The sequence below is a fragment of the Artemia franciscana genome, chromosome 9 (genome assembly GCF_032884065.1).
Source record: "Artemia franciscana chromosome 9, ASM3288406v1, whole genome shotgun sequence".
NCBI lineage: Eukaryota > Metazoa > Arthropoda > Branchiopoda > Anostraca > Artemiidae > Artemia > Artemia franciscana.
In genome coordinates, this window is record NC_088871.1 from 32,208,728 (window position 1) to 32,280,816 (window position 72,089).

General features: G+C 34.5%; 2 protein-coding genes across 2 annotated transcripts in view; both read left to right on the forward strand.

Moving 5' to 3' along the window:
- Positions 1-744: 744 nt before the first annotated feature.
- LOC136031280 (glutamate receptor ionotropic, kainate 2-like) lies at positions 745-49,373 on the forward strand. The gene is made up of 15 exons (XM_065710722.1): positions 745-869; positions 3,360-3,515; positions 7,397-7,739; positions 10,737-10,878; positions 11,904-12,071; positions 18,552-18,704; positions 21,692-21,910; positions 25,093-25,303; positions 28,423-28,503; positions 33,852-33,990; positions 38,644-38,781; positions 44,066-44,264; positions 44,983-45,214; positions 46,970-47,085; positions 48,825-49,373. Exons 1-15 carry the CDS (start codon positions 782-784, stop codon positions 49,122-49,124), a joined length of 2,685 nt encoding a protein of 894 aa, XP_065566794.1. The 5' UTR covers positions 745-781; the 3' UTR covers positions 49,125-49,373.
- Positions 49,374-59,918: 10,545 nt separating this feature from the next.
- The window catches only part of LOC136031281 (aspartate--tRNA ligase, cytoplasmic-like), a 27,061-nt gene continuing 14,890 nt past the window's right edge, over positions 59,919-72,089 (forward strand). The window contains exons 1-4 of the mRNA XM_065710724.1: positions 59,919-60,147; positions 63,949-64,051; positions 66,593-66,776; positions 71,832-72,024. Coding sequence (XP_065566796.1) covers positions 59,985-60,147; positions 63,949-64,051; positions 66,593-66,776; positions 71,832-72,024 — 643 coding nt within the window. The 5' untranslated portion in view covers positions 59,919-59,984. The remainder of the gene's footprint in view (positions 60,148-63,948; positions 64,052-66,592; positions 66,777-71,831; positions 72,025-72,089) is intronic.

The following is a 72,089-nucleotide window of genomic DNA, read 5'->3' on the forward strand; positions in this document are numbered from 1 at the left end:
CCCTGGAGCATAATTTACAACGCTTACTCCCAGGTTTTGGTGGACTGTGTTATCCCTGGAGTGTGTCACAGGAGGGGGGTTGGCTGTGGGGGGGGGTGTCATCCTTCAAGACATAATTTCTAGACCTTTCAACTATGTTGAACAAAATGACTATCTTAAATTTTAATTGGATGTGTTTGGGGAAATGATGGGCGTGGTAGGGGTGTTAGTTGCCTTCCAAACACTTTTGACTATTAAAAAGGGCACTATGCCTTCCAATTTTCAATTGAATCGGCCCTTTTCGAGGTTTCTACGACAACTCCTTTGATACGAAATGCCCTGGTCTAAAAACCATATAAATATATATATATATATATATATATATATATATATATATATTGTGCCCACATTGTTCTTTACTTAAGCAGCGCCATTGCACTGCCTATAATATTTTTAGACCCTAGGGGAGGGGTCGATTTTCTTTGAATGAAAATACAAAAAAATGTAGTGATATTGATACAAAAAGGTATCTGTCAAAATATAGATGAAGATCAAGGAATCTAGAGTGATCAAAAACTTTTTTTGCAATACTGACGTTTCAGAGGAAGGTGTACGGTCGTTTCTGATTGGACTTTGTATAAATTATCATCTTAAGTCCCTGTTCAATTTTGCTTTTAGGGGCTTGTGACTTTCCGTTCTATGTCCAAGAACCCTGCATTAATGTTTTCCAAAAATATAACTCCACGGAATGTATTTGCGCTCCTGGAAATCTTCCACAAATTCAAATAGTTTGACAATTATCATGAAGGAGAAATATTATGTTTTTGTACTATCGTTGTTCAACTGTTTATTTTGTAATGTTTTTGGACTGCCAGATGTGATTCGTATTGGTATGATATTCAGATTAACCATGATGTTCGTTCCCTTATTTTTTTCTACTTTCTGTATAAGATGTTGTCTTTAAAGTGTCTTTTTTGTTATGTTTATAAAATTTTTGCTTTCTAAAATTTTGCACTGTATTTCTGATGTGTTGACACGGGTGTGGCTTTTTTTCTTGCTTTTTTTTAGAAAAACTGTAGTTTATACACAAGTGTATTTTCCTCTGTTATGGAGTCCAAAACGACAAAAGATGTTTAAACACATTTAAAAATTCGAAGCCTACTTTGAGCAGCCTATTCTAGTGTCAAAATTCTAATGTCACAAATATTCTAGTATAGAATTATGCTGTTACAAATACTCTTAAATTATTTTGCTCGCCGTAGTTGGCCAGACCAGTCCTATCTAATTTGATAAGAAGAAATTCTCTTTCAAAGATAAAAGTAAGATTAAAGCTTCAAATGATTAGAAGTTTGCCTCAGGTTGGGGAGGAGGCAGCCGCCTGAATCTCCCTCTGTAAGTTTATAAGTATAATTTGAGATTATATTAAATTACTAAGGATTCAAATGATACATAGGTTTTGCCTAAATCCCAACACCTTACAAAATTTTGCGCTTTTTCTTCAATACAAAATATATAAAAAGAGTTTTTTTTTTAACTGAAAGTAAGGAGCAGCATTAACACTCAAAACAAACAGAAATTATACCGTATATGAAGGGTTGCTCCCTCCTAAATAACTTGCTCATTATGCTAAATCTGTTAGCACTTTAAAAAAAGTTTCCTGTTCTGATTTCAGTAACTGTTTTTAAGAAATTGGGACAAACAGTAAAATTTTAGCGCAAAAAGCAAGGTATTGAGGAGGGGGAAGCCTTCACAGACGAAAAAATTTCTTTTCGCTTTGAGTTTAGATGTTGCTCCTTACTTTCAGTTAAAACACTTACTTTTTGACTACATTTGATTTCAGTCATCTCGATTAAAAACATCTATTAGATATTGTTATAAACCATAGATCCGAAAAATGAACTATTCTAACAAGCTCTATTTATTATTAAGAATTCTGTTTTGGTTTTCTCTACGGTACCAAGAGCTAATATTCTTGACGTAAAATATCCACTTGAATGTTTGAAAAATGAGGTCTAAGGAGGACTTCCACGGTCTAAAAATTCTTGCAGTCGTTTCAAAGATTTAATGGCCTTTCAAGTAACATATGGCTCCTCCTCCTTCTAAATAATTAAATTATCTAAGGTTATGGGATATAAAACTCTTAGGAAGGAAGAATTTAGAGTTACCTCTTTGCAAAAGCTATCCCTAAACGGCCTCTTGGCCTTCACGTAAGGCATTTTTCTTTGTGGCACCTCTTGCTAGCCAAAGGCCTGTGCCAGAGATTTGAAAATATCAGAAGTGACCTGTTTATTTTTGTTTTTGGACCATCTTGCTCTGCTAGTGATTGAGGTATGAAGAGACTTAATTTACTCTCTCTCCTTTTAAAAACTGCTCAATAGTCCTTCCAAAGACGAAACTTCGGAGACAAAAGTTGAGAGATTCGAGCCAGAACTCTATTTAGTTATGTCCACTAGCTGTTTGCAGAGTTATGTATATACTAGTTTATTTTCTGTTTCACTAATTATTTACGCATTCTTTTGTTGTTTCTGCTTTTACAAATAACCTAGGCTTTAGCCCAAACACAAGCTCTATAATGCCAATTTTTTACGCCCTGAAGAGATGCGCTTGCTAATGGCTTATTTCAGTATTTAGTAGAAAAACAAATTCCAAAAAAAAGTTTTCCGAAGAAAACCAAAAAAAACAACAAAAAACAAATAAAACCGTAATAATAAAGATTACTAGAAAGAAGCAATGTAAGTAGACTGATTTTTCATATAAAACGATATTAATTCTTTGAATTCTTTTGACATTTCTGAAGAGAGTGACTATTTCATAGTAATAGTTCATATCATTTGATTTTTGGGGGAGGGAGGTTTGCCTTTTTCTGGACCTTTTTCAGGCTCTTGCTGGGAAAATCAACAATTCATCCTATTGGATTGGGTTCCCTTTAGTCCAATTACTTGAACGTATGAGTATCGGCCTGGACGGAGGAAACAAAGTCGGTGCCCTTTTTAGGACTCTTTTTTTTGGGGAGGGCTTGCAAAGAAGTATTTTTTTCATATTGGGTTTTTCTTGGCGTAAAATGCCTCGGCTTTATGTTTCAAACGGATCAGGGACAATTGATTTTTAAAATTTTCCTACCCCCCCCCCTCCTTTCTCCTTTACACAACAGTGCAAACAATTTTCAGCTTGCATTTCTGACTCTTAAAAAGGGGATTACAATTTCCATTATCTATTCGAATGAGCCCCTTCCACAGTTTCTACATCACCCATTCCATGTGAGGACAGCTTTGGTTCGTATAGAGTTAAGAAGCGCACAATTATTTAATATGAGGCGCTAGTTTAAAACGTTGGTTTATTAATTGTTCGTTTTGACTAGTTTCAACTGCGATCATTTTTAGGAGGACTCTTCGATTCAGGAGATGCTAGGGATGAAGCAGCATTCAAGTATGCTGTTGAACGCGTTAACGGACAAAGAAATGTTCTCCCAAAAAATAGATTGGCCGTCCAATTTGAACGACTGCCATGGGGGGATTCGTTCTTCGCTTCAGAAAGAGGTAATTATCTTATTATTGTATACATGCTGCTAGTGAATAACAACAGATCAATTTCCATCATTGCGTATGCATGTTCTCATTCCTATTCTAAAACAAACAAATGAAGCTCACTTGAATTCAAGCGGGTAGTACCTAGAATGAAATTGGGAAAGATAAGACTTAAAATGTAAATTTTGAGATATGATACCCATTTTGTGCATTAGGTTGGCATAATGTCTAAAATAATCTAATTTAGTAAAATGAGCGAGCTATTTGGTTGAATCTGGTTCAGGATTGTTCTATCTTCAATAGATATTTAATTTTCCCTTCTTTATAAGAAACAAATGAAGCTTGGTGACAACTCATGATGCATTCAGGCGAAACCAATGATTTTGATTTAACGAATAATATAATTTAATTAAGCAAAATTCAGAGCTTCCATGATTCCAAACAGTTATGATGTATCAAACAGCGGTATGTTATATCTTTGTAGGTGAAATTGATATTGCAGAAGTACAACAGAACGAAAACACTTTTATGTTTTCGTTCTCCTACTGCTGCTTCTAAAAACTCATCACATTATAGAGCCACTTGAGGTCAACACAGCTACGCACTCTCCTCCTCCATCCTAATCTGTTTGAGACCTCCCTCTTTACACGCTCCCAGAAAGTTCTCATTTCCTGTAAAGTTTTCTTGTGATATCCTCCCCCCTCCCAACCAAGGATGACTTGATTTCCGTTTCCAGACGGCTGGCCGAAAAGGACAATCTTTGGAAATCTGTCACCCTTCATCCGCAGATCGTACACTAGCCGGAAACTTTTGTACATAGCAGAAACATTCATATTTTATAAGGGTCAAGTGATCTCTCTTTTAAGATAATAATTAGGATCCCTGAATCAGTATCAGATGATAATTTTTTGTCATCTAGTATTTTATTTTTCAAAACTGTGTTTTTCAGCTTTTGGTTACAATGGTTGCAACATTTTACTAGGTTGCAACATCTACTGCAAGTAGGCATAGTACTTCAGTTACTACGGGGTATAATACGTATTTTAATGAAATATCACTAGAAAAAAGACTAAGAAATTGCTCTAGAAATTTCACTAGAAATTGCAAGAAAAAAGTATTAATTTCTTTCTGTATTTATTCTTATTTATAAATTCTAAAAACTAGTGTTTCCTTAAGGAATTTGAGAGTTTGTAAGATTAGGCCTACACTCTCAAAATTCAGAGTAAGTATTTGCTAGGCTTATCAATTTCGGTTTTTCTATACGATTTCTAAATAATCCCTTTGAAGCCTGAACCATTCCCTCTACCTTCCAATAGGAAGAACTGCATGCTAATGCGTACTTCTTACTTATCTAACGACGAAATTCATTTGTAGTCAAATGATTTTGACTCCTCCCCTTGGAGTCAATAATTTTAACGCCTCCCCTTAGAGTCAAAAGAAATCGACTCCTCCCCTCCCTTGGATTTGAGTCAACGTCATTACCTCTATTCGATATCCTTGGCACGAGTTTTTATTTTCTTTTCCTTATTTCATTGCACTTTAGTTTTGTTCTATACACGATGGCATACAGAACAAGAGCTGAGAGCTCATATGGCACTTGTGACGAGGCAAGAAGAGCTAAGAGCCAAGAGCTCATATGGTATGAGCTCTAACAAAATTCCAAGAACCAATAGATATATTTAAAAGGAAAATCAGAGGTTTAATGCCGGTTGGGATTTAAAATAAGAGCTCTGAGTCACGATGTTCTCCTAAATATCAAAATTCATTAGGATCCGATCACCCACTCGTAAGTTATAAATACCTCATTTTTTCTAATTTTTCCTCTCCCTTTAGCCCCCCAGATGGTCGTATCTAGGAAAACGATTTTATCAAGTCAATTTGTGCAGCTCCCTGACACACCTACCAATTTTCATCGTCTTAGCACGTCCAGAAGCACCAAACTCGCCAAAGCACTGAACCCCTCTCCCCAACTCCCACAAAGAGAGCGGGTTCAGTATGGTTACGGCAATCACGTATCTACGACATTTGCTTATTCTATCCACCAAGCTTCATTCCGATTCCTCCACTCTAAGCGTTTTTCAAGATTTCCGATTCCCCCCCCCAACTCCCCCCAATGTCAACAGATCTGGTCGGAATTTGAAATAAGAGCTCTGGGACATGGATTTCTTCTAAATATCAAATTTCATTAAGATCCAGTCACCCGTTCTTAAGTTAAAAATACCTCAATCTTTCTAATTCTTCCAAATTAACACCCCCCAGCTCCTCGAAAGAGAACGAATCCATTCTAATTATGTCAATCACATATCTAGAATTTGTGCTTAGTCTTCCCATCAAGTTTCATCCCGATCTCTCCAATATAAGCGTTTTCCAAGATTTCCCTTTTCCTCCACCAGCCCCCTATGTCCTCGGATCCAATTCGAGTAAAATTAAGCATCTGAGACATAAGATCCTTCTATATATCAAGTTTCATTAAGATCCGATCACCTATTCGTATGATAAAATACCCCAATTTTCACGTTTCCTAAGAATTCCGGTTTCCCCCTCCAACTCCCCCCAATGTCACAGGATCTGGTCAGAATTTAATATAAGAGCTTTAAAGCACAAGATCCTTCTAAATATCAAATTTCATTAAGATCTGGTCACCCGTTCGTAAGCTACAAATACTTCATTTTTCCGAATTACCCCCCTCCCAAACTCCATCAAAGAGAGCGGTTCCAGTCCAGTTATGTCAGTAACGTATCTTATATTTGTTTTTATTCTTCCCATCTGGTCCCCCCAACTGCCCCCCCTCAATGACGCTGGATCCAGTTGAGATTTGAATTAAGAGATCTGAGTTACGAGGTCTTTCTAAATATGAAGTTTCATGAAGATCCGATCACTCTTCTAATTCCCGCTCCAAACCCCCCTCCCCCCAATGTCACCAGATCCGATCGGTATTTAAAATAACAGCTCTAAGACACGATATCCTTCTAAACATCAAATTTCATTGAGATCCGATAACCCGTTCATAAGTTAAAAATACCTCATTTTTTCTAATTTTCCAGAGTTAACCCTCCCCCCCCCCCCTAATGATCGGATCCGTTCCAATTATGTCAATCGCGTATCTAAGACTTCTGCTTATTTTTCCCACCAAGTTTCATCCCGATCCGTCCACTCTAAGCGTTTTCCATGATTTTAGGTTCTCCCTCCCAAACTCCCCCCAATGTCACCAGATCCGGTCGGGATTTAAAATAAGAGCTTTAAGACACGATATCCTTCTAAATATCAAATTTGATGTATATCCGATCACCTGTTCGTAAGTTATAAATACCTCTTTTTTTAATTTTTCAGAATTAACTACCCCGAAGAGAGCGGATCCATTCCGGTTATGTCAATCATGTATCTAGGACTTGTGCTTATTTTTCCCACCAAGTTTCAACCCGATCCCTCCACTCTGTGTTTTCCAAGATTTTATGTTTCTCCTTGTCAACTTCCCCCCCCCCAATGTCACCAGATCCGATCGGGATTTAAAAAAGAGTTCTGAGACACGATATCCTTCCAAACGTCAAATTTCAGTAAGATCTGATCAACCGTTCGTAAGTTAAAATACTTCATTGCTTCTATTTTTCCGAATTAACCGAGTCTCCACTCCCCCCAGATGGTCAAATCGGGAAAATGACTATTTCTAATGTCATCCCTGATACGCCTGCCAAATTTCATTGTCCTAGCTTACCTGGAAGTGCCTAAAGTAGCAAAACCGGGACCGACTGACAAACAGACAGAATTTGCGATTGCTATATGTCACTTGGTTAATACCAAGTGCCATAAAAATTAATAAGCGTAACAGTGATATAAATTAGATTTTATTGAGGAAATTAACCCTATGCCTGATGTTCCCTATTTTCTGCTTTTAGTTTGTCAGTTATTAAGAGTTGGGGTCGCAGGGATTTTTGGACCTCAGTCGTCCGAAACTTCGGGTCACATCCAGTCCGTTTGTGATGCTCTGGAAGTTCCTCACTTAGAAATGAGATGGAGAACGAATCAAAATCGTGATGCATTTGCTCTGAACCTTTACCCAGCGCCCGATACATTTGCAAAGGCGTATGCTGCCCTTCTCAAAGCTAAAGAATGGAAATCAATGGCTATACTTTATGACGATGTCGAAGGCCTTACAAAATTACATTTATTGCTGAAAGGGCGTTCTTTTTCTGACACTAAATTTGTGATTTACCAACTTGTTGAAGATAATAATTTTAGGTAAGTCTTTTCCCTTTTTTTTCGCTTAGACACAAAGCGCGAAAAACTCGGAGCCTGCAATTATGAAAAAAGGGCAGAGTAAATATATAAAGTTGTAGACTAGCTTGTCTTCACTTCAATCTGTGATTCTTTGGGATGATTGACATCAAAACGTCTCAAGTGACTTTGCTTGATACCTGAAGACCGTGGGCACACCTAGACATGAATAACCCCACTTAGATTCTGCAAAAGCTGAAGGCTCAGCCGCACTGAGATCAGTCTACATGAAGCTTGACGGTGTCAAAGGGGTGGAAACGGGAACAAAACCAGGTAAAGTATCTCACGTGATGAAATAAACTACTGAAAGTAATTTCACTTGATTGGTGTGAACCAATACCTCTGGTTGCTTCCATTGTCTCTGGATGTTTCCTGGGTGGTAACTTACTTGTCATGGAATGGGTGCATATGTGAGTTCTCTGGTGATAACTCTTTCCGATTTCCAGTGTCCTTTTTGATAATCTTCCTTTATCAAAATTTTAGTCAAAATTTCTGCTTGAGCTTTAAAAGCGTTTGTTTTACAGGGGAACAGTGGAGTAACTATAAGTCCCTTAGGAGGCATGGCCCATTGTCGTTACTTACTTAGCAAATCAATCTTCGGAAATTAGCAAGCTGCTGCTCACTAATTTTGATTCCAGTTTATTTGAAACAGTTCTCCCAAACTACAACTCTGTCTTTTTTGTTTGTTTTAAGTTTTTTTTTTCGCTTTTTACTTTTCCAAGAAGAACTGTGTCTTTTCCCTGTTCGTTTTTGGTCATATTTTAAGTTTAAAAAATATAAACATTAACCCTTATAATAAGATCTTTGTCATGATCGGTCGAAAAAACTAAATTAAAAAAGTCAACTTTAGTTTTTGTAAAAATAGGGCATTAAATATAAGGAATTAATTCAAAAACGTCCAGAAATTAAATGAAAAAAATGAGTTTTTTAAAATGAAAGTAAGGAGCAACATTAAAACTTAAAACGAACAGAAATCACTCCGTATATGAAAGGGGCTTTTCCTCATCAACGCCCCGCTCTGTACGCTAAAGTTTCTTACCATTTTAAAAAGTAGAGTTAAGGGAAAGAGTCAAACCTTAGCGTAAAGAGCGGGGCGTTGAGGAGGAAAAGCCCCTTTCATATACGGAGTAATTTCTGTTCGTTTTAAGTTTTAATGCTGCTCCTCACTTTCATTTAAAAAACTTGTTTTTTTTAATTAATTTCGGAACAGAGTCCATAAGGTATATTATCTTTGGCTTCTTTGAGGAGTAGTAGAAAAAAAATCAACTATTCGTTAGATATTATCCTGTATGAAATATGTACGGATTGTAGAAACCTTAAGGAGACACTACAAGAATTTAAGTGTATTGCTAATATAATTTACGGAAAATTGCACTATTACTATTGTGAGTTTCCTGCCGTAATGTGGCCAAGAAATTTTGAATTTCTGATGAGAAAGTATACTTTCACTATTTTGCTTTTCTGATTTCAATATTTTAGAAGAAGTGACTATTAGATACGGTCAGTTATAGTATTGGAATTGCCGTGATTGAAAATCTTATGCAGAATAATTATAACTGGTAATTGCAATGTTGCATCTGCCTTCTAGTTGCAGTAGTGTCGTCTCGGGGAGGTGGGATTTGCCTCCTACATTTTGAGATATACTTTTTTATGGGTATTTTCCGTGAAAAATGTCCTTTTGGTATTTTCGTTGAAAAGAAGTTCTAGTGTCCTTTTTAAGTAAGCAACAAAATTGGAGAGCAACTAGGCCCCCTCCCACGCAACTTTTTTCCCAAAATCTTCCGATCAAAGTTCTGACATTGCTATTTTGTTCAGTTTAGTTGAATGGCCCATAACTATATCTTTGGAGATAACATAAAACCCCACAGCCCCTGGGGTAAGGTCTTTAAGTTATAAAATTAGCCCATTATTTACGTATAGCATTCGTATAGTATTTGTATTTTGGGAAGTATGCATGCATTTTTCGGTGGGGAGGGGAGGACGAATTTCTTGCTTAGAGGGCTTTGCACGGAGAAAAGTTTCTATAGAGAGGGAATTTTCCCGGGGGTGAACTTTTCAGGGGAAAATGGATGCTGGGGGAATTTGCAAGAATTCCTCTACGGATTTCTAATTTCTTTATATGTCTTGCTTCGTCTTTACTGACTCAATTTTACGCGTGGGGGTGTTAAGGGTAATTGCCCAGGATAAATTTTGGGATTAGATTTTCCAGAGAATATTTCCATGGGGAAGGGGATTTTCCCATGGAGGTAGAGCCAGATTTCTTTGCATTATTAAAAAACCGGTCAGAAATTAAATTAAAAAAAAAACAAGTTTTTTTCAAGTGAAAGTGAGGAGCATTGTTAAAAATTAAAACGAACAGAAATTATTACGTATACGAGGGGATTTGCCCCCTCATTAACACCTTGTTCTTTACGCTAAAGTTTAGATTTTGTCCCAATTCTTTAAAAAACACTCCAGAAACACAAGGGTCGTTTAATTAGAACAATAAATAACTTTTTTTTTAATGCCGGAAAAATTTAGCGTGAAAAACAAGGTGTTGAGGAGGGGAAACCCCCTCATATACGTAATAATTTTTGTTTGTTATAAGTGTTAATATTGCTCCTTACTTTCAGTTTAAAAACTTGTTTTTTATTTAATCCTCAGTAAGGGTCGTGTTCCGCTCATGACTAGTTTATTGCTATCACTGCCACCCTGATAATAACATGCTGTTTATATTATATCATTGAATGTCCTGAGCAGCAAAATTAGTAATTCGTATTCCTGACTAGATACCATTCAGCTTCCTGAATACTGCAATTAGCAAGCTGCTGTCTCGCCCTTAGATTTAAAAAGGCTTGACATGGGTGTCGAAGGACCAACTTCTGTTTCATCGTCAAAAATTGTTCCTGAAAGCGTCAGTTTCCTTAAAATTGTATTTGTTTTATGACCTAACCAATTATAAGACACATATTTATATTTTAGACCATTGCTGCGACAAATCCAGAGGGGTGGAGAAAAGAATATACTCATTGACTGCTCGGTTGAACGTCTTGAAATTTTACTAAAGCAAGTACAACAAATCGGGATGATGACATCAGAATACTCATATGTTCTCACAACGCTGGTAACTATTTTAACTCACTAGTAACTATTTGGCTAATCCCATTTCGGTTGATTATTTTTTATTGTAGTTTCTTAAGTTTTCCGCGTTGAAACTTTGGTTCATCAGTTGATTTTTCAGTCCTTGTGGGTTTTTTTGCTAATATTCTATCCATGTTGATTTTTCTTTATCAATTAAATTCATTTTTGAGCCCTGCTCTCTTTTTATTAATAGAAATGTATTTTTTACAGCTAATTTAGATTTTAAATAATCTTTTCTTTTCTTGTCAAAAAATGCATCATCCCTTTTTTCTGTATTAAATGTTTTCTTAAAACAAAAATAGATTGTTTTTAAAATTCAAGCATAATAAAAACGAAGTTCCTAATGCCACGTCAGAGAGACCAAAAACTGGAGGGCACCCAGATCCCCTCCAACGCCCTTTTTTCCCAAAGGAGACTGAATAAAATTTTTGTATAACCATTTGATTCGACATAGTTGAAGGGTTCAATAAATATGCCTCTAGCAATGGTGTGACCCTCCACCCCTCCCACATCCCCGGGGAAATGGCTTTAAGGCAGACAATTTACCCATTACATATATATAAGGTAAGATATAGTATGAAAAACGGTAAAAAATTCAATTAAAAAAGCAAGTTTTTTCAACTGAAAGTAAAGAGCAACATTCTACTTAAAACAAAAACAAATTTACTCCATATATGAGGAAGGTTGCCCCTTTCTCTTTCTCTCGCTCTTTACAGTAAAGTTTGACTTTTTGTGAGTAGTCTGCATTATTGAACTACCTTTAATAATAGCTAGTTGTAGAGGATAATTGTGCCGTGAAAATGCCAAAAATGATAAAGCGAAAGTTAAAGCGCAAATTTTTTTTGGAAAGAATTCATCCTTGACAGGGTAATAGTGTTAGCAATAGTTTACTTCCTATAATAACAATGAACAAATTTAAGACAAAAAACAGAAGAAAAATCAAAGTTATGAGACTGTTGGTAATTCTAGAAATATTGAAGCATAAGTTAATGCATTGTACATTTTCAGGACTTGCACACAATCAACCTGGAAGACTATCAATACGGTGGAACTAACATAACGGCTCTTAGACTAGTCGATCCTACGAAACCTGAAAGTGCAAGCTTGGTTTCTGACTGGGTCCAATCAGAACAAAGATACGGCAGAAGAATCAATAACAGCGACATGACTATCACGGTAGCTCACTGTTCCTATGATATAATCTTTCTAGAGATGCAATCTAAACGCTCTACTTCGATTATCGGGTCTGACCGTCTACATAGGGGTTGGTCTTCTTTTCTCAGAGTTCAAATATGTTTTATTATTGCAAGGTATCGAGCACAGACCCTCTGAAAAGCTGTGTTTGCCCTTGCTATATATGGCCATTTGGGGCTAAAAAAAACATGGATCCGAGCTGAGGTCTGGTAAGATTTTGTTGTTGATACAGATTAACAGATTCGAAGGTTGTTGTTTTTCATGGTATAGAATTTGTAATATATACCTTGGCAAATTAATAAAATCAAACTCTTAATTTTGTTTTAAAACTCTATATTAATATTAAAAATAAAACTGAAACAATTGGCGAGAAAATGATACACACAAGGCCGATAAGCTAAAGGTGACGTTTGGAGCCCTCTCCCCTCTAAGAGCCTCCTTTGTTAATATCTGATCAGGAGTTTACACAAGAGGCCATTACCATAGTAGGGTAAGATGAAAGTTAAAGAAAATGAAAACTATTATATGTTTGTTTGCTATGATTTTATGTTTAAATTCGGTTCATTTTGGCTTTCATTTGTGCCCTAATAACAAAATGTTTTTGTTCGTTTTAAGCTTGATTTGCACATTCAACTTAAGCTTCACTCGTTTTGAGTTTTATTTATTCATTTATATTAGTACCTGCTGTATGTTTTTTTGCTATGATTGTTTATTTTAATTTCTGTTCACATTGAGTTTCGTTTATTCTTTAATATTAATTTCTGGTTGTTTTGAGTTTTCTTTTTCTTTTGATCTTAAGCTTAATATGGCTTTTGCTTTTCTTTAGAAAACTTCTTTTTCGGATTTTTTTTTTTTTTTATTAATTTCTGTTCGTTTTTGATTGCCAAAGTTTGAAGTTTTTCAAAATTCCCTATTTAAAAATATTTTTTTCTTTTCTAAAATAAATTAACAGTTTTGGTAAGAAATAACAAACTAACTGAACGTTGGGTTTATCATGATGTTAATTGCTGAAAGCTTACCAGCTCAACATTTTGTTTTACCCAGGCTGGACTTAAAGCTTTAACGTCTCCAGGCTTGAGCGTTTTATCGCCCTGTTTTTGCAAAATTTTCGGGGGAATCCCCGAAACTTCGGAAATAACGAAAGCCACAGGGCCTAGTGGGCCTATTTGTGAATCCTGGTCTGGTTTTACTGCAATTTTCATTATATTTTCAATGTTGTAATAAGAACAAAAGAAAATGTTTTTGATATAATTCCTTACAGTAAAGCACCGAATAAGAAGTTGGCCATATACTTTTACCGTTTGAGAAACGGGCAGTAACCATGCTCTTGTTTGTAGTGAAGACACCATTCTGTAGAAGCACATAACCCCTACTCCCTGAAAACAACCGCGGTCTAACAACCAATTCATAATCCAATTGTCACTTGCGTTCGAATTCTATTCTACCAATTACTATAATAATAAAAGGTAAACTAATTTTTTAGAACATTGTAGCCACTTAAGTAAGAGAATGGCAATTCTAAGTAAGAGAATTGGTTATTTAAGTGAGAGAATGATACTTCTACCGTTAGGGAAACGGGCAGTAACCATACTCTTGTTTTTAGTGAAGATACTATTTAGTAAAAGTTCGTAACCCCAATTATTTCGGAAGGAATGTGGGAAAAACTTTTGGAAAGTTTAATTAATATTTGCTGGTTTTTTCATTGCAAAAATTTTTAACTTTAAAAAAAACTCCTTGTTTCAAAATAAGGTTTTTTTCAACATCAAACTTTCATTAAAGTATTTAAACTAGTATCAAAGTAACAATATCAAAGTACCAAAGTATCAAAGTAAAGTAAGGATCGAAGTTAACAAAGTATCAAAGTAACAATAAGCAACTTGTACAACTTACAGCCCTTGCACCATAAATCGAAGTTACCACTTAAATAACTAAATTCAAGTATCAAAGTAAACAAAATATCAGAGTAACAATAATTAAGTTCCATAAATCAGAGCCCTTTCCCCATGGCTGGGGGGTGGGGTCAACCATGGAAGAGCGGTTATTTGGCCTTTGAACTACTTTGAACAAAATGACTACCTCCCAATTTTGACCGGATTCCCTTTGGGAAAGTGGGGCGTGGAATATTCGGCCATTGATCACTTTTGACTGTTAAAAGAGAGCTAGAAGTTTCAATTTCCGATCAAATGAGCCCCCTCCAAAGTTAATACGACCACCTCTCTCACGGAACCTTATATTCTAATCACAAGTTAAAATCCTTGCCCCGGGGCTAGGGAAGATTTCTCTACCCCTAAGTTATTGTAATTTGAATTTTTGACTGTTTTGATGAAAATGGCTATTTCAAAAATTTGATAAGATGTATTTGGAGAAAAAAGGCACAAGGGGAAAGGGGTCTAGTTACTTTTTGATCACTTCCGATTCTTAAGAACTTACAACTTACAGAAGTTATAATTCTTGTCCGGGTGCTATGGGGGATTTTTCAGCCCGTAATTTATAGTAATTTGAATTTTTGACTATTTTAAACAAAATGGCTACCTCAAAATTTTCATTTGATGTGCTCGGGGAAAAAGGCACGGAGGTGGGGGTAGATACCCTCCGATTACTTTTGATGGCTCTTAAAAAGGCAACTAGAGCTTTCAATTTCAAATCAACCGAGCCATCTCTGAAGTTTATACGACCACCTCCTACATAAAGCCTTATACTCCCTCGGGGCATGGCTTACAACACTTGTCCACGGACATTGAGGGGGTGTGTCTGCTCCGAAGTTTCTGTTATTTGATCTTTAAACTATTTTGAACAAAATAGCTATAGAAAAATTTTGATTGGATGCATCTGGGAAAAAGGGCCTTGGAGGGACTAGTTGCCCTGCAATCACTTTTGATTCTTGAGAAGGGGACTTTACAATCAAATAATATGCTCCCGGGCATATTTTACAACACTTGCCCCCAGATTCTGGGGGGGGGGGGCTGTTTTATCCCTGAGATTTTGTTATATTGTCTTTTGTCTGTTTGAATAAAATGGCTATATAATAGATTAATTTAGTTGCATTTGAGGAAAAGAAGGTTGGGAGGGAGGGGGGCTAGTCGCCATCGGATCACTTTTGACTCTTAAAAGGCGAATTAGAACTTTCAATTTCTAATCATTTGAGTCCCCTTCAAAGTTTATACGACCGCCTTTTTCATTAAAACCTTATATGTCCCCTCTGCATAGGTCGCAGCCCTTCCCCTGGCTCTGGCAGGGGGGGGGGGGTATGTCGAAAACGAAGTTTTTGTCATCTTATCTTTGGACTATTTCAAACAAACTGGCTAATTCAAAATTTTCATTTCATGTATTTGGGGAAAAGAGGGTGTTTGTGTCAGGGGGGGGGAGATGCCCGCCGTTAACTTTTGACTCATAAAAAGGTAACTAGAACTTTCAATTTAGAATCAAATGATCCACCTTCGAAATTTACGCGACTACGCTTTACATAGAAACCTTATACGCCTCCGGGGCATAACTTAAAACATTTGCTCCGGGAATCAAGGGGGTTTTGTCGACTCCGGAGTTTTTGTGATCTGATGTTTGAACTATTAAAAAAAATGGATATCTCAAAATTTGTATCAGGTGGATTTGGGTAAAAAAGCGCTAGGGGGGGGGGCTAGTTGCGCGTGGATCTCTTTTGATTCATGAAAAGTGAACTAGAACTTTTAATTTCCAATCAAATAAGCCCTCACTGAAGTTTATACGAGCTTCCCTTCCTTAAGAACTATATATGCCCACAGGGCATAACTTACAACGCCTGCCCCCGGTCCCTGGGGGGTTTTGTCGACACCGGAGTTTTTCTTATCTGACCTTGAACCATTTTTAACAAAATTGCCATCTAAAAATTTTTATCGGTTGGTTTTGAGGAAAAAAGGGCTGGGGGGGGGGCTAGTTGCCATCGGATCTCTTTTGACTCTTAAAGACTGAACTAGAACTTTCAATTTCCAATCGAATGAGACCTCTTTGAAGTTTATACGAGCATTCCTTTCATAACAACCATATATGCCCCAAGGGGATAATTTACAACGCCTGCCCCCGGGTCCTGAAGTATTGTGTCGACCTTTGAGTTTTCGTTTTATGAGCTTTGAACCATTGTTTAAAGAAATGGCTATCTCAAAGTTATTATCGGATGGGTGGAGGAAAATAGAGTGAGGATGGGGGGGGGCTGGTTGCCCTCTGATCTCTTATTAATCTTAAAAAGTGAACTAAAACTTTCAATTTCCAACCAAATAAGCCCTCTCCAAAGTTTATACGAGCATCCCTCCCATAAGAACCATATATGCCCCCAGAGCATAACTGACAAGGCCTGCCCTCGGGCCGTGGGGGGTTACGTCGACTCAGGATTTTTTTTATCTCACTTTTGAAATATTTTTAGCAAGATGGCTATCTCAAAATTTTTGTCGGACGGATTTGGGGAAAAAGGGCACGGGGGGGGGCTAGTTCCCCTCAGATCTCTGTTGACTCTTAAAAAGTAAACTCGAACTTTCAATTTCCAACCAAACGAGCCCTCTGTGATGTTTATAAGTGCATCCCTTTCATAAGGAACGTATACGTCCCCAGGACATAAGTTGCAACACCTGCCCCGCTTGCCCTGGTGGGTTGTGTCGCCGCCAGAAATTTGTTATCCAATTTTTAACCATTTTTTTTTTAAATGGCCATCTCAAAATTTGTATCAAATGGGTTTGGGACAAAAGGGTGTAAGGGGGGGGAGCTAGTTGCCCTCCGATCTCTTTTGACTCTTAAAAGTGAACCAGAACTTTAAATTTTCAATCAAATGAGCTTTCTATGAAGTTTATACGAGTATACCTTCCATAAGAACAATATATTCTCCAGGGCATAACTTAAAACACCTGCCCCTGGGCCCTTGGGGGCTGTATCGACGCCGTAGTTTTCCTTATCTGGCCTTTGAACTATTTTCAACAAAATGGCTATCTAAAAATCCCTATCGAATGGGTTTGGGGGAAGGCTGAGGGGGCTAGTTGCACTCCAATCTTTTTTAACTCTCAAAAACTGAACTTGAGCCTTCGTTTCCAATCAAATGAGGTCTCTCTGAAGTTTATCCGAGTATCCCTTTCGTAAGGATCGTATAAGCCCCCAGGGCATAATTTACAACGCCTGTCCTTTTTTTTTTATTTGATCTTCGAACTATTTTTTAAAAAATGGGTTAAAAAGGATTTTTTTAACAAAATGGCTATCTCAAAGTTCTTATCGGATGGGTTTGAGGGAAAAAGGGCATGGAGGGTGGGACTATTTACCCTCCCATCTCTTTTGACTCTTAAAAAGTGAACTAGAACTTTCAACTTCCAATCGAACGAGCCGTCTCTGGAGTTTACAGGAGCATCCCTTCCATAAGAACCATATATACCCCCATAATATAATTAAGAACGCCTGCTCCCGGACCCTGGAGGGTTGCGTCGACATCGGAGTTTTTGTTTTCTGATGTTTGAACTATTTTTAAGAAAATGGCTATCACTATTTTTATTGGAAGGGTTTGGGAGAAAAAGGGCCTAGGGGAGGGTTAGTTGCACTTGAATCTCTTTTGTCTCTTAAAAGATAAACTAGAACTTTCAATTTCCAATCAAATGAGCCCTCTCTGAAGTTTATACGAGCATTCCTTCCATAAGAACCATATATTCCCTCAGGGTATAGCTTACAATGACTCCCTTCGGGCCCTGGGGGGTTGTGTACCAGAGTTTTCGTTATCTGTCTTTTTAACTATTTTTAATAAAATGGCTATGTCAGAATTATTATCTGATGCATTTGGGGAAATGGGCATGAGGGAAATGGGCCTTGATCTCTTTTGACTATTAAAAAGTGAGCTAGAACTTTCACTTTCCAAACAATTAGCCCTCTCTGAAGTTTATAAGAGCATCCCTTCCATAAGAACCATACATGCTCCAGGGCATATCTTACAACGCCTGCCCCCGGGCCCTGGGGGGTTCTATCATCACTGGAAATTTTATTATCTAGTCTTTGAACTATTTTTAATAAAATAGCTATCTCAAAATTTTTATCGGATGTATTTGGGGGGAAAAGGGTTCAGGGGGAGGGGTGAGGTAGTTACCCCCCGACTAATTTCGACTCTGAAAAAGGGAACTAGAACTTGTAATTTTCAATAAAATGATCAAAAATATCTTTGATATTTCGTCAAAAAACGGTCAGCCATAAAGCCGTGCTCACACTAGGCTGTTTAGCAGCCATTTCTATCTAGTCACTGGTAATATTGCCAGCAACCAACTTAGTCTGATCCAGAACCAGTGCCTGGTGAATGCTGGCTGGCCAGTGTTTAAATTATGCTAGTTTTTCTCTGAATGTTTATCGTCAACGACTTTATTCTTATTTCCCTTTTCTTCTTCATACTCTTCTATGTGTATCAACTTTTACAGTATAAGTTATTATCATTGTATATGACAGCTTATTTTAAATTATTAGTTTGTTTTATAGACTCGTATGGCTATGATTTACGACGGAGTTGTTCTTTTTGCAAAGGCCCTTCATGAACTAGATAGAAGCCAGGATGTGAATATAAGGCCTCTTAGTTGTGACTCGGCTGATACTTCAACATTTGGGAACTCTCTGGCTAATTACATGCGTCTAGTAAGTTTAGTATTGAAACACTTAGAAGTTATAATAAAAAATAGTTTATTTGTAGCTAAACTGTAAATCTATTAGAATATTCAATAAGATTATATTATTGAAAACCTAAATAGTAACATCTATAAATAATTTTGATTATCGAAATAATTTGATTATAATTTTGGTTATCTGTAGATGTAAACTTCATTTATTGAGAGAATTAGCATTAGAGTGGATGATTCGTAATCCGTGTGGAGTTTTAAATCCAAATGCCAGTTTTATGTTTCATAAAAATGATGTTGGTTCATTATTAATAAAAATACATTAATAAATGTTCTTTACTACTTGTTTGGTTGTATCTTTACAGTATTTGTTTATAGTAAAGAACAAACTAAAGATCCTTGTAACTGAAACATCAAAATAAAATGCAATTTTCGATAAAAAGAGCTAGATCTGTTAAAGAAGATGTTGTTTCAACAGACGAACTAACTGATGACGAGAAGAGATTGACATGCTCTTAATTTCCCCTGATGTGGGTATAGTCATTGAGGATGAAGGAGGAAAGGAGGGCAACGCAGACTCTTTGAATCATTTTACAAGTGATGTTTTAGAGACGATAGGGCCTTACATTATTCCTACTTTCATGACAGACGGTGTAGCTGGAGAGACTAATCTGAGCAGCTAAAAAAAGATAATGATAAACGATAATCAAGCGTGCGGTAAGCAACAACCTTGACCATCAAACTTGACAAGATTAATCTAAACAGCTAAATCAAAATGACATGGAAAAAATGTCTTAGGTAATGAGGAATAAAATATGCCATAACAAGATCTCTGGTTAGAAGACACTAAAAACAAGCATAATAATGAATCAAAAATGAAAATAGTGTGTAAGAAAAATCTATGATTGGAGGACAAGTGACAGCAAGGATTATATCGAATCGTAAACGAAATTTACGGTCAACAGGGAAGCAACAGTGAGAATCACAACAAATTCCAGGAGATTACAAATGCACTTCAAATTCTTTTTATTTAGTTTAATAGTAGAAACAGTAGTTGGCCGGTACTAGTAAGGACTGTAAAAGTAGTAGTAAAAGAAGCAGCGGTAGTAGCAACAAAGGTAATGCCAAAACTTATTAAAAAAAGGGTCAAACAAAGAGTTTGCCAACAATTATCAAAAGAAAGGTTAAAACACGGGGTACGCCAAGAGTTATCGAAACAAGGATTGTATCAAAAGTTAGAGAAACAAGGATTAAGCCAAAAGTTAAGCTACACAGGAGCAGACCCCAATTTGACAAAAACGAGCAGATCCAAGTGTGGCGAAAAGAAGTAGACCCTAATTTGACAAAAAGGGGAGACTTCAATTTAGAAAGGAGCAAACCGTAATTTGACAAAAAGGAGCAGCCCTAAATTGACAAAATATGCAAACTCCGATTTGACAAAAAAGAGCAGACCCCAATGTGACAAAAAGGAGGTTACCCCAATTTGAAAAAAGGAGGAAGACTTTAGTTTGTCCAAAAAAAAAACAGATCCCAATTTCACAAATTGATCAAACCAAAATTTGAAAAAAAAGAAGCGAACCCCAATTTGATAAAAAGAGCTGAACCTAATTTGTCAAAAAACAGTAGACTCCTGTTTGAAAAAGGAGCAGATACCTATTTGACAAAAAGGAGCAGACCCCAACTTAACAAATAGGAGTAGACCCCAATTTGACAAATAGGAGCAGACACTAATTTAACAAATATAGGAAAAGACTTCAACTTGACAAAAAGGAGTAGGTTTCAATTTGAAAATGGGGTCTACTTCTGTTTGTCAAACTTGGGTCTACTCCTTTTTGTCAAATTAGGATCTGTTCCTGTACAGCTTTTTATATAAGCCTTGTTTCGATAACTTTTAGCATAATTTTTTTTGCCCATCTATTGATAATTTTTTGCATAAGCCTTGTCGCTTCAATCCTTGTTGCTTCGTAAAATCATCACTTCAATACTTCGTCGCCACAATATATCGTTGCCTCAATCTATCGTCGCTTCAATCCATTGTCACTTCAATCAATCGTCTCGCCAATCAGTCGCTATATAAATCAATTGTGTTATAAAAAAATGTGTTTTCAGTTTTAAAAATATTCCTTGTTGCTTTATGTTTACATTCATTTTCCCCTTTATTAATCTAGTAAAATGGATCTGATTTGGAATTATAGTCAGAATTAACAACCTTGGCATTAAGGGCAAAACTAGGTAATTGATGTAAGTCTAACGGCAGATATTGGCTTTGAAAATGCTATATTTCCTGATTGAGGTTTTTATATGATAATGAAGTAGTGTGAAATAAATGCTGGAAATTTCGCCAGTCCTTTCAAACGATAATAAAAAAGTGTTTCTCTTATGATATTTTTTAATTCCAAATTGTTTTCCAATGATTTTTTTCTTGTGTTTTTAACGTTGCATAATATAACTAATTGCTTGAGTCGCGAGAAAACACATGTAGAAGGCAAATTATGAAATTTACAAAAGATTTACCAATTTTACTACTGACGTGTGCTCAGTTTTGCTTAGCATAGGACTAGCTGTAAGAATTTATCGAATTAAATCGCAGCTTGGAGCGATATAAGGATTTTTCCTTATCAAGGTGGGACTTGAACGTGTAGGTTGAAGGTGCAGAAACTGTTTCCTCAGACAGGTGATTACACAGATTGATAACTCTTTGGCTGAAGAAATGACTTCATGTCTACTCGTGGAATGCTGCATGGGGAGCTTCATTGAATGTCCTCTAGTACCAGAATGCAAGGGCTGTGCAAAGAGACCGGGAAAGGGTGCTTTCAGAAAGGATTTTTTTGGTTAAAATCATATCGCCCCTTTTTCTTCGGTATGTCAGTGTCGAATAAAAAGGGGTGATATGATTTTAACCAAATTTTAACCAATTTTAACATTGTTTGTGACAAATTCATTATCTGTGTTTAACACAAAAATTTGTCCCTAGAATTTTAGACTTCAATTACTTTCTTTCAACAGGTTGAAATGGAAGGCTTGACAGGAGTGATTAAATTTGACACTCGTGGTGTTCGCAGCTACACCGTCTTCGATATTGTAGAATTAACAGAAGATGGACTGAATAAAGTTGGAAACTGGGAGCCTTACCTTGGAATTAATCTCACGAGACGATTTATTCCATTAGAGGAAGTAAAATCTGAAGGCCTTCGGAATAAAACCATGATTGTTACAACAATATTGGTAATATTTTAGTTGGTACTTGTTAAATATCCTGACCCCACTCTAATATTTTGATCTGTATGATCTGAGAAAAACCGGTTTGTCTGTCTGCATTAGATTATAATTAATTTAGTCTCATTGTGAAATAATACGGTTAAAGTATATTTTTATTGAATATTTAATATATAAGTGGTTTGGTTAGGTATTTAGTATAATACACTGTGCGTGGCCTGCTTTCCATAATTCTCTGTTATAGATTCCATAATTTTGATTCTAAAGTATTATACTTTCATCATATTTTGGTATTTTTCATCATGATTAATCTAACTCCACTTCTTAGGTGGGGTGGGCATATTTAATAAATACCTTTTTCTTTACTATCAAACAGTTCGTGGTAACGAACTGTAGTAAGGAGCGACCCGGCTCAATAGTAACCAAAACTCTAAAAAATTGAATTTTGATATCAATAAATACATCAAAAGAATCGCATTTTAATGCTGATTTTAAATATATAAATTTCATCAAGTTTAGTCTTACCCATCAAAAGTTACGAGCATGTGAAGATTTGCCTTATTTAAGAAAATAGGGAGAAACACCCCCTAAAAGTCGTAGGATCTTAACGAAAATGACACCATCAGATTCAGCGTATCAGAGAACCCTACAATTGAAGTTTCAAGCTCTTATCTATAAAAATGTGGAATTTTGTATTTTTTGCCAGAAGACAAATCACGGGTGCGTGTTTATTTGTTTGTTTTTGTTTTTTTTTCTTTTCTTTTCCCCAGGGGTCATCGTATCGACCAATTGGTCCAAGAATGTCGCAAGAGGGCTCATTCTAACGGAAATGAAAAGTTCTAGTGCCCTTTTTAAGTGACCAAAAAAATTGGAGGACATCTAGGCCCCCTCCCACGCTCTTTTTTTCCCAAAGTCAACGGATCAAAATGTTGAGATAGCCATTTTGTTCGGCATAGTCGAAAACCATAATAACTATGTCTTTGGGGTTGACTTACTCCCCCACAATCCCTGGGGGAGGGGCTGCAAGTTACAAACTTTGACCAGTGTTTACATATAGTAATGGTTATTGGGAAATGTACAGACGTTTTCAGGGGGATTTTATTTTGTTTGGGGGTGGGGCTGAGGAGAGGGGGCTATGTTGGAGGATCTTTCCTTGGAGGAATCTGTTATGGGGGAAGAAAAATTCAATGAAAAGGGCGCAGGGTTCTCTAGCATTACTATAAGAAAACAATGAAAAATAAACATGAAAACGTTTTTTCAAATGAAAGGAAGAAGTAGCATTGAAACTTAAAACGAACAGAGATAATTACGCATATGAGGGGTTCTAAAAATACTTTAGCATAAAGAGCGAGGTATTTAGGAGGAGATAAATACCTTGCTCTTTATGCTAAAGTATTTTTAGTAAATTCAACTATTTATTCAACGGCCTTTCTGATTCAGGGATCATTCTTAAAGAATTGGGACAAAACTTACGATTTAGTGTAAAGAGCGAGGTATTAACGAGGGTACAAACCCCCTCGTATACATAATAAAAATATAAGGTTATGAAAGTTTGTTACGTAAGTTAATTCTTAGATTACGTGTATTTTTTACTAATAAAAACGTTCATTAAAAATTAAAAGTTCTAGTTGTCTTTTTAAGTAACCGAAAAATTGGAGGGCAACTAGGCCTCCTTCTCCACCCCTTATTTCTCAAAATCGTCTGATCAAAACTAAGAGAAAGCCATTTAGCCAAAAAAAGAATTAATATACAAGTTTCATTTTAATAATTTATGTGCAGAGAGCCAAAACCAAACATGCATTAATTCAAAAACGGTCAGAAATTAAATAAAAAAAAAACTAATTTTTTTAGCTGAAAGTAAGGAGCGACATTAAAACTTAAAACGAACAGAAATTACTCCGTATATGAAATGGGTTGTCCCCTCCGCAATCCCTCACTCTTTACGCTGAAGTTTGACTCTTTGCCACAATTCTACTTTTTAAAACCATTAAAAGCTTTAGCGTAAAGAGCGAGGGATTGCGGAGGGGACAACCCATTTCATATACGGAGTAATTTCTGTTCGTTTTAAGTTTTAATGTCGCTCTTTACTTTCAGCTAAAAAAATTAGTTTTTTTTTTATTTAATTTGAGGAAAAGAAACCTCTCCCAATGCTAACATTTTGATCTTAAATCGTCGAATACTATTCTTCTTCTATTGAATATCTTTATAAGAACTCTTACATGTACTTGAATGATATACACTCTACCTAATGTTCTTCTAATATGTGTCTCTGACATTCAATCCTAATAAAATATACCAAAGTAAGATAAAAATATAATTTCAAGTAAGATGAATATATATATATTTATATATATATATATATATATATATATATATATATATATATATATATATATATATATATATATATATATATATATATGTATGTTTATATATTTATCTTAATATATATTATATATATATATATATATATATTTATCTTAACAAATATTATATATATATATATATATATATATATATATATATATATATATATATATATATATATATATTTATATATATATATATATATATATCCACTATTTTTATGGTTAAAGCACGTAGTAACGCGATCAACATAGCCCGCCGTATTAGCTTTAAGACCTGTGTCAATTTTTCAATATACTTGCTTACACTTGGGCTTTGTAAAATTGCTCTCTACTCCCGATTTTCATAAAATTTCACGACGGAAACAGTAGATTTTCATCCTTTCATTCTCCTTGTTGTAAATCAAGAGGAGGAAGACACTTATAAGAATAGTCTTTCTATTTTGGATGAAAGTTTGATTTTTACGGTTTCTCAGATCCATTAATTTTCAAGGAAACCCCCTTGTTAAATATATAAATCTACGCGTCAGAAAATAGGTAACAAACCTCCGTTAATGCGTTATCTCAAGTGTTATATCTATAGTTCTTTTTTTTCTGAGATTAGCAATGCTTAAATAAAAATGAAAACTATGTTAAATAAATAAATATAAAATAACCATTTTTTGCTCTTTCATATTATAATTTCTTTTAATCAATATAAGTAGAAGAGTTGGGTTATTCTTCCTCTCTTGTGCTCACGGGTTCTATGCCTTCTGAATACGAGGTAAGCTTTAAACTATATAGGCTGATACTGAAAGATGTGCCATGTTTAAATTTGTCTTTCAGAGTCCCCCGTATGCTATGTTGAAAGAGTCACCGGAGCAACTAATCGGTAATGACAGGTTTGAAGGAATGGCAATTGATGTTATAGATGAAGTTTCCAAACTCCTTGGCTTCAACTATACTTACAGAATTGTTGAAGATAATGCATGGGGAAACCGTAATAAGGAAACTGGACAGTGGAATGGAATGATCAAAGAAATATTAGACGGGGCAAGTTTTCTTTGGTAGTATAATCTTTGACTTATGCAAAAAATTTAACGGTAAAGAAAGACTCTTTCTCTTGGCTTGGGTAATCCCATTCACACAACTTCTCATCCCAAAAATTCCAGATCACAAAACTTCTCACCATACAACTTTTCAGTAAATAACTCTTATGCCCCCTCACGTTATTGCCCATCCATACATTTTTCGGCAATTATTTTGTATTTTTCTTTAATCAGTTGCTTGTTGCTCCTCACAGGCACTGAGTGAGCCTGCACAGGAGCAACAGCTTCATAGAGTCTTCTGTAATACTTAAAACTCTGAATTTAATGAAAATCAAATGCCATTTATAGAACTGAACGCGCACTGTTCTGATTTTTTATTTCTTTACTGCAATATTAGCTTGTAATCAACAAGATCACAAATACTTGATTACAAATATGTGTATGTTTGTAAATTAGCTAGAGGCTTTTTATGAATAATGTACGTGGTAGGGCTTGAATCACTGTGGCTAGGGGGGGAGACTAAGCTACCCCATTAAATGACATGTATGTCATCTTATAGGACTTCTCTTTAACTAAGAAGCCTTTTGTTTTTGGTTTTTATACTAGACTAAGAAAACAAACAAGAAATAACAAGGAAATACCAGAAGGGCAAATATATGACTCTGGAAGCTTATGCTAAAAATTATTTTTTTGGGTTGTGTTTGTGTGTGCATTGGAAGGGTCAAAGACCCTCATTGCGGCTCTAATTACACACACTGAAAATTATAACATGAATCCTCTTCAATAAAGAGCAAAATATCTAATCTTCTGTGAAAAAAACTGGCAAAAAGATAAAGCGGGATGTATTGGAGGGATAATTGAACCATATTATGCCTCAACTAATAAGATTGAAAATCCTTGTTTATTTGTTATTTAAATATGGTGGATTATGGTCACCTTTTTGCTAAAAATGCGGATATGGCAGGGTCAGGACGGGGTTGAGGGGCCTCAAACATACTTTGTTTAGCCAATCACAGAGGTAAAAATTCTTGTTTCGGTCTGATTTACAAAATGAAAATTGTTTGTGCAAAAAGATCATGACCGGACAAATAAAAAAGCTCGTAGAGTTTGAGGATGGCTTTGTTCAAATAAAGCGCCTACCTTTCTACTGATAGACTGGTGGCTGAACATGGACCTGTTTTATGTTTGAAATTACATAGGGCGTTAATTTTGCATGATTCTGCGTCAAATAAAGCGAAGAAGCAAAATGCCTACCAATAAAAAAAAAAAAAAAACCAGCACAGTTTTTTACCAGTAAAAAAAAAAAAAAAAAAAAAAAAAAAAAAAAAAAAAAAAAAAAAAAAAAAAAAAAAAAAAAAAAAAAAAAAAAAAATGTGAACATGGATGGTGGGAAGGTTTGGTGCCTGAAGGTCTACAGTTAAACCTTGCGCATTAAACAACGATAAATAATTGAATTTCTGTGATTCTGGTTCAAAAAGGGTACCACGAGCCTAAACACATAATAAATGTGAGGAAAGGTTTGGTTTAGGTAGGCTATTGATCCACTTTGGCTCTCTAATTGCTCAGATTACAAATCCATGCATAACTCCGGTATAAAAAAAGGAAGGGTAACATACTTATTGTCAATAAAATAGTTGGTGAAGAGGAGTCTGGTGGGAGGAAGGGTGTTGAAGAAACCTCGAATTGTTTCATCTAGCCTCAAAATAAGTCTGACATGTCTACCTTCTTTTTAAAGTTTTGGGGAGAGGAAGTGATGGAGGAACTACAGACCCACTTAGCTCCATCATCTTGTTTTTTCCAACTACTCATAGCTTTACCTTTAAATGTAGTTTTAATTTCAATAGTTTAAAACTTAATTTTCTAGCAACGGATCAACTTTTCAAAATTGATGCTAAGAAAAGGTTTAAGGATAAGCTACAATTGCTGTAACAACGAGAAAACTATTAAATTTCAACACGTTGCCTGAGTCCTAAACATAGAAAAAGAAATAACAACAGAAATCCCAAACATGATTTGTATGTAAAAGTAGATGGCATGACGCTCTGAAAGGTGTCTTTTGTGGATTTCTAAAATTTTCTATTTATTATCCTGAGAAGATGTTTCGGCAATGGTGCAAAAGAAGCGTTAGATATCTTGAACACATCCGGATTTAGTCTAACTTAGGTTTGAAATTGGTCCCTACTTGCTTGCCAGCTTGAACAGGTTCTTCTACTTAAAAGTAGAATGAAGGCTTGGAAAAATTAGAGCGCGAAAAAGTATCTTTACATAGTCCTCTCTTAAATAAAACATAAGAATTCGCTTCAGTTTCCAAGTTATAGGCATTGCCTCAAGGAAAATTTGTCAAATCGTTTTTATGGTGATCTCATATCCATCACACTTTTTTTATGGCCTGAGATTCACACTTTCCGTAAAAACAGGCTAGGTTAAACACTTACCACTGTCTTAAAATAACGGAAATCGATTGCTGTATTTACTAAGGAGCATTATTGCAACACAGAGCTAGCAGCTAAATGGTACTCTTTTATTAATAGTCTTATCATTTTATTAATTATTTCTCTTTTATTAAGAACCATAGGCTAACTAATTTATATCTTTATTCCTGTACAGTATCCCTGGGAATTTAAAGAGTAAAATGAAAAATTTTCTAATGTTTTACAGCAATAGAGCAATTGAAAAGCGAACATTTTTGAGTTTTTTTTAACAGTCCAAATAGAAACGGTTTGAGTCGTGTGGCTTTAGTTCATACACATCAGCCATAATAAGCAAGATGGAAACCTCAAAATATGCCAAAAGACCTGAGAAATACAGTCTTGCCTTTCTCTAAAAGAAAAAATTTTCAACACACTAAGTAATCAGTAGGTAATCACACAGTTTCTGAATGAGAAAACAAAATCCTTTCAAGTAGAATCATAGACTTAGTTAAGCAATTAAGACTGTCTTAAGTTAAAAAATATCTTACGACTACTCAAAGTAAGTTTTCCAGTTTATTTAAGGTTATGTTTTTGAGTTAAAACCCTTGATTTTTTTGCTATTTTTGCTTTAATTTCTTGCTATCCCTTCATCACAGTCTTGCAGATTTTTAAAATTATAGCTAACGGTGTCAATCTTAAAATTCTGTTCCAGAAAGCAGATATGGCAATAGGCGATCTTTCAATCAACTTTGAACGAGAAGAAGCTGTAGACTTTACTATGCCATGGATGAACACAGGTAACAGAACATCTTTTGTAATTGAGTATTCCACAAATTCTCCCTAAAGGTATTGATCCTGGGAAGAAAGCAATCATATAGAATAGATACAAAATCAAAAATTCCTGCTAAACCTGTCAAAACATAGGTTGATAGTTTCTTTTTGTTAGAAACTTTTTTGTCTTAAAAGCACTGCTGAACTTGACCATTGCTCTTTGCAATATATCTTACTTTTTTTTAAATAATAAGCATAGATAAATTTATTGTCAGCTGTTTTTGTTTCAATGTTTATCAAATAGGTTGATTGCAATGACTGTTCGAATTATCATGTTCTTTTGAAGCCTTAATTTGACTCAATATTTACATTCCCCCAAATTCTCAGTCGCTGCATTTTTGTTGTCTTGGCCCTGTTGCCTCTTATTTGTGTGAATTTTAGTTTTAGGTAGTTTCAGATTGAAATTTAAAGCAATAGAAGATATTTGCTTTCAAAGCTGGACAGATAATATTAAGACGAAACTATTTTCTTTTTGAACACTGCCAATACCACTTTTTAACAGTGGTCTAAAATTGAAACTCACAATACTACTAAAGAAGAAAAAAACAATTTCAACCTACATCAGAAAGTTTTTATTAGGATCAAGAATTCTATTAATAATTCATTCCCAACCTAAGTAAGAATTAGAAGCTACCTTTATCATCATGAGCCCTACTCCTTGCATAAATACCCCATCCTTCCTAACTAAATAAATGAATTGTATATCACCTACTTTCATGTTTTCTAATCCAGGGAGATGAGTTTCTGAAACTCCTAAAAAGTGTACTTCAAAACGTGGGCTTGTCAAAATGACAACATGATAGTTGGCTTTCAACATTTGAATATTCCATTTCGAATTTTTTTACATTTTCTTAATCAGAAAAATTGTTACGGTTTGAAAAAAATGAGTTCCACCAGTGTAGGTAAAGGACTACTACTTCTTTTTAAGTCTAGAAAAGCGCTTAAAACGTCTTAGAACTGAACAGCAAGTAATCTTTTGAGTTTGCAGTTGAAAGGAGGCCTTGTACAATCGTGGACCCTTCTTGACCACTACATGGGTTCCCACACTTGGCGAGGCTCATTTATCAACAAGAATCGAAATCATATACATTCAATCTCAATCCTATTATCTCCGAAACACTATATACTTAGGCCTGCAAATACCAAACTATAATAGGGAGGCCACAAATAATAAATAGTAATGCTGTGGGCCCCGGCACTCGACACGCGGCAGCCTTCTAAATGTGGATTCTCATTGTCACTTGTCTTATAACCACAGACAATTTGAGCCTTTTGTGATTTCATGACGTCACCACAGGTTCGATTCAGCCACCCTGTGAAAAATACGAATTCTTTCTTAAACTCCTGACCTATTTAGATCATTTTTGTCACCAGTATTCGCTGTTCCTTGTTCCCAACCGTAGATTTCATTGTCAATTTTTGTTCATCTTTACCTCAGAATGTTTTTTCCTTGCCGTTTGCTTTAGCAGTTTAGGTTCATACACTATCTGATTTATTTTCTTAAGGCATTATAGATGAAAAAAATATGTCTTTTCAGTTTTCAACCACAGATCACCGTCAAATTCTGTTTACAATTCAATGTGATTCTCGCTGCCGTTTTTTTTTCATCTCACTTTCACTAGTTTTCTAATCATATTTATCTGTGCTTCATTTTTATCAATTTACCACTTAAAAACTTTAAATAACCTTAAATTAGAATTGGCGCCTTTGAAAAATTACGTTTTTTTGGTTATTGGACCTTTAGCTTTGATAGTCCAGATTGATAGTCCAGGTTGTCGATTTTCACCCGTTTTGAATTTAATTTGTTCGGGCTGTCATCTTGGTCATATCACGTTTGATAATTAAGATGGTTCCAAAGAATCATCATTTTAATTCTCATTGCTATCATTTTCAATTTTGACAATCCCATTTTTCTTTCTTCTTCATTTTAGATTTTAATTACTTCAGACAATTTGAGAATGCCCTCTGCTTTAGCTGCCCTTTTTGGCCTAGTCTTACATGATTGTCCGGATTGTAGATTTGTTACTTGTTTAGGTGGTGGAACAATTTTTTTTTTCTTTCAACGAATGATCATTTATAACATTTGTAAATTTTATTGTTTTGGGTCTTGTCTCATTTGATCGTCCAGTTTGTAACACTGACTGTGTACTAACCTTCAAACTATTAGTTTTCTTTGTTAAGGTTTTTGAATTCTTATAATTCCTTGTTACAATATATACAAATATTTTGGCAATTACCATTTTTTTTGCGTAATTTCTAACACCGATTGTCTACTAGCCTCAAACTTTTGATTTCCTCTTTTAAGATTTTTGTATTGTTTTAAGATTTTTAATTCCTTGTTAAAATATATACAAATAGTTTTACAATTACAAGGTTTTTACTTTTTAAGCAATTTAATGTCTTTTCATACCATGGTATTTTCAAATATCGTCGATTATTCAAGAAGTCTGATTTCTAACAACAATTTCCACTAAGCTTCATACTTTTGGTTTTCTTTTTCAAAGTTTTGAATTGTTGTAATCGCCCGTTAAAATATTTACTAAAATTTCTGTAATTACCAGTTTTTTGCTCTTTACGCAAATATATTTCTTTTCGTACTGTCTCTTTTCAAAGATATGATTATTAAATCAAATCTGATTTCTAACAACAATTTCCACTAAGCTTCAAATTTTTGGTTTTCTTTTTTAAAGTTTTGAATTGTTGTAATCGCCCGTTAAAATATTTACTAAAATTTCTGTAATTACCAGTTTTTTACTCTTTACGCAATTCATTTCGTTTCGTACTGTCCTTTTCAAAGATATTTGATTATTAAATCAAATCTGATTTCTAACAACAATTTCCACTAAGCTTCAAACTTTTGGTTTTCTTTTTTAAAGTTTTGAATTGTTGTAATCGCCCGTTAAAATATTTACTAAAATTTCTGTAATTACCAGTTTTTTGCTCTTTACGCAATCCATTTCTTTTCGTACTGTTCCTTTTCAAAGATATTTCATTATTAGATCAAATCTGATTTCTAACAACAATTTCCACTAAGCTTCAAACTTTTGGTTTTCGTTTTTAAAGTTTTTGAATTGTTGTAATCGCCCGTTAAAAAATTTACTAAAATTTCTGTAATTACCAGTTTTTTGCTCTTTACGCAATCCATTTCTATTCGTACTGTCTCTTTTCAAAGATATTTGATTATTAAATCCAAATCTGATTTCTAACAACAATTTCCACTAAGCTTCAAATTTTGGTTTTCGTTTTTAAAGTTTTTGAATTGTTGTAATCGCCCGTTAAAATATTTACTAAAATTTCTGTAATTACCAGTTTTTTGCTCTTTACGCAATCCATTTCTTTTCGTACTAATCTTTTCAAAGATATTTGATTATTAAATCAAATCTGATTTCTAACAACAATTTCCACTAAGCTTCAAACTTTTGGTTTTCGTTTTTAAAGTTTTTGAATTGTTGCAATCGCCCGTTAAAACATTTACTAAAATTTCTGTAATTACCAGTTTTTGCTCTTTACGCAATTCGTTTCTTTTCGTACTGTATCTTTTCAAAGATATTTGATTGTTAAATCAAATCTGATTTCTAACAACGATTTATACTAAGGTTTAAACTTTTGATTTCCTCTTTTAAGATTATTGTTCTTTAAATTATTGTTCTGAATTGATGTGATTTGAATTGATGATTGAATTGTTGTTTTGAATTGCGTTCCTCAACAGCTTCAAAATTTTACATGCATGAAAATCATCAGTTTTCTTCCAAAATTAAGGCTCTTAATGAATGTCAACTTTTTAATTTAGTGCAAGGTTAGGTTGGGTTAGGTAATCTTAGGTCTGGTTTTTAACTCATTTCTGACATTCAAGATCAAATTTAACCTAATCCAACCTAATCAAACTTAACCTTGCCTAGACTAATATAATTTAGCCTAACCTAACTTTAACTTTTACCATCATAGCTTGCACAAGACTGAAAAAGTTAACTCGCAAAGCTAATTGAATCCAAGTAGAGTAATAGGAGTCTCGGACATTCACCGGTGAACTTCGACATGAACCAGATATATGTCTGTCTGTCGAGTGACGTCATTATAAAGATTGAGCTGTACGTTGTCATGAAGTTAGTTGTCGTCATGAACTAAAAAAGCTAAAAAACTAAAAAAACTAAAAAAAGGTAAAAAGCTAAAAACTAAAAAAGAAAAAAAAACTAAAAAAAACTAAAAAAGGTAAAAACTACAAAAAAAAAACTAAAAAGAAAAAAAAAACTAAAAAGAAAAAAAAACTAAAAACTAATAAAAAAACTAAAAAAACTAAAAAACTAAAAACTGAAAAAGAAAAAAAACTAAAAAAAGGAAAAAAACTGAAAAATAAAGGAGATAAAGAAAACAAAAAAAATAAAAATCTATATATATATATATATATAAATAAGTTGTTTGTCTGTCTGTCCGCATATGACGTCTGAATTGTTTCAGGGGGGATATATAAATGACGATGGGGACACAGGGAATGTTTGATTAGCAATCACCATCAATAAAGCTCAAGGGCAATCATTAGATTAATGAGATATAGATCTGAATACGGATTGTTTTTCCCATGGACAATTTTATATTGCATGTTCAAGAGTCGGTAAACCTGACAATCTATTTATATGCACAGACAATGGGACATCGAAGAATGTTGTATATTCGCAAGTTTTACGTAGTTAAAAACATATATATATCTATCTATATTCATAGGTGGGACACAGGGACACAACTACAATGGCGCGTAATTAATATGGCGCGTAACGACTTAGGCGCGCGGGGGGGGGGGCTTGGGTGGCGTGAAGTGCCCCCACCAACCACAATATATATATATATATATATATATATATATATATATATATATATATATATATATATATATATATATATATATATATATATATATATATATATATATATATATATATATACATATATATATATATATATATATATATATATATCTATATATATACATATATATATATATATATATATATATATATATATATTTGTATGTATATATATATATATATTTATATGTATATATATATATATATATATATATATATATATATATATATATATATATATATATATGTATATATATATATGTATATATATATATATATATATATATATATATATATATATATATATATATATATATATATATATATATATATATAAATCATATATCGAATCAGCATATCGGAAAAAACAGGTTCTTTTCTGGAAGCTGTGTAATGCCTAGCAATAGGCTAAGTAATAGACTAGCAAGACTAACTTTTTTTTTGTTTTTTTTTAGGAATATCGATTCTTTATAAAAAACCACAAAAAGCTCCACCAAGTCTGTTTTCCTTTATGTCTCCATTTTCACTTAGCGTGTGGATATGGATGTCAATTGCATACGTTGGCGTTTCAGTTGTTCTTTATATGATAGCAAGGTAAATGGTGTATTTTTATATTAACTTAGGTTAATATATAACTTATCTATTTACTTAGTATTCATGTATATAACTTATGTATTTAATATTTACTTCGGTAAATATAACTTTGGTGTTTTTATATATATATATATATATATATATATATATATATATATATAAATATATATATATATATATATATATATATATATATATATATATATATATATATATATATATATATATATATATATATATATATATATATATAGTGAGTGCAAGTTCGTCAGAATAAAGCAATTAGGATTATTGGTAAATATGTTCAAGAGGTCCATGAAACTAGTGCTTGTTATAAATCCCTGAATATGTTAAATGTTAGAGAAATTAGAGATTTTCAAGCGTCTATATTTGTTTATCAGTGAATGAATGATCTAGCCCCTACAGTTTTTAAAAAATTTTATTGTTTGAATAGCCAAGTGTATTATTATGAAACGAGAAATAGTGATGATATAGCAATTGAGTCAACAGGTACAGTTAGATCTGCATTAAGATATATGGGTCCGCTTATTTGGAATAAGTTTCCAGTGAGTATTAGGACGGCTGAACACCTACTTTCATTTCAGAAAAAGTTAAAAGATTATTTGTTAGAAAGTAATTATCTTTTTTAGGAGGAGGGCAGGGAAGGGGTCTGCGTGAGTGTGGTATAGGCGATTTGTGTTTGTTTTAGGGGGTTGAATAATGTATTGTTTGTTTAAATGAGAGAGATCGATTTGAAGTTTGAATTGATTATGGTTATGTTGTGATTTAAAAAAGAATATAAATTATTGCTTGTGACTGCTGTGCGTCTATAAGATGATGCGTAAATCTAAACGGCTAAAGCAAAAGGCATGGCGGAAATATCCGAGGTAATGGTGAATGACAATAAACAATGAAATCTACAGTTGGAAGACAAGTGACAGCGATGATCACATCGAATTGTAAACGTAGTCTGTTCTTAGAAGAGAAGCAACAGTGAAAATCACAATGAATCCCAGGATAACACAAATCATGGTCGGTATTGAATTCACGCCATATTTTCTTAATTCAATTGAAATTGCTGGTACATCATGACTAAATAATAATGCAATGATTATTCCAAATTCATTTAGAGCCTTAACTTTCGAAAAAATCTTATGTGTGATGTCATATTCAAGAGTTCCAGAAATATCTATCTATCTATCTATATATATATATATATATATATATATATATATATATATATATATATATATATATATATATATATATATATATATATATATATATACATATATATATATATATATATATATATATATATATATATATATATTTACTATATATATATATATATATATATATATATATATATATATATATATATATATATATATATATATATATATCAATATATACAAGAATCAATGTATACTGAGTGCGAGGGCCCAGCCTTAAAAATCGGCTACATATTATTTTTTTTTAACTAGCATATTTATATTTCTGGCTACGAAAACGATCTAAACAGGTAGCAACTCAAAGGAATAATAATTATGTTTCCAAGGGTGATTGTGTCGAACCTATGGTGACACCATGACATCAAGAGGAGGCTCAAATTGTCTGCGGTTAAAAGGGAAGCAACAATGAAAATCCATATATACAAGCCTGCCGCGAAGCCTTGCTGGGAAGCCGCTTGGCTTCCAGTGCTTTATATATATATATATATATATATATATATATATATATATATATATATATATATATATATATATATATATATATATATATATATATATATATATATATATATATATATATATATATATCAGTGTATGTCAGTAAATGTCAGGCATTGCTTAATCTTTTCTAAAAGTTGCACCCGAAAGCTGTTTCCTTTTCGTTACGCGACAAAGGAAAAACATACGTTTTTCAAGCACATCCACATTGTCTTAAAATTTTCCAACAACTTGCAAAATCTAAATCTTTATTTATAGTTTATTACGAACCCGTTCTGTCTGAAGTATTTTGATTTTTCTAGTCATGTTTTGAATGGAAACTTCTTTGTATACGACGGAACCATCATTATTTTTTGTAACAGCCATAAAAGTGACTGCAGTCCAAGTACCAAGCCATATAGTTCAAATAACCTAATTTCCTTTTCGCTCAAAACGCTTTGCTTTCCACCATTTGCTTTTCACTCATAACGTTTTTTCATCTTTTACATCTTTAAGTTTCCTTAACTCTACTCTGAAAAAAGTAAACTTGGTTATTTTGAGAAGTTTGCTAGAATTTGGCTGAGCTCTCATCCTAACATGTTGCCACTTACTTCGCAAGTGTGAGTGGTGGCTATCAAATTGATTTAGCAGTAGCTTCACATTTTGATTATTTTTAGTCACAGTCCACTTTGCAAACAATTTACTATTAATTTATCTTTCATTATGCCCTAAAAGTCTTTTTAGTTTTTTTTTTTACTTGTATCTTGGTTTCCTTTTTTATAAGGTACTATACCAGCCCCCTCTCCTACCTGTAAAAAAATACCGAGTAGCCCACGATGTACCCGACAATTCATTAGATTTTATGGATAGTTTGGATATTTATTATGTTTTATCCAAATTCGTTTCCCCTTTCCAAAATGCCTCCTTCCTCGCGAGACAGAGTATTTTGTTGGGCCTGCACCAACGTGCCTCAAAAGCTATTAGTGGTAAAAAAATATTGCTGGATTATTCGTAAAAATCGATTAAACATGGTCGTTTTAATTCTTTTTTTTTGCATTTCAGACAACTCAAACAATTTCAAATGGAGTGCAATTGAGTGCTTGATTAAGTTATTTCTCAAGTCAATTGGTTGTTTTCTTTCAGTTTTTACTGAGATATTTTCAAGAATCAGTTCTTATAGCCTACAACTTCATTTTTCACTTGAACAACAAGGAAAGTTTTTTGGCTTGAAAATCTAGAAAAGTGGCTGAAACCCCAATACTCAGCATATACGGAATATGTTTTTTTCTTTCTCCTCAGATAGCTCGGCACTGGAACGTCGTGGAGAACTGTTTAATGGCTCATTGTAAAGGAAATTGACACTGTTAAAAACTTTTTGCAATTAAAAAAATAATTTTATAAAATATGATCAACTTTTACGAAAAACTGCATTTTTCATGCATAAGATTGATCAATGACTTCGCAATCGTAGGTTGTAGTCAGGTTGTCTCTTACTATTCTCTTTATTATAAATCTCTTTACTTTTATTCTTACTATATCCCTATAAACTGTTATTCTTATAAGGTTTTGTAACCTTATACAGAGAGGTGACAAAATGTCGAAGGAGGAAAGCTTGAAAACCTCCAACGTCTTTGGTCTCTTGAAAAAGACATTACTCGTATACCTGCGGTAAAATTTTACCTCGCTCTTTAAGCTAAAGGTTGACTGTTTGTTTCTTTTTTTAAGAACAGCTACTAAAGCACAGGGGCCATTGTACTAGAATAGGAAGCTTTATTAAAAGTACTAAGAGCTTTAAAATTGTTTATTTATTGAATAATTCTTAAGAACGATATTCAATACCACATGACAACTTGCTGCTAAGACTGTGAGTTATCATTGAAAGGTACTCAATGTCTCTAGGTCATTGGTTTCCTCGTAACTTTTATCGGAACGTTACCTCTTTCGCATCAATTTTTTTTCTGGCATAAATATCAGAATATAGCACTTTTTGTGGTGCCATCTGTTATCGTTGTTGGAAAATAGAACTGGATCTTAAGTTTCTGTTGAGGTAAGCTGTCCACTCAACCTGTTAAAAATATTGGTTCTGCAATCTCTATGGATGGTGGTTTTTGTGAGTGTCTAAAGCAAATTAATTTTTGTTAGTAGTTTCAAGCTTGATGCAATCCACAGATTAGGAATTTCTGTAAAATTATAGTATTTTTGATTAATGCATTTTACTGCTTTTCACTGCATTTTACTGTTTAAGGAAATAGATTCTAGTGGATATACCTTAATAAAAACTCATTAATTATTTTTTTTATACAATAATAATTTCATATTAGAAATTGAGTATTGACAGGATTATTTCATAATGTTAAAATTCAAACAAGGTAAGCCAGAGATTTTGTACATTGGCGTAAATTCGTTAAAATCCTGGGTAGGGCAAAGCTGGAGCCAACTTTCACAAAGCAAGTGAAAACTGAAAAATGAGTCCATTAAGTACTATAAAGTTAAAGATATACTAAAGAAAACTGACTCGTTTCTGTGGATGCTTGAATTATGCAGGCTTATTCTAGTTTTGACGAGATTTTTGAATAAATTAAATTTTAGCGGGGGGGGGGAGCAAACTGGAGTCTGTTGAGGTTGTTGTCCCCCTCCCACCCCTGCCTCATGGAAAGTTACGTCCCTGGTTTTGTACTGGGGTTCGATTGTTCTGTTCATCATGTCATGATTTGATCCAAAGACTCTCTATTACTTAATGCTTTCGTTTTTGCAACGTACCTTATTGCTACTCAGCTGTAAAAACATGAAAGGCACAAAAAAATTGAAAAACAGCTGGTTATATATATTCTTATATTTTATGCTTATTTTTTATGTTTGTGCTTCACCTTTTTATAGACTGAGGAAAGATAAATGACATTTGGAACTCAAATGAAGTCAATACATGTTTCTTTTTTTACAGGCTGAGTCCTTATGAATGGTACAATCCTTACCCTTGCATCGAGGATCCTGACGTTCTTGAAAATCAATTCAACCTACTGAATAGCATGTGGTTTACTCTTGGATCTCTTATGCAGCAAGGTTCAGACATAGCACCTAAGTAAGTCAAACAATTTCTGTATAATGAACAAGTATTGCCCGCTGATCGCCTATCTGTGATGGAGTACCCCGAAAGAGGGTTTAGACACTGTCTCTGAAATGTGAAAAATAAAATAAAATATGAACTCCAATATGGCCTAAGTTTTTTTATTAACGCCCCCCCCCTTTCCCCCCTGAAAAGTGAGTTGGACACTTCAATAAATCACTTCCTAGATACGATACTGACTGTCAATCTTAATAGTAAATGTTGCATAGAAGTCACTATCTGCATTTGGATTGAAGCGCTGTTTTATTTTTGTTTGTAGTGTGAATACCCTAAAGCGAGGATTTATTTCGTAGGGGAACCAACATTTTTAAGGATGGAGTATATACAAAAAAAACTACAAACGAATTATAGAGATCTAGCTGACCCCTGCCACGCGTTGCTGTGGCACTGCGTGCCCAGCAGCATGTAGAGTGTCAGCTAGCCCCCCTACCCCACGACCCCCAACCTAAACCCTCCTAACTCCGCCCCTAAGCCCAGTTCTTTCTTTTTTATTATTTTTTTTTGTTTTTTCTTTTTTTTTCTTTTTTTTCTGTTTTTTGTTTGTTTGTTTTTTTTTTCTTTTTTTGTTTTTTTTCTTTTCTTAGCTTTTTTTTTGTATTTTTCTCTTTTTTTAGTTTCTTTTTAGTTCTTTTAGTTTTTTTCTATTTTTTTAGTTTTTTTTTTATAATATATATTGAAACAAACAAACAGTGTATTTTTAATTATAGATATCACGGAAATAGCATGAGGAATATAGTATTGGTATTTGGGGTAAAAGGGAAAAGGGTCCTAAGCCTTCCCCCCTAAAATACATGCCTTGTAATATCACTTTTACATTGCTGAAATTGTTTTGCTAAGACCAGCTTTATACATTTTGAACAGAAAATTAACTAACGAACGTGCACTTGCAAACTAGTTGATATCCAAGAGGAAAAAAAATGTATACTCTTATAGCGATTGCTGTAGCAAAACTGCTCCCAAATTTAGAACTAATGTCATGATCAGTATGCTAATTACAGACATTTTCAATTCCAAAGGGATTCTCCTAGTGATATTAAAGTTTCAGGGTAACAGGATAATTTTAGTTTTTGGCACACTTGGGGCCCCATTTTAAGAAACCCAAAGCCTAAAAATTTGTTTCTACTCTTTGGTTCCCTTTGCCCACGAACTTTAGAATATTATTTTTCAAGCCATTTAAAAAGAAGTATCTTTGCCGATCAGAAAAATAGTATTTTCTGGACCCATTTGTGAGGAACCCTTATTTGCAATCTAAATCTTGTTTTGTACAGTCCTCTTCACTCTAGAAATTCTGAATGAAAGTTTTAAGTTGTTCAGGAATAGTCTTTTTTGTTTTCCATTTTTTATAAGATTGTTTTATCCTATTTCTTAGTATTAGTGTCCTTATGGCCAAAGGGCACAAGCTTTGCTCCTACTGCAAAAAAGTTTGACCTATATTTGGAAAAATCATGTCCGAACTATTTTCTTTTTTTAGGGTTTCCTTAACCCAGGAGCTATGGGATATAAGACTCTAGCATTTTGTAAAAATGTTTTTCAGTATTTTTTCAGGCTGTATTTTCAGATGAGTCAAGTTTTAATTTTCCAAATTTTCCTTGGACATTGGGATCATCTTAGTTGAAGGATTTATAGACATATATTTTATTCGTACTGAAAAAGAAATGTTGGCCAATTTTTTGTCTAATTTTCAACGGGTTCGTGCATTCATCATTTTTTTTATATGCTATTCTTGGCTGGATGACTTCCATGTATAAATTTCAAACTGATTAGAGACAAACGTACTTTGATCCTTGCTTAGGCCCCCAAAGAAATCTTCTCCCATGCTCAAGTGAATTTGAGGTGCCCTTGGTACTAGAAATAGTCCCTAAAGGTTTTACGCCAACTAGACATACAAGACCGAACGTTGCAGATCTTGTTTGGATTTCCAATGGGCAATAAGACTTTTGATATGCGATTGAATTTATTTTTTACCATCAGGGTTGTCGCAGATAGTACCAAAGTACAATTTTAGTACTTTTTGATCAAAGTAGTACTTTTTAAATATTTTCTGTGAGAGCAGTACTTTTTCAGTACTTTTTGTTAAAAGCAGTATTTTTTCAATACTTTCTGTTAAAATCAGTACATTTTTAAAATTTAAGGTTTGAGAAATCAACTCGCTTATTTGCAAACCACTTCCCAATAAAGAAGGAACTTTTTCGGTTTTGTTGACAAGGATTTGCGCAACAGGATGTAAAATTCCGGGAATTACCATTCGTAGCATCTTCAGTTATAACACATAACATGCTAGCATTTTTGTTCGTCGAATGCTAAGATTACGAATAGACGTTACAGATTACAGTATTTTTGTTTTGTTCAGTCATACACTAGACAGCTACAAAGGACGAAATATAATTATGTAGACATACAAAACATAGGTAAAGGCCGTACGGCTGCAATATTTTAGTTTTTTCAAGAGGCACTTCATTTGGAAGAGGTTGGCGTATAAACTTCAAAGGGGGCTCAATTGATTGGAAATCGGGAGTTCTAGTGCCCTTTTTAAGAGTCGAAAGTGATCGGAGGGTAGCTAGCTCCCCCATGCCCTTTTTTCCCCAAACGTATCCGACAAAATTTTGAGATGGTCTTTTTGTTAAAAACATTTCAAACATCAGACAATAAAAACTCCAGGGTCGGCACAAACCCCAAGATCACGGGGCAGGTGTTTCAAGTTATGCCCCGGGGGCTAATAGCTAAAAGGAGAGGCTTTATAAATTTCAGAGGTGGCTCATTTGATTGGAAATAGAAAGTTCTAGTTACCTTTTTATGAGTCAAAAGGGATCGGAGGGTATCTATCCCCCCACCGCCCCAGAGCCTGGAGGAAAGGTCATAATTTATGCCCTAGGGGGTATATAAAATTTTTAGGGAAGAAGTGGTCGTATGAACCTCGGAGGGGACTCAAATGTTTAGAAATTAAAATTTTTAATTCCCTTTTTAGAGTCAAAAGTGATCAGATGGCAGCTAGCCCCCCCCCACTGCCAACCCTCTTTTCCCAAATGCGCCCGATTGAATTTTATATAGCCATTTTGTCCAAAATAGGCTAAAAAATATATAACAAAGACTTCAAGAATAACACAATCGGCCAGAACCTGGGGGCAAGTGTTGTAAATTATGCCCTGGGGGCATATAAGGTTTTTATGGAAGGGATGGTAGTATAAACTTCGGAAGGGGCTCATTCGATTGTAAATCAGAATTTTTAGGGGGTGGGGTAACTAGCCCCACCCCAAGCTCCGTTTTTCCCCTAATGCATCTGATCAAAATTTTGAGATATTTTTTTTGTCAAAAATAGTTTAAATATCAAATAACGAAAACTGAAATAATAATAACAGAGCCTGGGGGAAGTATTGTAAGTTATGCCCCAGGGGCAGATAAGCTTCTGTGTAAGGGATGGTCATATAAACATCAGAAGTGGATCATTCAATTGGAAATTGATTTTTTTTTTTTTTACATTTTTAAGAGTCATCAAAAGTGACCGGTGGGCTCATAACCTCTCCTCCCCCCTCTTTTCCCCAAATGCATTTGATCAAAACTTTGAGATGGCCATTTTGTTTGAAATAGTCTAAAGATCAAGACAAAACTTTGGGGTCAACATAACGCCTCCCTCCCAAATCCCTGGGAAAGGGTTATAACTTATACCCGGGGGCATATAAGGTTTTACGGAAAAGGTGACCATATAAACTTCGAAGGGGACTCAAATGATTTAAAATTGAAAGTTCTAGTTCTCTTTTTAAGAATCAAGTTATCTGATGGCAACTAGCCTCCCCCACCAAATTCAAGGCCATAAGGCTCCAATTTTTTTCCCAAAGGCAATTCATATGGAAGAGATGGTCGTATAGACTTCGGAGGACCTCGTTTGATTGAAAATCGGAAGTTATAGTGCCCTTTTTAGGAGTCAAAATTGATCGGAGGACAAATACCCCCCTCGCCCTTTTTTACCCAAATGCATCCGTTACATAAAATTACCTAAAAATTGTAATCTTAGTTCAGAGATTAAATAGCAAAAACTCCGGGGTGGACACAATAATTTACTTATTTATATTAGTACTTATTGCATGTTTGTTTGCTATAACCGTTTATTTAATTTCTGTTTGTTTTGGGTTTCATTTATACTTCAATAGCAAAATATTTTTGTTCGTTTTAAGCTTCATTTGCATATTCAACTTTAGCTTTATTCGTTGTAAGATTTATGTCTTCATTTATATTAGTGCCTGTTGTATGTTTTTTTGCTATGATTGTTTATTTAATTTCTGTTCGTTTTGGTTTTCACTCATTCTTTAATATTAATTTCAACTCTTTTTGAATTTGAGCTATTGTAAGTTTCTATTTCTTCTGATCTTAAGTTTAATATGGCCTCAACTTTTCTTTATAAAACGTTTTCGGAAAGTTTCTTAATTAATTTTGAAAAGGATAGATAAAGATAATAAGAAGCTATTTTAAAATAAGACAGTATTATATAGGTAATGCATCTTTAAAATAATGGGGGCGGGGGTAGGAACTTTGAGGCCCAACCTCTTTCTGAAATCCAAGACTGAAAAAGACTCTCTCATAAAATCAAAGATCTCAAAATTTGCAGTTAAATATGATACTGTTTTTTTGTTGAAGAATGTTTTATTAAAAAAATATCTTGAACATTATTTAGCCAGAAAATTTTTACAATATAGATCTACTAAAATTATTGTTGTACTAAATGTTCTTCTCGACATTTGCCTATTATCTAATTTTTTTAGTACCTTCCAGTTTATCCGTTTCAGCTTCAACTTACCCCCTTCAACGCAAAAAATGGTGCTTTATTTTTTAGTTGCATATTCAAAAAAATTACTCAACTAATAATCCTTCCCCCTTCAACTTATGCTTGTATAAAATCCAAGGTCACGAGCAAAAGTTTGTTGTTCTTTATTTGGCATTATGAACAGCTGCTAGTGAGAAATACGACAGGAGCACAAACAGTGGAAACTGTCAAAATGAGTTAATTTTGTGTATAGAAAAAGTTATATCCAGGTATTAATGCGGTAAATAGGAGAATGGGTTATCCCCCGTGATTCTTTACCTTCTTGTATTTTGAAAGAATTTTTTTGAGGGACTCTTTAATTGAACAATCTTTTTTGCTTATTCAGCAAAAAAATAAAGCGCCATCTTATGCATTTCTTTATTTTACTCTTACTGATTGTTAACAGTTCTGTATGTAGAGCTATTGTTCATATTTTCTTTTCAGAGCTGTATCTACTCGAATGGTAGGAGGCATTTGGTGGTTTTTTACATTGATTATGATCTCTTCGTATACGGCCAATTTGGCAGCTTTTCTAACAGTTGAAAGAATGGTCTCACCCATCAACTCAGCGGAAGATTTGGTGAAGCAGACCAAGATCAAATATGGTGGTGTGCTTACAGGGTCAACGGTGGCTTTTTTTCGTGTGAGTTACTCATATAGCTCTTCGATTTTTTTTTTTTTTGTAAAATTCATTTTGTTTCCAAATGCATAAAAAATTAAACATTGATTTGTTTTTCTTTCATTCCTGATAACTGCAGATATTGAAAATTTATTAAGATTAAAAATGAAAGCGTGGGACGGTCATGACTTTGATCTCGTTCATTAATAATTATGAAATATGTCATTACTTGCTTCCATGTTTAGTCGCAAAAACATTCAATTTTACTGGTAACAGGAACAAATTTACTTTTACTTTTTAGTGAATTTGGAGATAAAGGCGTTAAAAAACTGTTTTGAATATTTATGTTTTACTCTTATAGTCTTTGGTAAATCCTTCAGGATGGAAATATAAATATGTTCACGCTTGATTCTGACGATCACTTTTATGTATCAGTTAAACTAGCTTCTTGAAGGCAACTTGTCAGCATAGTAGTAGAACAATATAGCCCACCGCTGCTGTTTAAAGAAGTGAATTTTTTAATATGTTTATTCATATATGAAACTAAAAACTACTGAGTCTTCGAATCTCCATAAATACAAGATTCTTAGATCCGAGACTAATTTAAATGCAACATTTGCTACCAAAATCATTTTTATAGAGTAATAATAGACTAAAAATAAGTTTTGTCTTCAATTAAATTCACTGTAAAATTGTTTACTTCTGTAATCGCTTCATGACAATTTCATACTTATATTTGTAGGATTCGAAGATACCTACTTATAAAAAAATGTACGAGTCAATGTCAGCAGCGAAACCGAGTGCCTTTGTGAATTCGAACCCGGAAGGAGTGGAGAGGGTTCAAAATTCGAATGGACTTTATGCCTTTCTCATGGAATCGTCCTCAATAGAATTTCAAATTGAGCGAAAATGTGATTTGACTCAAATTGGAGGACAATTGGACTTTAAAGGATATGGAATTGCTCTAAAACCTGGTGGGTAGCTTTTATATTAGTTTTTTAAATACTTAGTCATCAATCACTTGAACAAGGTGGGACCCAAACAAAGCATATAAATTCGTATAATAGCCATGCATTGGGATTAATTATCATATGTATTATTATAAATAACTCATTAATGTACATATTATAATTTCCAATTGTAATGTGTATGCTCTTGGGATAGTATCCCAATGGGACCATTCATGGGTGCCAGAGGACCATAAGACCTCCATAAGCTTAATATGAGTTAGGCTAGAAACAGCATTTTGTGGGAACCACAGACTTCCCATTGTGTTTATTGACAATAAAATCATACATTTGTTTTATACCGCCTTGCTGTTGATCAATAATAAAATGGAAAAAAGGTAAGCCAACATTTTGAAAAGTGATGTTACTTAGTTAAATGTTATTATTCAAAATGAATATGATTTTGCTCCACTGGAAATACTAAATCGGACTTAAAGTTGCTTTGATGGGCACAATAAAGCTTTAATTAAAGCTGATTCGTATTTTGAATTTTCAATACAATTTGAAAACAAAAGCAACATAAAAATATGTGCAAACCTATAGAATCTCTTGGCCTAAATCAGACTGGGCAAAATGATGAGCATTAATTTTACTGACTTGATGCAAGACCTGAAGTGCTTCAATGAAAATTCCCTTACCGAGTCTTGCTAAATTAGACTGACTCTAAATCAGACTGGACGAAATGAGGAGCATTAATTTTACTGACTTGATGCAAGACTTGAAGTGCTTCAATGAAAAATTCCCTTACCGAGTCTTGCTAAATCAGACTGACTCTAAATCAGACTGGACGAAATGAGGAGTATTAATTTTACTGACTTGATGCAAGACTTGAAGTGCTTCAATGAAAAATTCCCTTACCGAGTCTTGCTAAATCAGACTGACTCTAAATCAGACTGGACGAAATGAGGAGCATTAATTTTACTGACTTGATGCAAGACCTGAAGTGCTTCAATGAAAAATTCCCTTACCGAGTCTTGCTAAATCAGACTGACTCTAAATCAGACTGGACAAAATGAGGAGCATTAATTTTACTGACTTGATGCAAGACCTGAAGTGCTTCAATGAAAAATTCCCTTACCGAGTCTTGCTAAATCAGACTGACTCTAAATCAGACTGGACAAAATGAGGAACATTAATTCTATTAACTTGATGCAAGACCTGAAGTGCTTCAATGAAAAATTCCCTTACCGATTCTTACTAAATCAGACTGGACAAAATGAGGAGCATTTATTTTACTGACTTGATGCAAGACCTGAAGTGCTTCAAGGGCAAATTCCCTTACCGATTCTTACTTATTTTTAGAAATCATATCGTATTTGAATTTTTAAGTTGCTTAAAGGTTTTATTACCAGAAATTCATCATTAGTTCCTTTTTTTAGTATCCAATGTCGATATTCTAGACTTTTTCTGAAACCAGAATCTTTTCCCTCTATCCGTGACCATGCCTAAAAGTACAAAGGTGAGCTATAAATTAGATAAGGTTAATTTAAGTAATTCTAAGTGGGCTCTGTATACTATAATGCTCAAGTTCGTAATATTTTTATTAAAAGACCTTGATATGTTACATGACACCATCTTTTTATTCGTTTTTAGAAGTTGTTTATTAATTTTGTTGTAAGAAAAAAATTTGTAATTTGGGTTACTGGCCCGAATACCGAAAGAGGATGTTTTAAGTTTGCAATTTGATTATTTTCTGATTTATTCCATTATATTCTTTTAAAGGTTCTCCCTATCGAAGCATAATGAATGAAGCAATATTGAAGCTCCAAGAAACAAACAGACTCTTGATTTTGAAGAATCGATGGTGGAAAGAAAAAAGAGGAGGGGGTCGCTGTAAGGTAAATAAGGATTTAAACAAGCATAAAATAATGATTTTGAAAGTAAAAACCTTGTGTGTTATTTCAGTTTTATTTCAAAAGATGAACATTTCTAGGGGACAGGACAGAATAAAGCCCTTTTTTACAAGAATTTCAAGAAGTTCTTCACCTTATTTTACATTTTGTTAGAAATTTCTGAGCCTTATGGGTCTTCTTTCAGAGCTTAGCTTTTCAATTCTTTTTTACCCAAACAAGATTTGATAGGATTTACGAAAAAAGTACGGGTTTAACGTAAATAGTTTTGGGTGTAGAGATCAATGGAAGTTTCTTCGATACAACTATTGGCCCTAGAATACTAAAGTTGTATGATTTCTGTTGTGTTGTGGTATTTAGGATCTAGTAAGTATCAATCCTAGTCCTTGAGTAGTCGAAAACTAAGAATGTAGAAATTTTTAATGCAAAGACATGGATGTGTCTCAAAATTATTCAAAAATGGTACTTCTTATTGCTCCTAGAATTATTGTTACTTGTGTAGGTTTCAGTTTTAAAAGTTTCTAGTCTTATAAGCGACAGTTAGTTTTATTAAATTTTTTTTTGTTAAATTACAAAAAAACATTGTTTTTTTTATGAAATTAGGTTGAGAATCAGAGGATTGCAGCCGTCCAACATCAGGCTGTTTGAGCCTTCCCCCGGGCGGTTGTGTGTATTTATAGTTTTTGTAATTTAGTAGTTAATAAATAAAGAGGGTTCATTCTATAAAATTTTCATGTGTGTTTTGGTAAAGACCTGGAACAAAATTAAAAGGATATCAACTTCCACAATTACAGCCAAATGCTCTTCGCAGCACAAAGCAGCCTGAAAAAACACAATTCAATTCACTTGTTTGTTTTAATAGCGTTCTTTATTTTCTTTTTCCTGGCAAATAGTGTCACTCTCATTTACCCTTAACAGATCACTGAATAAATTATCTGCTTGTGGGCTATTCATAGATTTTGAATTTACTATAGAAGTATTTTTTGGGGGGAGGGGTGACAGGAAGGTACGAACACTCATAAAAAGGGCGGAATTTAATGCCAAAAGATTGTGCTAAAACTTTAGGAATCTATTTTTAACTCCACCTATATACCTCTAGTTTTGACTTTTGCAAAAGCTTCATTGCATCTTTAGCAATCTGAGTGCTTATAAAATGGTTAGATCCTCCTCAGTTCTGTTTTAAGTTTTTGTCACATGTAAGCAAATGGTTTAGTTACGGTCCCCGTGAAGCAATCTGCAATATTTTCGTAGAAGTAGTCTCTTTCACGTCTGACAATTATTATGGGACTTGTAATGTGTTAACTCATGTTGGCAAGAAAAGCCCTATTCCCTGTTTTCAGTATTGTTCATAAGGGTAGTAGACAGAATCCAGAAATGAATGTAAAATATTTAATATACGAGAGTGGGTCTAACAATAATTTTGTAAGTCTGCCAATTATCTATTATAATTTAGTAATAATTCGTTGGCGAGAAAACATATCTTTAAGCTGGTGTCAAGAACTGCAGTGAAGTGACTAAAAAAATACTAAATTCAAAAAAAAATTGGGAGCGATGTTTTCCCTGCTTACCGGCAATATATGATTAATACTAGTGAATTTTTTTTCATGAAAATGTCAATTCGCTTTTCTTTTTGTAATTGTATTGCCCTTCTTCTTCAAGTTCCAGTGGCTTAACCAAGTCTTTACATTTAATCTCCACAAATAATGGTTTTATCCCTTTTTTCTCAGGACGAAGCTAGTGGAAGTGGTGCAGCAAGTGAGCTAGCTCTTGCCAACGTTGGTGGTGTTTTCTTAGTTCTTGTATGTGGCATGTCTGTTGGTGCAATAGTCGCTGTTCTGGAGTCACTGTTTAAGATATGGAGAAACTGCTCTAATGACAAAACAATTGACTTCAAGCAAGAACTGAAAGAGGAAATGAAGTTTGTTCTCAAATGCGCAGGAAACACAAAACCCGTTCGTAGACGAATGAATGATACGGATTCCAAAAAATATTATAGAGCCAGTAGCAGTACGATTGACCGAATTTAATACTCTTCCTCTTGTGCCAGTTCCATCGGTACATTTGTAGTACGCTTTGGACTTATAATTTAAATAATATCGGATGTTCACTTGGTAAAGTTTTTCAGAAAAATGTTGATTGTTTCGTATATGGACTTCAAACTGTAAGACAAGAATCAGAAATAGCTAGCAACATGTAAATACAAGTTTTCAAGGTTTTATTTCAATAATCATTCTGTTGATAGTAACAAGCTGTTTGATATAAAGAAATCTATCGTATAGGCTACTGTCTTTTTTCTATAGTTATTTTTACCTATCCGTTGACTGCATTATAAGGCAAAAAACTTCGAAAACATGCAAAAACATGCGAATATTTGGGAACTGCCTCTATAGCAAACATAGATAACGTCTGTGTTAGTAATTAAAAACATAGAGAAAATCTTTATTGTGCATCTGTTTATCCACTGTAAAATACAAATAAAAAAATAAATTGAAAATCCAGGCATGTCCCCTATTCCCTATACGCAAAATTAATTTCTTATTACTAGTAGAATACAGGGAAAATTCCATGTATTCTAAAATTCCTCTTACAGGGAAAATTTCCATTTCTGAAGCTTGCTATACAAAAGGTAATCTTTACTGTACAGCGTGGGGTTAAAGGGGTAGCTTCCCTCGTATTTAGGATAATCCCGAATATGATATAAAATACGTACAGAGCTTAATTCTTTAAACAAGTTTATTAGAAAAAAAGTAAAAAAGTGACGCTGAAGATAAAAAGGCAAAGTTTGTCCTGCAGGCCTATATCAGGGGGGATGCTCCCCATTTCCAGAGATTTCCTGTATGAAAGTTAAGTTTATCTTATGTTTTACAGAGAGAATGGATAGTACTATGGATAGTGGATAGTAATATTTTGAAACTTTAATCAAAAGAGCGGGAAAATTTGTATTTTAAGACCATAAGATACCTAAAAATATATATATACAATATGATACATTGTTCTACCCCCTACTGAAATCAGACAATGCAAATTCAGTTAAAAAATATGGAAAAATATCGGAATTTCCAAATTCAGGATTTTGAAAGACATAGATTTGGCTTAGTTTTCGTCTGTTTTGGGATCTAGTCTAGGATATGGGGTCTGGCAATCTCAATGGTCGAAGTCGGAAACTTCGAGCACATGACACAAAAGCAGTTCTGAATTTAGGGCAAAATATTGTCAGGTTCATTTTTCATCTGTTTTTCCAAGGCTCTAGTCTAATTCTTGGATAACCTTCTGTTAACACTGTCAGGATTGCTACCCCTAGTGATATATCACTATTTCTGGTGATTTTTATATTACCTAGTGATTTTCTTCTAGCTAGTGATGTATAGTTATTTTTGTTCTAAAATTAGTGATTTTTTCCTTAATCTAGCGATTTTATCAAAATATAGCGCGTAAATTCATGATTCGATCGAATAAATCCTACAATAAGCTAATTAATAACAAAATACAAAATAGGGATTCGCTATAGTTCCTAAAATGTTCCAGATTAGTATTTATGCAATTATACCGCCATTGCAACTTCTGATTTCCTACCATATGTCAATATCAGATATAGACCTCAGAGCGTTATTATCAAGGCTATAGACGAACTTTGAATCGCAAACTTACAAAAATGTTCTATACTTCCGATTTGACAACAATTGCTCAGGTCAAACTTCTGTCTTCATATTTATGTTGTTGTTTTTTCTCCATAATCTACCAGTTCTAAATTAGATTGTCTTCTGTTAAAACCTTTGAAAGTGGGTTGAACCGTGGATGTGAATATACCGTCTACATCTGCAAATAGAACAGAAATGGAGTCATTGAAGAATGAGAAGGTAGATATAGATTAAGCATAATTTTCTAGATTAAAAAAAGAAATCATTGAAAAAGAAAATAGGACTTAGCGTTTTTATGGTACTTGGTATTAACCAAGTGGGGGGACCATCTGGGGAGGAGTGGGGGGCCAGTTAATTCCGAAAAATAGAAAAGAGGATCTTGATGAAATTTGATGTTTGTAAGGATATCGTGTCTCAGAGCTCTTATTTTAAATCCCTACCAGATTCGGTAACATTGGGGGGTTGGAAGGGGGACCTAAAATCTTGGAAAACGCTTAGAGTGGAGGGATCGGGATGAAACTTGGTGGGAAAATAATCAGAAGTCCTCGATACGTGATTGACAAAACCGGAACGGATCTTCTCTGTTTGAGGGAGTTGGGGGGGAGGGGTAATTCTGAAAAATTAGAAAATATGAGGTATTTTTAACTTACGAAGGAGTGGTCGGATCTTAATGAAATTTGAAGCTTGGAAGGATGTCGTGTCTCAGAGCTCTTATTTTCAATCTCGACCGGATCCGGTGACGTTGGGGGGAGTTGGGGGGACATAAAATCTTGGAAATCGCTTAGAGTCGAGGGATCGGGATGAAACTTGATGGAAAAAATAAGCCCGAGCCCTAGATACGTGATTGACATAACCGGAATTGATCCATTCTCTTTGCGGGAGTTGAGGGGAGGGGCTAGGGTTAATTCTGAAAAATTAGAAAAATTAGATATTTTTAACTTACGAAGGAGTGATCATATCTTAATAAAATTTTATATTTAGAAGGATCTTGTACCTCAGATATCTTATTTTAAATCCCGACTGGATCCAGCGTCATTTGTGGGAGGGGGAACCGGAAATCTTGGAAAACGCTTAAAGCGGAGAGATCAGGATGAAACTTGGTGGGAAGAATAAGCACAGGTCCAAGATACGTGACTGAAATAACCGGACCGGATCCGCTCTCTTTAGTGGAATTGATGGGGGGGGATTAATTCGGAAAAATTATAAAAAAAAATAGGTATTTGTAACTTAAGAACGGGTGATCAGATCTTAATGAAATATGATATTTAGAAGGGTCTTGTGCTTTAGAACTCTTGTTTTAAATCCCAACCAGATCGGGTGACATTGGGGGGAGTTGGATGGGGAAACCTGAATTCTTGAAAAACATGAAAATTGAGTTATCTAGCGAATGGGTGATCGGATCTTAATGAAACTTGATACATAGAAGAATCTTATGTCTCAGACGCTCCATTTTCGATTCAAATTGGATCTGAGGACATAGAAGGTTTGAGGGGGAAACAGAAATCTTGGAAACTGGAAATCTTGGAAAACGCTAGAGTGGAGAGATCGGGATGAAACTTGATGGGAAGAATAAGCACAAGTTATAGATACCTGATTGACATAATCGGTACGGATCCGTTCTCTTTGGGGAAGCTAGGGTTGTTAATTTGGAAAAATGAGAAAAATTGTGGTATTTTTAACTTAAGAACGGGTGACCAGATCTTTATGAAATTTGATATTTAGAAGGAGCTCATGCTTCAGAGCTCTTATTTCAAATCCCGACCAGATCTGTTGACATTGGGGGGAGCTGGAGGGGGAAACCGGAAATCTTGAAAAACGCTTATAAATGTCGTAGATACGTGATTGACGTAACCGGACTGGATCCGCTCTCTTTGGGGGAGTTAGGTGGTTGGGTTCAGCGCTTTGGCGAGTTTGGTGCTTCTGGACGTGCTAGGACGATGAAAAATGAGCTCTTAGCTCTTGTTTATAATGGGATTTGTAATATAACTGCATAGATTAAATCGATTGTAGTTTGATGATTGAAGTCGATTGGGAGAAGATGGGGGTACCTGCTCTAGGAATTGTCTTATGAAAACACAAAATCGCAAAAGAAACGGAGAAAGAGGACAATAAACAGCCTGTGAAAAAAATTGAAAATTATGCAAATGTTTCGGCCAAGACCTCTGCTTGATCCTCCTCGGTGCAGAATAAACTGATAAAAATATAAAAAAAGACCTTAAAACGAAAGACAAAACTAAAATATGATGACCCTTTCTCAGTAATGGTGAAAGGGTAACTGAATAGAAAACACATGTCTAAATGACATTTCACAGTTTCATCTTACTTACAGCACTCTTAAAGGCTAATCAGTTTCCAGGTAGATTATTATCAAATATTTTATTTGACTGTTGAACAAAAAATTTGTGTATTTATTTGAAAACGATCAGAATTAATAGTTTTGTCATAAACGGGACTTAGAGAAGTTTCTCCCGTGTCTCTATTTAGAGCTATCTTTTGGTGTATGTGCTTTTTTTTATCTCAACTGCTTCCCTGAAAACTCGCATGAGACCTTTAACGGGGGTAATAAAGGAGGTGCTGTCATATAAGATGGAACGGTGTGGACTATCGTAAAAATGTTGAGCTAAGGCGGAATCAAAAACCTCAGGCCTTTGGCGTAGCCTCATGCCCTTGTCTATTGAAGACCTATGTTCTAATTGCTTACCTCTGGTTGCTGTTGGGTTCTTCCAATATAAAAACGGCCAAGAGAACAGGGAACTCTATAAAAACCACTGCCCCGAATGGGCCTGGTTTTATCCTTGAAACTGTTGAAAAAGCTCTTTATTTTATTTGAGTGTTTAAAGATGACATTAAGTTTATGTTTCTTAAGGATTCTTTTCAGTTCATCACTCAGTTTTGGAATGTAGGTTAGAACAGTGAAAAGTTTCTTCTTATCCATCAATGGGATGTTATCTGTTAGGATGTAAGGAGTTGATGACTCCTTTTCTGCTTTTTTTTGTCTTTTATCTACAATGGTGTCAAGTAATTTTATGGGGTATCAATTGCAAAATAAAATATCCTTAATATAGTTCAACTCGGAGACTATGTGGGGCTCCGAGCATATTCTTGTCAACCAAAGAGATGACATTCCTCTTTTTATGAGGGGAGAGTGGTTGGAGGAAAAATGTAAATACCTATCATTATGCGTTGGCTTCAAATATATAGAAAATTCAAGACTAGGAGACTTAATGAAAATTAATACATCTAGAAAAGGAAGTTTATGATTATCTTCTAGTTCTAAAGTGAACTGAAGGCTGGAGTCCAAAGTGTTTAGAGAGTCAAGAAGGAGTTCAGTGACTCCTCTCCATGATTCTACACAGAAATAACATCATCCACAAACCGACCCCAGAACCGGTGTTTCAGAGGAAAATTTTCCAAAGCAGAAGTTTCAATAAATTCCATATAAAACGTTGCCGAAAATGGTGAAAGGTTCGTCCCATGGAAAAACCCATGATTTGGGTGAAAAACTGGTCATTATATCGGAAATATGAGGAGGGACTATTGCAAAGACGGAAAAGACGCATTTTAGCTTGTATATCCAGTGTTTTGCAGTTCGTTGGGTCAATATTTCCTCCTAATTTTCTTTGAAGAGCTAGTTCACATTTTTTTTTTACATCACAAGATGTATACATAGAAATGACATAAAAACTGGCCAATTTTTTTTTTTTATATGAAGTTTGTTTTAATTTTTTGACAAAATGAACTGAATTTTTAATGTATGAAGTTTGCGTTTGCATAAGGGGCGAAAAGGGTTTTCCCAATCTGGCAGTCGGAGAGCTATAAGAAGCCACAATTGGGCATAAAGGAACCTTATCTTTGTGGATTTTAGCGAGACCGTAAAATTTAGGAGCAGAACAACCTTTAGAATAAAATATTTTATACATCTGTCGAGTAATAAGCCTTTCAGTTTGCAAAATTCCTAGTTCTTTTCGTACTATACGGGTGAACTTATTGATGAGGTCTGAATCTAAGGGCTTGTAAGTAAGGGTGTAAGATGAAATATCTGTAATTTTTCAATTATATGAAGTTTTATCAAGGATAACAGTTTTATTTTCTTTATCAGCCCTGGTGATAATGATGTATAGGTCTGTTCTTAAATTCTTGATAATCTGTGTCTCCTGTTTTTTTTTTTTACCTTGAGGAATGCAGAGTGAAATCGAGAATATTCTTAACCACCTCTGATCGAAGTAAATTTGGATTTCCCACAGCACTACCCGAACCAAGTATACCCGCCTCCACATTGGCGACTATCTTTGAGAAATTCACTTGTGTTTGAGGTTGGCAAAATTTAGGTCCCTTAGACAAAACATGGATTTTTTCCGGTGTAAGAACTTTAGAAGATAGGTTCTAGGTTCTTTAGAAGATCTAGGAAGAAAACATCTAGAATTCTGAATTTTTCGTATTCTAATTCTTCAAACTTTTCTGATAAACGAGCCTTAGCAAAACAAAAGTCGTGGCGGAAAGTATTCTGAGCTATTCTAGAAATTTGCTGAAAATCTGTCGGTGACAGGTTGCTCTGTAAAAAAATGTCGAGTGTTTGAAATTGTATTACTAAGAAAAAACGCCGTTTTTCTATCTTTTAAAATGTGGATTAATGACTGAAAACCAACTCTATCACTAAATTGCCTTTCAGATTGTGTACCTAGTTTTAGGCAGAAACGAAGAGAATTTGGAAGAATTTCCTTTACTCTACAATGCTGTAAAAATTCTTGTTGATTAATAAGGTTGGCGTGTTCTTTTAGACAAATCAAAATGATTAAGAACAGGCTTAGTCAAATGCTCCCCGTAAGCTAGACGTAAATAATTTCTGAGACCACACTGGCTAGTCATGACAAAACACAGAATCGCAAAGAAAAGAAGAACGAGGACAATAAACAGCCAGTGAAAAAAATGAAAAATATGCAAATATTTAGATCAAGACCTCCGCTTGACCGTCCTCAGTGCAGAATAAACTGGTAATAATATAAAAAAAACCTTAAAACGAAACACAAAACTAAAATATGGTGACCCTTTCTCAGTAACGATGAAGTAACAGAATAAAAATCACAAGTCTAAATGACATTTCACAATTTTATCTTATTTACTGCACTCTTAAAGGCTAATCTCCAATTTTGTGTTTTGTCATGATCAGCCAGTGTGGTCTCAGAAATTATTTATGAATTGCCTTATGGTTTTAATCTTTAATTCTAATATCTAATCAAAACCCCAATAATTCTGCAAATTCTTTTATTTGTAATTAAACATCTAATAAGCGCAGATAACGTAATATTCTTTATTTTTTTGGATTTATTTGCTAACATACCAAACAGTTTGTGGTAAACAAACTATAAGAACGGAGTGACAATAGTAACCAAAACTCTAAAAACTGGATTTTGATATTAATCGATATATCTTCGCCTTATTATATTGATTCTCAATATATAAGATTCATTCTGTTGCGAGAGCAACACTTTGGTTTTGTCCCGTTTTTTTTATGTGTTTTTTTCCTATGCCACCGATATCAGCTTATTCCTGGAAATTGGTAAGGGTCTAACCTGTGCGGTTTTTACGGAAAGTGTAGACCTCAGGCCGGATTGATGAATACGACTTTACATTTTGGAAAGCTCCGCAGAAGTCTTGCCTGGGGCCAAAAAGGATGGTTTTTGCTTCTTCACGAGCCAGAGCCCATTGTGTGTAGTGAAGTGGAGTTATATAGTCTATGTCAGAGAGGAATATCTGAAGTTGTGCAGCCGAGCTTTCGTTTCATCAAACCATGTTTCTGCTTTCGAGTGGAAAGCTCCGTTCTAGCAGGCAAGCAGGCAGGCACGACTTTCAAATTGAAGATGGACTAAAACCTATAAGTGTTAAATATATGCGGCAGTTACCCGGCCTCACAGCCAATATATCTACTTCGAGTGATAAACAGAAAAATTTACAGAAGCAAAAATGTGACATTTTCCCAAGGGTTCGAAAGTGCTGCCATCTATTGTTTCTACCCATTTCTGTTCGTGATTTCAGCTGAGTTTATCATTCGGTTTTTCGGACATGGGATTGCTGTAGAGAAATGGTATCAGATGTACCTAATAAACTTTAAAAGTTCTCTCATTGTTAAAGAAATTGGAGCTTATCCTTTGCTCCTTTCTTAGTGGTTACGTTAGAAAGTTAGCCTACGGCAAAAAAAATCAACTTTTGAACTAAGACAGATATAATTTTTTTTTCGACAGCAATCGATAGCTCTTGATAAGCTGATCAAAGTATATGACATCCATTATTTGGTACAAAAACTCCTTCATGAGGTATACCAGTTTGAAAATTTAAAGGGGTTGACAACTTCAGTAGTAAGGTACACACTGAAACGAAATCCAATACAAATTGTGAGACATATAGAGGACTTATAAGCAACAGTCGGCTGTTAAGTAATAATCACCTTCGGCAATGAGGCGTTAGCAACTTTTACTAGTTGGTGTATCTATTATTTGTTTCCAGTGTATTTGATGGTAAAACCAATCTGGTTCCAGTGGTACGACGTGTAGGGGACTTGTAAGTAATAATCTACTGTTAAGCTACAGTCAGCTTCATCGATGAGGGGTTTGCAACTATGCTAGTTGGTGTACCCATTTATTTGTTTCCGCTGAACTTGATGCCTATCCTATCACGGGAGAGGGACTTATAAGTAAGAATCGGTTTACTTTGGGCGAGAAACGGCTGTTAGCTCAAAATCATCTTCGGCAATGAGGGGTTTGCCACTTTTGCTAGTTGGTGTACATATTATTTGTTTCCGGTGTATTTGATGGTTAAACCAATTTGGTTCCAGTGGTAAGACATTTTGGGGACTTGTAAGTAATAATCGGCTTTTGGGCTACAATCATCTTCAGCGATGAGGGGTTTGCAACTTTTGCTAGTTGGCAAAACCCATTTGTTTGTCTCCGGTGAACTTGAAGTCTATCACGGGAGAGGGACTTGTAAGTAAGAATCTATTCACTTTGGACTAGAAATTTGTGCAAATTGGTGCACATTGTATTCGGTCTCTTTAAATATGACAGAATTAAGTGTTTACGCAACGGGTACAAACGATAACGTAAAACAATGAGGTTGTTTCGTAATAAGTAGTGTCACCTAAGGTATTTTAATCCTGAAGAGTTACGGATAGCTTTATAATACCAACTAGATTATATAAGATATTGTTCCAAGTTTTCATCCGTCACGATGTTGACGATTGAAAAGGATAAAGTTCAACTGGCTGCAAAGTCAATTTAGTCCCTTCTTTCGATATTATTTTGTAGTTGTTGTTTTTTTCAACGCTGAGGAATAGCCTTTGGTCATGTGATAATTGATTGCGTTCTTGTTTGAACACACCATTTTCAAAACTTCGATAGACTGACAACTTCATCATTTAGCCGATAGTGAAGAAACAAGCACAAACGAGAATGTAAAACAATGAGATAGTTTCGTAATAATTAATGGAATGTCATCTATGGTATTTTGATCCTGAAAAGCTAGGGATAGCTTTATAATACCAACTAGATTATATAAGATATTGTTCCGAGTTTTCATCCGTCACGATGTCTACGATTGAAAAGGATAAACTTCAACTGGCTGCAAAGTCAATTTAGTCCCTTCTTTCGATACTATTTTGTTGTTGTTTTTTCAACGCTGAGGAATAGCCTTTGATCATGTGATTACTGATCGATAGCGAAGAAACAAAACCAAAGTATTGCTCTCGCAAAACTTTGGTCGGCGAAGCTGGACAAAGGTTGCCGCAACACTTCACGTTGCCCGGGCAACCTAGGTCTAGTTGAGCTTAGTTTTACCCATAAAAGGCTAAGAAACTACGAATATTTGCCTGAAAGAGAGAACAAAGCAAAAGCGCTGAATTTTCTATTATTATTTGCCAGAAGAAAAATGACGGATATATGTTAATTTGTTTGTTTGTTTTTCCCACAGGCGATCGTATCAGACCAACGGTCCTAAACCATCGGGAAAAGGCTCATTTGAACGAAAATTAAAATTTATTGTATTCGTTTTATTTGAACCAAAAGATAGCACGGCTATTAGCCTTTCTTCCACCTCCATTTTTTCCTAAAATAGTTCGATCAAAAGTTTGAACTAGCTGTTTTGCTTAACATAGTTGAAAGGTTCCAAAACTATACATTTTGATTTAAGATGACCCACGCAAGCCCTGAGGATAGTTCTAGAGATGAAAGTATGCTAAGGATAATTTGCTGAGGATAATAAGTGTAATGCATGATCTTTGAAAACCAGTTTCATAGCCAGAAAGACAAATAACGAGTGACAGAATACATTGGACCAGTATAACCTGGGCTACATATTTGCGCATTAGGGGATTATGGGTAAGGTTAGGTTACATTAACACCAAACCCCCTCATGTGCAAAAATACAACCCAAATCGTATAACTAAGATATAATATAATTATAATTAAATTATTAAATATAAACTAAAGTATGAAATTTTCATCATATATTGGCATATTTCATTAGGATTGACGCAACTCTACTTTTTTGGTATGCTTCGTATAATTAACAAGTGCCTTTTTTTTATTAGAGAAGCAATAAGAACAATTTTTATCGAACTTCGTGAAGGGCGGGATAATTTTTTTCCATGAAAATATAAAAAGGTCATTTTCAAAATTGTCGCTGGTATCCAAGTAAGTATACCAGATCAACCAGAGTAAAAAGAGAACAGTTTCTATATTTTTTGAAAAATACTGAGGTTTTGAATCGACAAGGAAAAAAAAATTAAAAAGAAAAAGCATATATTTTGATTACATCACCGATAACCAATTTCCGGCAACTGGGGTGTAAGCCAATGACACCAATTCCGGAAATTACAGGGAGGAAGCAAGGATTGTGTTATATTCTTTGCGTAAAGATGCAAAATAGGCATTTTTCAAAATTTCAAGGGTAGTTTTCGCTTGAGAAAAACAGAACGTCAATCGAAAGGGATTTTTCAGCATATGGGGGGGTTAATTCCCCCCACCCCTCCTGTTGGAGCTCCTGTATAGAACATGGTAAAGAAAAAAAATAATTATTAGTTACAAAGATAAAGAGTATTACAATTTCAGTGATTTCCATTCAATAGTCTAGGGATTTATGTGCCAGTTTAGTGATTTATTTTCAAAGAATCTAGTGATTTTTATTTATGAACTCAACCCAGAACACTACACGCAAAAAATTTGAAAGATTAATCCTGAGTCGATTGAAAACTAATAAGCTATGGATGATCCTGATGTTTCCACTGGCCATTATGGAGAATTACCTCTAAATCAAAGTCAAGTGAAAATCCTAAGAAAATATTCAAATATAAAAGATTTAAATAAGATGGCAAAAGACACTCTTGTGTGGGTGCGAGGACGCTTGCATACTTGTAGAGGCAAAGGTATGCTCATTTATTTTAAATTTAATAATAATATACAAATAACCAACAAAAACGCTGTACGTAAGTATTAGAATATGGAGTATAAAAGGAGTTTAAGAATATAAAACATACAAAAAGCAAAATATATTAACTAGCCTAGGGCTCTAGAAAAAAAAATTTAACAAGAAGATTATAGACTACAGAGAAGGTCAATCAAGAGCAGTACTTGAGACCTTCCTGTGTAGCTTTTCAAACTTTGATATGTAGGCCTAATTAGAACTCGGTTTCAACACAATGGTCATTACCCTGACAATGCACTCCCCTGACAGACCTATATATAGCCCTAATAACATTTTTTTGCTCTTGTCTCCATTGTTAGATCTATTTCATTATGGAAATCTGCTATATAGAGTTGAAGATATCCAGTTTATCCTGATTGAATATTAGGTTAAAGAACACTGTTTTTAATGAGTTAAAAATATGAATTATATTGAAGGAAATACAATAATCCAATCAATATAAATATGGTATATATTACCAAATAAGGATTCTATTGCTATCTTTTATTGGGCATATATCCTAAGGCTGAGCTAGCCTAAATATAGGACCATTAGGGGTAGGTCAATTGTCATAAAATATATAAAAAAAGGAGCACAAAATTAGCAGTATGAAAATGCCCTATTTTTTTTAAAGCATGTCCCCTTCTGGAGAGCTGCTGCTCTTTGCCTTTATTAGAAACACAAGAAGAGCAAAATTCTTACTTTACAATATATAATATGTTTCTATTCTTCAGATTATCATATTTCCTTACATTGCTATCCATTTCTTAAATTATTTCAAATAATACATATATTCAGAGTTGTATTGCTTTACTTAGGCAAACTAAATTTCATTAAGTCAAGAATACAGAAACTCATTTTTTCCAAGAAGAATGGTATCATATCAATAATTCACCATATCATAGAATATATTTTTATGGCTATATCTGGTATCATCAGGGGTGGGGTACATTGCTAGATAAGCAACTATGATATTTTGAAAGAGCATAAATCAAGGAATCTAATGATAGGCCTACTATTTTTATTTCTTTAGCATGTTTCCTTCAGATTTAGCTGCTAGGTCTAAATACTTACCTTGATTTACTTACTTAAAGTTGTTCAGCACCATCTGGCAGTTGCTCTGCCTGTTCAATACCCTCTGTTTGCTTGATGGGTTTGTAGTTGGTTGATCTTTAAGTTATGTTTACCACTCAGCAAATGCATTGAATTTGTTGTTGTGTTTCTCCCAGGGCTTGTCAACTCTGTTTTTGAAGATACTGATGTTTGGTGCTTAGATGGCATGTTCAGACAGGTTGTTCCATGTGTTGACTGCTTGTGCTGATAAAAAGTTTGCATGGGCATGTTTTCTGGTGTCTGGCTTGTATACCTTTACTGAGTGGCCTCTGGTTTGGTTTATGGCTGCTTTCCTGAAGAACTTTTCAAAGGTTAGATTTTCTATTTTGGCTTTCATCTTGAACATCTGGATGGCATGTCTGTATGACAGGCTTGGCAGCTCAAGAATTTTTAGGCAGTCTTTGTGTGGCTTTCCTTTTAGGCCTGGCATCATTCTGGTTGCTCTACATTGGACCTTTTCCATGGCTGTGCAGTCCCTGATGTAGGATGGCCCCAGGCTATGTTTCTGTACTCAATGATCAGCCAGACTAGAATTTTGTATAGCTGGGTGAGCGTCTTCCTGGTGAAGTACTTGAAGGATCTGTGGATGAAGGACAGTACCCCATTAGTTTTGTTGGCTACTGCATTGGTTTGGAGGCAAAATTTGAGCTTGTCATCAATGATGATACCAAGGTCTTTTTCCTTATCTTTGACTGGAATAGTGTGTGTTTTGCCCAGTTTGTCTTGAATTGTTAGATGAAGGGGGCAGCTGTCTTTTGGTCTTCCAATCCACATTACTTTGCACTTCAAGATGTTTAGTTTGAGGCCAAGATTTGAAAGGTTTGAAGTGAAAATGTTGATGTCTCTTTGCAGGGCATCTTCATTGTCTTGGATGTTGAATGTACAGTAGATTTTTGTGGGGGCTGCTTAGCCCTGTGGTGGCAGAGTTCATGTAGAGTAGGAACAGTGTGGGCCTGAGGGTGCTGCCCTGGATGACATGCTTTCTACATGACTTTACTCAGAGAAAGTTTCATTGATTCTTGTTTGCTGGGATCTGCTTTTGAGGAAATCCTCTATCCAGGTGGTAATGGAGAGTGTCAGGTCAAAGATTTTAAGCTGGTTTAGTAATTCAGAGTGGGGGACTGAGTCAAAGGCCTTTTCTACATCAAAGAATACTGCAAGAATAGACTTTCCACTCTCAATGGCTTCTGTCTAGTCATTCAAGGCTTCAAGAAGTGCAGTCGTAGTTGAGCTGAACTTGAGTATTTTAGCAGGTTGTATGTTTAATAAACAACACCCTAGAAAGCAAGACTTAGAAGTATCTTCTTCTGCAATTTTATATGTAGCCTAGGGCTATATTTGGCCATATTAGGGGGGAGGGACATGTGTGCAATTTTTGTTGTAACAACCATGATATTGGAACTGGTGTTGTATTTATAAAGTAAGAAATTCAATTGTTTTAGTATATTCTCTCATTTCTATATTCCAATGGAAACATTCTGGGAGGGGGGGGGTGTACACTGCCAGAAAAGCAACCAAGATTTTTGGAAAGAGCATAAATTAACAAATCTAATGGTGCTACTTTCATCTGTCTAGCATGTTTCCTTCAGAATTGGCCACTAGACCTAAATATTCATGACCTCAGTATTTCAACAGGTCGAAAATTTAACAAACTACACTGCCAGGAAACAAGACTATAATGTCTTCTTGTGAAATTTTGTATATGGCTTAAGGCTATATTTAGCCATATTAGGGGGTAGAGAAAGGTGTAATTGTCATGGTAACAAGATACAGTACAAAATTATACAGTTATACAGTAAGAAACTTCACTGTTTTAGTGTCTTCTTTCATTTTTATGTACTCCAAGTGATATATCAGAAACCATCAGGGGGAGGGAGGTGTACAGTATCAGAAAAGTAACCATTATGTTTAGAAATAACATAAAATAAAGAATTTAATTATACTAATTTTATTTGTATGGCCTAGAGTGTGTCCTTTAGAAAGAAACCAACCTCAAATATGTATCACATGTTTCTTTTCTTAGTATAAATTATCTAGGAAACTAATTTGAATAGTGAATATGTAGTGGCTGACCACTTCTGAAGGAAACATGCTTACCATAGATAACTCAAAAAAGCTCTGGTGTCATGTCTTTCAAAATGTCGCAGTTGACATTCATTTGCTGACATCCTGCACAATACCAACTTGTTGCTGATCCTGAACTGAAAGTAGAAATTCTCAACCAAAAATTCTTCTCTGTTTTCATTCTCTGATTCCAGTACCCCCCCCTCTATCCCTAATACATAAAGTAAAACCTAAGACATAACTAATTTCAATTACTGTTCTACTGTGTCAAGAGCTCATCAATGGATACATACATACAATAACAAATACTGTTTTTTATTTTTTTTATTTGGGCCTCCTGGTGCACATTCTCACTGAATTTTACTCAGTATTGAATGCTTCAAAAAAGAGTTGCATCACTCTAGTATAGTGAAACTGATACCTGCCGTGAAAGAATTGGAGCAGTATAGTAGCAATGCTACTTGGTAGTTTTCATGGCCTAGTGAAATTTGTTGGTAGATTTGACAGCTTTTGGAATTCTGTTGAGATCTGCTACTGGCAGCTTTGGAACTTTTTCTATACCTGGCTGAAACCATTTTACTTTCAGGCAAACAATGTTTTATATTAATCCGTCAGCAAGCTTATTCAATCCAAGGAGTTTTGGCTGTTGGAGAAGGTGTTAGCAAGCAAATGGTCAAATTCACTACTGGGTAAGTTTTCTTTTTTTTAGTCACAAATTTGTGGCAATTAACAGTGAAGACTTTGGAACACTTAACACAAGTCATCTTTTCATGTGCAGAAGGTGTAGAAAAAGACAAGGAGGGAAAGCAAGAAAGGTTAAAGAAAAAATATAATGTAGTTATAAACAAACAATGATTTCCATCTTAATTATATTGGCATTTAGTGCAAAATACAATAAAAAATCAAAGCAAGAATATAAAAAGAATTGAGAGAGGCTTGCAAGTTTCCATATCATGGTTGAATCAAATGTGTGGTTCAAAATGTTTTGTCCTCTGTTTTGCACAAAGCTCAATGAAGATACGTTTCTTTGAATATGTGTGGTTCAAAATGTTTTGTCCTCTGTTTTGCACAAAGCTCAATGAAGATACGTTTCTTTGAATATGTCTGGTTCAAAATGTTTTGTCCTCTGTTTTGCACTAAGCTTCAATGTGTGTTTTGATGGATTTGCTTTGACCAAAAAGTACTTTACCTGTAAAATTTGTAGAACAGTAGCAAATGTAACCTATTATTGCTTGCTGTTAGTAATGTAAATAGTTTTCCGAATTTCCTTTAAAATTATAAACTAATTCATTGCCAAGTCTTATACTAGCCATAAATATCATACTCTGTAATTTTACATATACCATTTTATCAAAAGCACTATATTGTATTTAATCTAGTACTGGTAGTGGAGTATTGCGTTCAAAGTTTGAAGTATACCATACTTCTGTTGTTACTTTATGGGTGGAGTTGCTCATCAATGTTATATTTATTGTGAAAATAATGCATACCCAATTTCTTGCTTGACACTTATTTAACAATATAACTACAAAGAGTACCACTTGATTTTCTGGGAGAACAATATTGATTGGCAGCTTGGCAGTCACATGCATTCTGAAGCTGTGACATTAGTTTTGGCCTAATCTCCAAAAAAAAAAACAACAAAAGAACAAAAAAAAAAAAAAAACAGAGAAGTGCTGCTACATCATACTGTGGCTGTTTTTGGCTACTAATCTTCTATGTTCCAGCTTTCCCCTTACCTGCTTTAACTGTTTGTACATCTTGATAGCTACCATCCCCTTTTTAGATTCTTTCTATCTGATGAATGAACAGTTTTGAGAGAGTTTGACTATTTGTCCAAGATATGGACAAATAGTCACTTTCAGTTGAAGAGAAGTCAAATAAGTAAAAATATGTTCATAAGAACAATGCACAACAACAATTTAAAAGAAAAATTTCACATAGTGTCCTTTTAGTTTGCACAAGTTTTAGAAAGCAGCAACATGGGAGCTTCTGCTCTATATTTCAAGTTACTTTTTCAAACTCGTCTCTTGAAGCTTTCTCTTCCCAAGAATTTCAAACAAAACTTTTGAAAATTTTACCCCCCCCCCCTTCCTTTCTCTTACATATTAAGATACAATACCTATCTTCATATTTGACCTGACCTTTATCATAAGTAGTCTATCAAGTTACTTTTTAAGTTAAGTTTATAGAAGTAATTTAGTGCATTTTTTTCTGGAGTTTAGCTGTACAAAGACATTACCAGGTAAAAAAGAGAACACCAAAAATGGAAATAGCTCTTTATTGTTTTGCAGTTGCTCTTTTTGCACAGTTTTGGTTACTGTTGAGTTTAGTTGCTCCTTACGTACAGTTCATTTCCATAAACTGACCATTCTTTATATACAAATATTAGGTAGCAAAGTAAAAAATAAAGACCAGCAGTCTGTGAAACATAAGTATAAAAAAATAACTTAAAAAAAAACAATCTGGTACTAATAACTAAACTTTTACTTTTGGCTATAATATATAATTTTTTATGAATCATGCTTTCGGGGTCGCTTACATTTGAATCATCTGTTCCCTGACTTTAGTCTGTAGCTTAATTTTGCCTCATCAGAAGGGGCAGAGGGGGCGGTGTTGTAATTTTTACAGTAAGAAGATTATATGTAGGAAAAGTTCTGAATTGGAAATTCAGTTCTATCGTACTTTTTTTCATTTATATTATGCCTATTTCAGAATAAGCCTTCCTACAGGGTAAAATTTCATTCATCTGCTTAACCCCTTTCCTAGATCATAGAAAGATCCTTAACTGCAGTTGAACCACTAAATCAAGCATGGATGCCCACCAAAAATATTACTGGGCGGCAAGGCACCATAATGGTGAGGGGAGGGGGAGGGGAATAAATTTGAAAATAAAAGGTTATATTAAAAATGAAATTCTCAGGAAAAAAAGGAAATTACTGAATTTTTTCATATCAAAAGAAGCAAAAGACAACACAATTTCAAACGGTGAGGATTCCTGGCAAAAAGGTTAATTTCTTTAATCTTTAGGCATTCGATTACTATGTATTTAACATTAATATATTACATCCAAAACCTCTAGTAAAATAAAATCAGACTCAAACTAAAATTACAGGCTAAACTGTATCTTTTCATGGCCTATTGTATTTGGCAGCATCTGCATTCTTATATGTTTCTCATTAATCAGTATTTAGGCTTGTCCACATTTTGATTGGGGTTTCGTGTTTTAGGGTCACAAGAGAATCGATTATTGATGTTCAAGGGTATGTCAGAGCAACTGAGCGAAAAATTGAAAGTTCTACCCAAACTGATGTTGAGCTCCACATTACTGATTTTTTTGTAGTGAATAAAGCTGAACCAAGACTGCCGTTACAAATAGATGATGCTGCCAGACCTGTAACAACTGTCGACGAAGTAAGTGATTTTGATTGCAATTATAGATTATCTCCCTTCCCCATCGTCTGTTATTCATCATGTTGCTCTTCTCTATTGAAGAGGAAATGTCTAAGCTATAATTTCATTGACATTAGATTAGTGCCCTTGATTAGTAAAAATCGCAAGGCATGCTTATTGGGAAGTGATTTTTAAGCTTGCTAGCTAAAAGGCCCAACCATCTCTGGTCTATGTTTATAAGCTCTGGCAATAATGAGAAAATTCTTAATTGCAGTCTTAGACGCAAAATTTGGTAATGAATTGGCTACAATCAATTATATAGATGGTGCCTGCATACAGGTGACAAGTCTGAAATTTCTTATTGTAGTCCTAGATGCAATATCTAGTCTTGACTACTTTTTTCTTGTCTCCATATTTACCATGCTTCACGTTAAATTGATAAAATTGCTTCTCATTGTATCCAAACATATTTCAAATGCACTCCAAGCAACGTGGGTATCTTTGTCAACCATTATGCTGATGAAATTTGTAAAATATGCTCTTAAATATGATTATATGACGGTGTGGCCTGTCCCTCAGAATAACATTACTCGCAAGAGGATACTCGTTTCCCCATAATGAAAATCCTCCGAAACTCTCGTTCTTCCCCTCGACAATATATTGTTAAATCTAGCATTGGATCTATTAAACGCCTCTGGTCTAAATCTCCATGCTTTTTATTTTTTAATTCCCGGCTCTATCTGCTTTTCTCTCTCATTTTCGTACATGAACAGAGCAAATTCAAGCTACTAAACCGCTTTAAAAAATTGCAAGCTAACACTTACTTAGAGCTTGCTGGATCAGACCAATTTCAAGGAGCTCTGAATTAGGAATTCATTGTCACGTTTAGATGTCTGGAGGGAAAGGAGATATCTCAACGCCTCTAGATCGGTAGCTAGATTGTACATCTCTACTGCTGCAAGGCCAGGAATATAATGAGAGGGCTAAATAGTGTTAAATCGAAACCTTCAGACAGCAGAAGATGTAGGATCATTGAATTCTGTTTCAAATCAAGTCCGAAATCAATAGAACTTCCTGGGATGATAGTTCCTGGTATCAGCTGACTTTAAACCATCACCATTGTTAAAAGCTATTCAAGTGTTTTCTTAAAGAAGTACTATGAAACAATACTATCGGAGTTTTTTTCCTTTGGTGTGTTTGTTCTTGCGAATTTAGATTAATTAGCTTTTGCATTTTGAAATTAATTCGGCCTTTTTGTTGGATATTAGTAGTCCATTTTGTGAAGAGCTTTGAAAAACGGCTACTGGAACCAAGTCGATCCATAACATAGGGTAAGGGAGCCGCAAAAGAAGGGAGCAAAATTTTTTAAATGTTCGGAAGAAAATGGCACAGCAAAGTACAATTTTATAATGTTATTTTGGTACAAAGATACAAATATGTTCAATATATATTAATATCCATAATCCAATAGAGACCTTTTTAGTTTGGGTATTTGCTTATTCTGTTAGCCGCAAGAGGAGCTCAAGTCAACTATTCCATTTTAGCATTATGACAGATGAAGTTTCTTAGCTCCTCTTTATCTACGATGGGTGCTTCTAGAAATTTAAAACAGTAGGGAAAAATGTCAACTTATATAATCAATATATTGCTTACTTTGAATGTAATCTGATTATAAGCAACATCAATCTGGAGTAAAGATATCTAAATTTCATTAACCATCCGACAACCCAATCGAATACTCAAATCATGAGGAAAAGGCTCTTAGTATAATAAAAGACAAACACCCTTCTGTTATAGCAATTTTAGTTAGAAATTCTGTCCAAAGTTAAACAATTAAATCCAAAAGCAGTTCCTGTTGGACTTAATTGGACAGTATTTTTTTTTCTTTTGTGCTTTTTTTTTTAATCCAATCAATCATGAATTTATTATGGAAGTCCAGCATGTCAAGAACGATTGCCCACCATACCCAGCGTCGACCCATCGCAAACGCACACCTGCCAGTTCCTTCCATTTGTTTCAGTGTGAGTCGAGTTTTGTTGTTGAACAGTTGCGCGTCTTTGTTCTTTAATCTTTAAAAATACTTGCGGTCATCGAAAACCTCTTGAAGCGTGATGTGGTTGGTCACATCATTGGTTCTCTGACTGCGCAAAATATTCACTTTATCAACATTTCTGGGCAATTAAAACGTTTATTGTGGTAGTCACAGCAGAAATATATATATATATATATATATATATATATATATATATATATATATATATATATATATATATATATATACGAACAGTAGCGAAAAGTTTCTCCAAAAATAATACAGATTAAACCGCTCTGTAAAAGGATTTCCCCTTGTGCATCTCAACCATAGTCTCAGTTGCTTCTTGGCATTCAGTTAGATCGCACCGTATGTTATTTATCAGTGGGTGTACACAAAGGAGTGGTCATGAAGAGTGGTTTATTTTTATTATTATATACCGGAAAGCCCATCATACAAAGAAAGGAAAAGACGGAGCAATGAACGAAAGAAATATGGACTAAGCGCAAAGACAAGCACTTAAAAAGACCCACAACAAATGCATCTTAACTACTGGGCCAGTACCGACGACCTGGGATTGTTCAACTTCGTCAAACGGGAATTATAAGCACGAATTTGCTTTTCAACAACTATAATGAGGTCAGAAATGCTGAATTTTTTACTAGATAAGAGTTGCGGGTCCGAGGGGGAAACGTAAAAGATATTTTGCGAACCGGAAGAAAACTGAACTCGTTTTTGACTTGTCAGATTTTGTGAGCATTTTTCGAAACGGTGATATGTACGGATAATATGGTAGATCGACAGAGTTGAAAAGTTTCGAAAGAAGACGGTAGTTGAAGCGTAACTTATTCGTTACAAAAGAAGCATATGATAACCCAACTCTAAGTTCAATGTGATCAATTAACAATTGTCGTGTGTGCATTATTGACGAACCAATGGGAAGACCGAGGTAGGTGATATGATCTTCTGACTTAATATTACTACTTCCGAGAGGAATACCCCGGGTGACACTTGCTTCCAGTTGAAGAATGCAACTTCGGACTTTTCAGCATCGAACCGAAGACCTAGTTTTGCATACTCAGATTGTAGCGTTGCGAAAATCTCGCTAATGAGCTGGATAGTGCGGCTCAAATTCAGAATGTTGTCTGCGTAACATACGAGAGATAAATCAAGACGGACAAAGATGAAATATGTGGGAACAGCTGACTGGGCATCAAAAACTCCGTTATTGAAAAGTGAAGGGGAAGAAACAGCATCTTGGCAGGTACCTTTTTCGACGTTGACAAAAATATCAGGGGTTGGAGCGTAGACTTGAGAGCCGTCAGCTTTAGATATTAGAAGCCTGATGTGTTTCAAAAATCTTTAATGGAAAGTATAGGACTTTTCGCCACTGTTCGTATATATATCTATGCTGTGGTGGTAGTGTAATAAATGAGACCACAGTAAGGAAATCTTGCACAATATGTAATTTGAGAGAAAACCGATGTCCATGATGACTATTAGGGTAGGAAGATGACTCTTATAACGGCTGAATTGAAAACAAAAGTTGAAGGTGCAATTTGGGGAAACTGGTGATTCACTCAGGCATATTACATGAATCAATCCCACAATCTTTACAATCAGTCCTACATGAAGTTGTGACAAATCACCTAGACTTCAAAAATGTATGTTCTGTGGGTTGCTATGATTTTAATTGATGTTCACGAGTTGAAACGGATGGGAGTTGCTCTTTTTGTCTTTTTTTGTTGTTGTTCCCAATATAACTATAATGGTGACAAACTTGATGATCGCGTTGCAATTGTAAAGGAAATTTGGGTTTCTTTCAAGACTCTTAAAAATAAGTCTCAGCATGTGGTTTGGCATCACACAAAGTCACCCTTCAAACACAGAAAAGAAAAACCATGCTTTAAAAGAAGAGAAGTGATGTTTTCTTTTCTTTTTTCTTTTTTTATCCATCAAAAGGGTGTGAAAATCATTTATTTTATTCCAAGGTGAATCATAATAAACTCATTGCCTGTTTTGAAACTTTGACATACCATCCAACACTAGAAACATAGAATGTTTTTTTGTAAAAGTGTGACTTTGTGCATCAGCACAAACACCTTCTTTCAGTCTTGACTTGCCAATAAGTGAGCAATATTCGGGTTTAAAGTAGATAGAAAAGGATAGACGTCAAACAACCTGTGGCACAAACTTTAAAACAAAGGCAAAAAGGAGTTGAGTAGTATTTCGTTTTAAGGGTAAAAGTTTTCTCAAGTTCAAGCTCAAATTTCTAACTGACACAAATAAATAAATAAAAATAACACTTTCACGTTGGAAAAAAACTTATGAAGTATTACGGTCACGCGAAAGTCTATGTAACTAATTCCCTATTAAATCAAGTATTTAATTAAAACTTATAAATAAATCAAAATGAGTAAGTTGAATAAATAGCATGCAAACTCAGTTATAAGAAAAAGGAATAAAATAACTGAATTGAAAATAGTAGTAGATAATAGGAATATAAAATAAAAATAGCAAATTGAGTCTCAATCAATGCTCAACTCCCCGTCAAAAATAAAATCTTTGGTGGGAGTAAAGAATGAAATATCGGAGTCCGAAAATCAGTTGCATTTTACAATCTCAATACCTTTGACAGCTTTGGTAACTGCATTGAAAATAGAGTTAGGTACTCCATTCTTTTTAAATAAATTAATTTTTTTATTAGTTATATAGAGATGCTCAATATTGCCTAGACGACCTCTAATTTTATGACATTTTTATTATTATTATTCATCTTTTTAAATAAAAGGATGGTGCTGTTGTATTTGCTATATAATGTTTGCACCGTAATCGTATGCTCCTGACTGTGGCAAACTGACCTGTGTACTGATTTTTACAGTTATATTAGTAGCGTTTTCTTCTATTTTTCATCATGAACACGTGATGGTAACTTCAAACACGAAATAGACGACGCATTGTCAGCGAAAATTATTTTAGTCTCCATAATTCATAGTTACTGTATCATTCTAATTATATGTAACTCATAGGCCCTTTTATTTCAGGACAAGGAAGCTCTCTCGATAGTTGTTAATCAGGATACAAGACTGGATAACCGTGTGCTTGATTTAAGAACGCCAACAAACCAAGCCATTTTCAGATTGCAAGCTGGTATTTGCAAGCTATTTAGGGAAGCACTTGATGAAAGGGGCTTTGTTGAAATTCACACCCCGAAGATTATTTCAGCAGCTAGTGAAGGTGCACTGTTTTTCCGTGCTTCCTTTTCCATGTGACATATTTCCATTTCCGAGCATCAGTGTTAT

What these genes read in the sequence shown, in the direction of transcription:
- LOC136031280 (XM_065710722.1), top strand. Translation starts at nt 782, where the DNA reads ATGAAGGAGAAATATTATGTTTTTGTACTATCGTTGTTCAACTGTTTA. An exon ending in GTTGAAGATAATAATTTTAG is followed by an intron (nt 7,740 to 10,736) that starts GTAAGTCTTTTC and finishes TTTATATTTTAG; the next exon opens with ACCATTGCTGCGACAAATCC. An exon ending in CAACGGTGGCTTTTTTTCGT is followed by an intron (nt 44,265 to 44,982) that starts GTGAGTTACTCA and finishes TTATATTTGTAG; the next exon opens with GATTCGAAGATACCTACTTA.